The 71,081-nt window shown below is 43.8% G+C and overlaps 4 protein-coding genes across 5 annotated transcripts; 2 read left to right on the top strand and 2 right to left on the bottom strand.

Moving 5' to 3' along the window:
* Positions 1–16,498: 16,498 nt before the first annotated feature.
* On the bottom strand, positions 16,499–26,148 carry clcf1 (cardiotrophin-like cytokine factor 1). The gene is made up of 3 exons (XM_023793204.2): positions 25,695–26,148; positions 20,517–20,677; positions 16,499–20,440 (listed from the first exon to the last, which is right to left on the bottom strand). Exons 1-3 carry the CDS (start codon positions 25,708–25,710, stop codon positions 19,109–19,111), a joined length of 1,509 nt encoding a protein of 502 aa, XP_023648972.1. The 5' UTR covers positions 25,711–26,148; the 3' UTR covers positions 16,499–19,108.
* Positions 26,149–28,532: 2,384 nt separating this feature from the next.
* LOC111834193 (FACT complex subunit SSRP1) lies at positions 28,533–39,188 on the top strand. 2 transcript variants are annotated; one of them, XM_023793226.2, is made up of 19 exons: positions 28,533–28,632; positions 29,806–29,887; positions 29,999–30,184; positions 31,250–31,355; positions 31,735–31,928; positions 32,265–32,365; positions 32,527–32,656; positions 32,771–32,874; positions 32,992–33,120; positions 33,313–33,534; positions 33,854–33,926; positions 34,059–34,064; positions 35,484–35,613; positions 35,730–35,775; positions 36,863–36,992; positions 37,096–37,269; positions 37,611–37,708; positions 38,119–38,323; positions 38,718–39,188. In XM_023793226.2, exons 2-19 carry the CDS (start codon positions 29,834–29,836, stop codon positions 38,790–38,792), a joined length of 2,163 nt encoding a protein of 720 aa, XP_023648994.1. In that variant the 5' UTR covers positions 28,533–28,632; positions 29,806–29,833; the 3' UTR covers positions 38,793–39,188. The 2 variants fall into 2 exon arrangements, with proteins under 2 accessions (XP_023648994.1, XP_023648996.1); XM_023793228.2 differs by lacking the exon at positions 34,059–34,064.
* A 4,746-nt stretch (positions 39,189–43,934) lies between these two features.
* LOC111834179 (P2X purinoceptor 3-like) lies at positions 43,935–55,268 on the top strand. Its single transcript, XM_023793200.2, has 13 exons — positions 43,935–44,210; positions 44,321–44,443; positions 47,653–47,788; positions 48,245–48,316; positions 49,878–49,938; positions 50,377–50,470; positions 50,598–50,675; positions 51,364–51,505; positions 51,591–51,727; positions 53,456–53,549; positions 54,224–54,289; positions 54,411–54,488; positions 54,645–55,268. The coding sequence occupies exons 1-13, from the start codon at positions 44,185–44,187 to the stop codon at positions 54,747–54,749; spliced, it is 1,212 nt and encodes a 403-aa protein (XP_023648968.1). The 5' UTR covers positions 43,935–44,184; the 3' UTR covers positions 54,750–55,268.
* Positions 55,269–60,131: 4,863 nt separating this feature from the next.
* LOC111834194 (C-type lectin lectoxin-Thr1-like) lies at positions 60,132–62,404 on the bottom strand. The gene is made up of 6 exons (XM_023793229.2): positions 62,364–62,404; positions 61,651–61,753; positions 61,419–61,561; positions 61,127–61,267; positions 60,867–60,978; positions 60,132–60,403 (listed from the first exon to the last, which is right to left on the bottom strand). Exons 2-6 carry the CDS (start codon positions 61,724–61,726, stop codon positions 60,309–60,311), a joined length of 567 nt encoding a protein of 188 aa, XP_023648997.2. The 5' UTR covers positions 61,727–61,753; positions 62,364–62,404; the 3' UTR covers positions 60,132–60,308.
* Between the last annotated feature and the right edge of the window lie 8,677 nt (positions 62,405–71,081).

Genomic DNA, 71,081 nt, shown 5'->3' with positions numbered 1-71,081 from the left:
CTCTTGCCCATTTTTCTTGCCTAATATATAACTGCAGATGCTATTTTAATGAGAAAATCAATGCTATTCAATTTACCTGTCAATGGTTTTAATGTTTTGGCTCAGTGTGTCTATGTATATTTTTTACCACTGTATATAATTATAGTTTTACGTAAGTAGTTCACATTAATTACAAAACAGCTATATAATCCAGATCAGTGTTTCCCAAACTGATCCTCGGTGACCCAGAGACAGTCCATGTTTATGTTCCCTCCTAGTTACCTGCAAAACAGTCCTTCATTTTTGCTCCCTCCTAGTTCCCTGGGAGGGAGCAAAAATGTGTACTGTCTGAGGATCCCCAAGGACCGGATTGGGAAACACTTATCTAGATGGTCATTCTATGTAGTATACAAGATTCATGAACAGAAGGAATAGAATTTCTCTCTCGTCCTCCCCAAACCCCCTGTCAGTCGCTGTGTGTTCCTGTTTTTGTGTGGCTGGCCAGTGCGCACTGCTGTGTCTCTGTCCCCTCGCTCAAGGGAAGCTTCAAGTCACCAAGGAATGGAGGAGGTGTGAAGGTACGAAGCAGCAGCCGGGGTGCTGCTGGGGCCAGAAGAACAGGCGAAGGAACAGGGAGGCCCTGTTGGCTGAGGATCCCCAAGGACCGGATTGGGAAACACTTATCTAGATGGTCATTCTATGTAGTATACAAGATTCATGAACAGAAGGAATAGAATTTCTCTCTCGTCCTCCCCAAACCCCCTGTCAGTCGCTGTGTGTTCCTGTTTTTGTGTGGCTGGCCAGTGCGCACTGCTGTGTCTCTGTCCCCTCGCTCAAGGGAAGCTTCAAGTCACCAAGGAATGGAGGAGGTGTGAAGGTACGAAGCAGCAGCCGGGGTGCTGCTGGGGCCAGAAGAACAGGCGAAGGAACAGGGAGGCCCTGTTGGCGCTGGGCCCCGGTGTGACGTGGCTTTCTGGCTGCCTGCTGTGTATCATTGGAACCCAAAGCCCTCAGAGACCGGGATGAAAGCCGGGTGTCACTTCACAATAAGGCTTCCCATATATAGAGTGTATGAATGGTTTATAATCTGGTTATTAATTAGGCTGTAACACTTTGTAAATTATTAATAGACAATTTTAACCAGCTGAGACCCTACGTCCTCATATAAGGACATCATTTTTGTTTAAAACTACTAATTGTTCAAAAAAAAAAAATGTTTGGTTTTTATGATTATGAGGTCCTACTAACCCCAAATAGCTAAAGTAAATAAAACATGCACACCAGACAAAAGCCCGGGACTCAGGAGGTTAAACAAGTCATAACATATTTTCTTTTTATTAATGAGTTACCACCATGTAAAAGTGACAAAAGGGAGCTTTATTGTAAAGTGGAGCCGAAAGCTGCCAACATGCCAGAAAGATAGTTAACAGGAACCCGACCCAGCTGTCCAACAATGAGACTGTACTGAGCCTTCATAAGTCGCCATTGAATTTGCTCACTGCTCATTTTACTTTTACTTCTGGGTGACTATCCTTTTTTGTTTCTTTGATGGATAGTTATTTCTCCCCTTAAAAGTTATGCTGTTGGCCAGGGCCACTAGAGATTCGGGCCCCATGGCAGCATATCATATTGGGCCCCCAACCCAGACCAATCTAACTAGGTTCCAAATTTTTTTTAGGGCCCCTGTCACTCAGGGGCCCTTGGAATCATAATAACCCGTAACCAGGGATTTAGTCGGGTGAAGTTTCCGTTTAATGCCTGTAACGTGGAAAATATTCTCAGAATGCTAGACTACTCTTTTATAATAAAATGAACTGCTTTGTGGTCCTCTGGGAGCTGGGTAATAGAGCAAAGTAGCACTGTAATATATCATAAAGAAAATAAACCATATTACTGTAATCATCATTTTATTTTTGTATAAATTGTGTGAACAAGACACATAATGATGCATAGTGCTATGTATATAGTTTTTAAAGGGATACTTATCATCAAACGATTAAGTTAATAAAATTAATTAGAAAATGTCTAGATACACACTTGAAATATGTCTTCATATTGTATTCTCATTTTCACAGTTGAGGACACACAGTTACTCATTTACAGGAAGTATTTTAAAAGTAATATTTGACTGGATAGAGGATTTGAATAAGTGTTTAAATTAGCCACAGCAAGTCACAACACAGGTTTGTTTTCAAGCGAAAAAAAATCAGTTCATAATGAGACTGCAGATTGCTACCAATTAAAAATGCTGTTTGTATATTCTCAAATAAAGGTTAAAAGATTAAACAACAAACTGAAATTTAATTTGAATGTCTTTTGTACGTTTGTTCCAAGGAGGCAGACACGGTGAACCTGGAAAATACAAACTTAAACCTCACCAAAAGTAGCAGAGGACGAAAAAAATCTTGAGCTGTACAATTGTTGTCACAATTCGAACAATGTATTATATGGTGCACCTGGACACGTCAAAGGGTTTCATCAGGTTCCTGTTGATGCCACACCAGATGGTGACCTCCAAGCGCTTTCACACATGGTTATAGTCCGACTGATGACAGCCTTGTCAACGGTCCTTCAGGCCACCACTGTGGATGAGTGTCCCACATCTTGATCTTGGATATAAATAAATTTACATTTCATCACTGTGGGAAGGAACTGTCACCGGAACATGCCTGTGGTTCAAAATGCAAACGCGGCTACCTTCACTGCATGTGACGTCAACGGCGGTGCAAGAGCGGCTTGGATTATGGCGCCACCTGCTGGACCCTGCCGATACAGCAACCAACTAGAAAGTACAAAAGCGACAATGTGTTTAAATTAAAAAGATATTAGAAGGAAAGTTGGAGGACACTAGTAAATCCATTTATCTTCTATGCACTTATCGTAGTTAAGGGAACGTAAAACAAACGCCGCACATGCATAAAATATTACTAAGTGTAAGTACCGGTATTTTAATGGAGCCGAAAACGTTTTTGGAGGACACATTCTGAAATAAGTGGACCGAAACGATTGCGGCTGGTACGCTGTGAGGTCTCGGGGATCACTGACATTGATCAACAGTGCTATGTTTAAGGTTGAATTTCCTGTAAATTACTATAGAAATGGAATTTTCACAAGTCAATCACCAGTTCCATATCCTGCTGTACACAGTCAGACATCTGAAGCTTGTCATCTTGATAATAATATTAACAGCAAAATCATGAATGTGTCAAAATCATCAACGTCTCATGGGGTTTATCACCAATCAAGGGGAAAAGGCCTGAAAGTCTAAAATCTATTTCTCTTTTTGCAAGTGGCAATATTCTTGCCAGAGCACAGTTGCAGATACATTTAGGCAGGAGAGCAGACAGCAGGAGGGGACAGGTCCCCAGGATGGTAGTCCAGCCCCTTCCCCGCTCAGTGGCCCATTTCTATGCATCTCCTCAAGTTCCGGTACAGTTCCATATCCATCCCTGTCGGGAGGGTTGCCAGTAGCCTAGTAGGGTCACTGGCAGGGGTCAATCCTCAGTACCGTCACGCACTGATGGGAGACGGATTTGGAAGCCAAGAGAGACAGAGACAGACAGTGAGAGAGAGAGAGAGAGAGATTCAAACAACCCTCAACTGACAGAACAGCATACCACCAGCAGAATAAATTAATGGAGTGTAAATGTGAGATTTGGAGCTGTTCACCAAATAGGTGCTGAAACTGTGGACTGGTAGGAAATGATTCAGGCAGGAAAGAGATATGGAACATTAAAAAAACAGTAGAGAAATCAGTGAATAAACATGAAATGTGAAACTGCAAATTACACATAATGAAAATAAATTGACTTTTAGTTAAGAACAATATATGGGAATAATGCGAGGGATTCATTGGAGAATGATGCGTAATTTTTTTAATGCAGCTCATTCATAAAACAGCGTGACAAAGAGCGTTAAAGCGGCTTGAGAAGGGTTAGATAGTAGCAGCGATTGAATAAAAGGCTAAAGAGGGGGCTGCCTTTAGGGGTCAATAAACGGTAATACAACACCATACATTTCCAGCCCTGACATGGAAACTCATTTCAGCAGGCATTTATCAACGTTTGGAGAAGAAGGGAAAAAGTGACAGCTTTGGAAGATTATCTTAGCAGACATACAGAAGCTTCCAGAAGAAAAAAAAGTAAAGGGGAAGAGATCCATTTAAGTCAGAGAGAGCATGAAACGCCAGGCCAGTGAGGAACTGGGCCCGCGAGTGACTGTATAGCTGTTTCTGGGCCTGCTGTTGTACCATTGAGAGGAATATCTGAACTTCATGGCTTTGATTTTTTAAAAAGAGGGCCAGCTGTGTGGGTGAAACTGAAGTCATTTCATATAAAACATCTGCCGATAAGGTGAAGATCATAAATCAAGTCGCTACATAATTGTGAAACATATTTCATCCTGTGGGTTTTTTTGGCAGAGGACGGGGCAGGAGGGTAAACGGCAGATTGACTTGGAGATTTACAGGGGTGAGAATAAATGAGGTCCGATACCAGTCCCCGTCAGCCGCAGGCTCCGGTTCGTGTCCGTGACAGGAGAAAGGCTCCCCGTTTTCCCTCCGTAGGAGAGAGAATCTTAAACGCACAGCTCAAGCTGTCATTTACATCGTCCTCCTTGAGTATGTCTCGTATGCTGGCTTAACGCCGCGACCGCGCATGTCAGAAACGGCCGCCACCCATGTGGTTACATCACCATGGACATCTGGATACGCCGCCGTCAATGTGCAGGCCAGACACAGATTCTTTTGGTGGTAAAAACTTGCTAAGAGCTTATTTTTTTAATTTGTGCTACTTTTTAAAAAGAAAAGAAAAAAAACGTAGCTAACTTTATACTAAGTGTCACAATTAGGCAATTCTATGATTATTAGTATCTTCAAGGGATACAAAGTTGGAAATATGGAGATGAGCTGAAACGAACTGGCATGCGTTACATTACGTTAAGGGCGAGTTTTATGCTACGTAGCGTCACAGAGTGTGTGCTGAGGTAACGGAGATCATCACTGAGACTGAACTGGTGGTTCTCAGCTGGGGTAGCCTCAGAACCCACATTTTTACTTGGTCATTAAGTTACAAGCCAAATTTAAAAAAAGTTTTAAGTTTTTTAAAGTTATGGACTACGAGGGAGGGAGGTGCTGGGAGTAAAATTTGCCACCCGGGGTGGGGGAGTAGGGGTACTAGCAGTACATACTTCACGCCCCACTGGAAACAGTCCCGTGACCCAGTCTTTGGTCGTAACCTGCCAGTTCAGAAACACGCCGATGTGTGTCTGGTGTGAAGCTCTTCTAAGCGGCTTTGCACATGCGGAACACAGACAGATGAAGTGACACGCTCCGTTTTCCTAAAAAGGCCAGCAGATTCCGGGGATTCCTAAGAGTCCTAACCCAGACTTATGTTTCTTCCAGCAATGCTTCTCCTGTTAAAGTATTTACCGTAACGTCCTGAACCGCTGTTGCAAACCTGCCGTAAGATGGCTCCCACACCCCCCCCCCACCACAGCCACCACCCCCGAAAGCAGAGGCACGTCCACTAGGGGGAAAGCGCAGCGGGGCCCCCTCTGTTTTTGATACCATCTAATGGCTTTAAAAACCGTCAGCGAGGGAGCATGCGTGCAGCATAACGTAATGCACTAAAAACCAAACAATCCCCAACCCACTTCCACATGCTGTGAAGGAATCCACTTCATTCCCGGAAAAATGCTGTAGCCATCTAAGGTCATCGGCGGGGTTCTGCCGGCGCTCTTCCACTCCGAACATCACCTCCGAATGTAAACAGCACGGATTGTCACACGTCCTTAAGTGGCATTCGGTTTATCCGCTGAGGCCGTTTTTGTCCTTTTGATTCTGGCCCAGACCATCACAAATACGGGGTTTGGAAAAATGTTAATAGTCCCGCCATCATTCTTTGTTCATATTTCACATATTCTTTCTTCATATTCCACATGGTCTTTGTTCATATTCCACATATTCTTTGTTCATATTCCACATGGTCTTTGTTCATATTTCACATATTCTTTCTTCATATTCCACATGGTCTTTGTTCATATTTCACATATTCTTTCTTCATATTTCACGTATTCTTTCTTCATATTACACATATTCTTTCTTCATATTCCACATGGTCTTTGTTCATATTACACATATTCTTTGTTCATATCCCACATAGTCTTTGTTAAAATCCCACATATTCTTTGTCCATATTCCACATATTCTTTCTTCATATTACACATGGTCTTTGTTCATATCCCACATATTCTTTGTTAAAATCCCACATATTCTTTGTTCATATTCCACATATTCTTTGTTCATATTACACATATTCTTTGTTCATATCCCACATAGTCTTTATTAAAATCCCACATATTCTTTCTTCATATTCCACATGGTCTTTGTTCATATCCCACATATTCTTTGTTCATATCCCACATATTCTTTGTTCATATCCCACATATTCTTTGTTTATATTCCTGTCCCCTCGTCTACTTTTCTGCTCCCCACCTCACCTAGAATAGCTGGGACCCTTAGCGTTTAATCAAAGACCAGCACACCCCCACTCATCAACATATATATCTAGTTAAATACTTTAGGGGAATGGTGTGTGGCTCTGTGTGTTAAGCTGCTGTATCTACTAACAGAAGGTTGTAGGTTCAAATCCCAAAGTTGGTAGAGTGATTTCAACACTGGGCCCTTGAGCAGGGCCCCCCAACTCACCCTTGCATCAGAGACTGTCTGACCCTGTTTTGAATAAAATCATCTGCTGAAGTAAATGTACTTGGGTCTTGTCCTTGATTTCAAGACTGTGAATTCCCTGGATGAGCAATGTGTTTATTTGTTGTATGTATTTTTTATATCCCTTGAGGTTGGAGGTTTGTTCCAAATGCAATCATGAACCAAGCCAAGATGATGCAAACACACCATGCTCTGAGAAAAACCAATACTGGCAATTTATATGACAAGAGAATGATCAGTTAAGCAGGATTATATCAGTACATCAATACAGACAATAATAAGGGAGTTAACATGAGGCTTTTATGGCTAGAGTTCAAGAGAAATGTAGTCCTGCAAGTTCCAGAATCCATTTACTAAAATGACCCTGATTTGTTTCGGAAAAGCCAAGTGAAGGGACTTATTGTCCAAGTATGACTTCAACAGAACCATCAGGAGCTAGAACATTGCAAAATTCAGCAAACTCTAAGACCAAATCATTGTTTTCCTGCAGTCAGAAGGGTTTGCCAATAAACCCACTCAGTCCAATGTTCTCTGGCACCTTTCTACAGCTGAGAGGTCAGAAGACAACATTTGTAGACGGGAAGGATGGTGAGAAAGAAGAATCTGTCAGCAAACTCACACTCGCGTACAAACACACACCATCCCCTGTTTTCCCCACGACGTAAACATGCCCCAGGATCATGTGGTTGTCAAGCCTGTGTCTCGTGCTGTGCTGTTCCTGCAGAGCCTGACGAGAGTAGGCCGATGATGACAAGTCAGCTCAATGTGTACATGCAGGGCACAAGACTCGGCAAACTTTGGGAAAGAGGATAGCGCAATCTGTAAACACAGATGACAGCTCTGCATTGTCCCCCCCGGCCCCTCCAGCCCTGACTCAGATACCATCACCACCCTTCCAACACATTCATTTGCAACATCTGGATTACTTCCATTTGCATAGCTCCCTGAGTCTCGAAAAAAAAAAGACAAATTACCAGTCTGTCAACAGGTGAATCAGCTCCCCCCACAGGTGATTGAGGGAGGTGCAGCAGTGAGCCTGGATTTGGGCCTGGGGAGACATTGGTAGGATGAGCCAGGATCTGCATTAGGAAAACGCTCACATTTTTATTTAGCAAAACATCATGTTACCCGCATTCACACTGAAAATAAGCCAGGGAGACGTGTGTAGGCAAAACCTGTTGATGGCAGAACACAAAATAAACTGATCAAAGGAATGAACTGATACAAGGGATTTGCTCTTTGTCAAAAGTGAAGACAGATCCTGTCGACTATTAGTTCATGTCTGTGACCAGTGGGTTAATATTGTCCAGATTTAGGGAGAAGTTGAACAGGAGTGCACGTTTTCCAATGAGCCTGCCTCTGCGAGGCTAAACTTGGTAATTGTCCTTTTCAAAATCTGTTTCTGATTTATAACATGTGAAAATTAGCCCTTTGTTTTTTGGAAATACAGGCACCCCTGCTTTGATGCGCCCCACCTTCACACCCTTTCTATGTATTTAAAAAATAGAAAAAACTATTTCCATTTAAATGACAAACACTCTCTGTGTAATGTGGAAAAATAGCACAGAAGGCAGGGTAGAGACAGTTAAAACTTCTCAGGCTATTTGTTTACCAAGCCCACTGCAATTTCATTGCACAGTTTAGGCCACCGATATTACAGGAAGAATGCAAACAAAGGTTCTCTATGGCCGTTTTGTATATATAAGAATTTCTGTACTAGGATGCTGTCTGTGTGAGTTTTTGTCAAGCTAGTAAAAAGAGAGAGGGGGGATTTTAAGTGGTACTTAATGAAACAGGTCTGACAGGCCATTTGGCTGCTTTCCAGTGGAATAAGCATAAGTGAAAACAGGAAAGGGAAAGCAGAGAGTTTAGACAATCATAATCCCTTTAAAGGTATATCTGCACTGTCGCAAGACGACTCGAACGAGCGCAGCCTCTGGCTCGCGTTTTCAGGATCCCGTAAACGCCTTTCGCACGTGAGTGAGAGGAAATGCGATAACTAAAACAGATTATGGGGGTTTTCTTGGACGTTTATCAGTCACCGTAATAAAAGCAGCTCAGGGCTCAGCGAATCGCAGGATACCTCGGCGTGATTTTCTTAAATCAGCGATGTCCGAACTAATATGTCCCTGTTATTTTGCGATTGTGAGTCCCAGATGTTAATGTTAACTCCTGTTTTATTAAGTGCTAAACTCCCACTCAAGCTGTGCTTGCTTTCACTGACATTAATGTGGCTGACTTTGTCCAAATACTTTTTTTTTTATTTAGCTGGATGGACACACGCAAATCAAGGCTGTGTGTGTATTTATAACTTAGCATGAAATATTAAATTATAGAACGAACACATTTCTCTGTGATTCCATATTGAATAGCAGTATTTCAATAAACCCTATGAGGAACTAAAGCTGCACCGTGCTCTTCATGAGGGACACGGATACACATGAAGGCTTTAGGGTCAGAGAACAGGATTCACCCCTAGAGCTGCTGGGAATAAGGGCCATGCACAAGAACTTAACAATGATAGAATTACCATCCTGGCCGTGGGATTCAAACCCATGACCTTCTGGACGCAGACACAGATGCCAAACCTGCTGAGATACATACTGTCCCACTGAGGGTTAGATGGGAAATAAAAAGGAACAGTTGTCTCTGAGAAATCCTAAATGCTTCAGAAATCAAACATAAAAATAACCAGATGGTTTTGCATTGAACTGGCAGCCAGCCATCCCATCCAGGGGAGAGCTCTTGAATAACAGGGTAGTGGTTAATAGGGCGGGGGGGGGGGGGGGGGACTTGGGGTTGACTTACTAGCTGAGTCATTGAAAAAAATACCAGTTCCGTTCACAAAAATGCCATCTCATTCTTCTACACACTTCATCGTAAAAATATGCTGCATTGACAGCAACAATGGGGATTCCATATTATTATCAGTATAGACACGTGCTGTAACATGAATTGGTTTCTCCCTCTGCTGGAAAAAGGCAACACTGCACCACCGCAATCTTGTATGTACTCAGTAGGGGGCGCTAGAGTTGCGCAAAAATTAGTTTTTGTTTTTTTTTGCAATGAACTGGATGGCAGTTATGTTACCGATTAATGCAGATTGCACTCTGAACTCTCTGTTAAATACGCACGATATGTTTCATGAACGTTACTCCAATCTCTTTAATGTGAAATCTAGCAGCGTATTTGGTTCCTCAATGTGACCGGTTAGGAGACTTGGTTGAATGTGTTTGAATCGGTCACTCTGATCAGATAAGATTCATATATGTTAAGAAATTCGAATGCATCGCAAACAATGACCTGTAGTTTCCTTTTGGAAACCTTTTGAAAGGGAACCGGTGAAGGTAAGGTGTTCTGAAATATAAAAGTTCATAAGGATGTCCAGTTTGTGCATCAACTGTTATATTTGATTAAAAGACTTACAGTCATTACAAGAACATTACAGTGTATTGCCCCTGAGAATCACAGTTTATATTTCAAGAGATTAATATTAAATTACAACACTTGAGGTGGCACCATGACGTAATATAAGTTTTATTATAATGTAGATTATTAGGCTGAATTGTAAGTCTCACTTAGCGTGATTACATTCAAAATGGGCCAATTCCACCCTTAGGCACAGAACCATAAAGCAATACTGGAAATGTGCAGAGTTATGATCAGCACATAAACTTCATAACAGCTCTGCTGGAAACTCTGCATAAAATAAACGTCCATTATTACTCTGCCCTATTTACCTCAGTTTTTATAGAGGGGAAAAAATCTGTGTAAAAAAAAAAAAATCTGTAAAACGGTAATGTTGGTTGACCGCCACCTCAGAGTTTGTGCCATTTGTTCTCTGCGGAGTATAACAGGCTTTGTAATGGTGGTCATACCTCCCCAGACTCCCGTCCTGAGGGCAAAGGGGGCAAAAAATGTTATTCCCAGTTTCTTGTTACATGTCTCTATTTCCAAAAGGCATGCCTGTTTAAGCAAAACTTCTCCATTTACCTCCTTTAAACATTTTTATTATTCACATATCAAGGAATGCCTTCAGTATACTCTGGAACTTGTATACTCTGGAACTTGTATACTCTGGAACTATAGTAACCTCTTCCTCTCTGGCATGTAGCTCTCTATGATTTTTTAATTACTTTTAAACAATATGCACTATAAAAAGCAGCTATTATTTATTTTTTTCAGTATATATAACTAAATCCTTTATTTAAATATACATAATACTGCTACTTGTAGGATACAAATTTAATTTTAAAATGCAATCATTACACAACTACTGACTTGTTAGTGATGTCCGGTCTGGTTTTATGTATCTTCCAAACTGGAAAAACTAAAAAGTATGAAAAGCGAATTAATGGCAGGCAGGGAAAATGGGAGTGAGGAAGGAAAAAATGATAGAGGGAGCAAGACTGAAAGGTACAATAAATCCTGGATAATTACTCACCATGGGCGACATGGAGTGATTGATGACCACACAAGAAAAGAGAGGTAGTGAAAGAGACAAAAAAAGGATGAAAGGGTTAATTCAGGGCTCAGAAAGAGAAAGAGAGGAAGGCGGCATTATTTTCTCTGCCAAGTGCTCCTCTCTCTTCATTCACTTCTTCTTTGCCTTTATAGGACAACAATGAATTAGTCTGAAGCTGTTAATAAGTGGCTCCAAGTAGGAAAACGTTAAAATCACAACTGCCAACTGGCGGACCTGCTCATCCTGAGACAGAACCGGCTCCCGTTGTCGTTTTCAAGGCGGACAGAGACTTCACTCTGTAGAGAAGTGAGTAGCGCGGAATTTCAGTAGTTCCAAAGAGCCAATAATAATAAAAAAAAATATAGAAATCAACTTTTTTTTTTCATAAATGGAGATGTTCCCTTTTTTCTGAGATTTTTTTTTAACCTTGTGGTATTTACAGGGTAAGGCATGACTACGCCTGAGAAATCCTGAAAGACACTGACTAATGAGATCGTTATATAAAATCAAAACAAACTTTAGAGTACATGTGATAACAAATTACACCTCTCTTCCTTCCCGAAAATCTGCTTAGATCTGTGCTCTTCACAGGTCTGCTTATTTCCTCTATATATAGACGTCTATTTTATGACGTCTTCTAAGTAATTGAGAACACGTAAGGTAGGCATATTGATATAAAACGGAGCACATAAGAACTAGAAAAAACAGCAGGGGAGATCCGATTGTGGTACAATAAACAAAAAACAGTTGAATACGCGGCAGTACAGTAGGCCTAGAGTCTACCATGCTAAGTATCTATACCTAATGGGGCACGAGGACGACAGATCCGTTTAGAAGCTAATTTAAAAAGACACCAACAAGGGAACAGATTCCAAATCTTTCGCATTTAAAACTGACAAAAAATATACATAAACTAGGCTATTTATGGCATCTCATCTATAAACCTATTGTCACGTGAACTCAGTGTGATGCACTAACATGGGACGATGTACACGCACGACACCTACACTGACAAGGCTGCGTGCATCTATGGCACGCGGAGCTGTACGCGCGCGACTAACGTCGGCACCCGAACGTGTTGGAAGTGCAAACTACAAACTTCGCAATGTTTGCTTTAAATTCAAAAACCACACAGGAACTCACGGTGTGGCTTGGACCTCTGGTCAGAGGTGAGTAATCTTCATTTAAATTAAATCTAAGTTATACTAACCTGTCAATCAGTCAGTTCTGATCCTCTTTATCGCCCGAGTTCTTAAGTCGGTCAGCACTAAAATATACGCTGAAACAATTTCTTCCTCGGCCAAACATGTGCGGACAATTTTATTACAATCAAACAGGCGATGGGAAAAGTGGCCCGTTTTTAGATTGATTTCATATGGAATGTTCTAGTACTCTCCATCAGCCAGGACTCCTACCCAGCAGACTCCTTCGGCCTGATTTACATTCTCTGGCACTCAAAGAAGCAGATGACACAACTTCCTAAACAGATATAATTAAAATTATATATTTAAACAAACAAGTAACCTCTCATTTGCTTTCTTTGGTTTTTATTTTATTTGTATTGGTATATAAAGTCTATGGGTCCACAATTTAGTGCAAATGAAGAAAATACGCACACTCTAAAATTCAGGGCCAGGTTGTTCAAAAAGATTAACCTGGATCAGAACGATCCTGGTTTGGAAATCCCATATTTTGCTATCCAGGATCAGGTAATCCCTCTTACTCTTGTGCCGATTTTTCAAAGCAACATTGGACTGGATCACCCTGATTCAGATACAAACTTTTCAAGATTACCAAATCCGGATTACCTAAATTCTTAATGGGACTACAATGTAGGCTACTAGCTATGTAATGAACAACAGGTAGAATTAGCCAGTATGAGGGGTCACTTTAAGTGTTTTTATTTGAAGAAACAGAAAACAGCACAATCAAATAATACAAGCATTCCCTTCTATTTTCAATTTCTTTTAAACAGTCAGACCCCTCATCTAACCCACAACAAACAAAAACAAACAAATATATTGTGAATATTTTGAATATATTTTAAATCATAAAAAGACTAAATGTGCAATAGTTAATAATAATGTATATATGTAATCCTTAGAAACTACTTTTGACTGGTTCATATTTGATATTTGTGTTATTGTAAATAATATACAGTTATGAATCGCATTGAAAATTAAATGTAATATTTTTGTTGGATATTGATGGCTGTTTGGAAAGATTATTTTGTGGCGGCATTTTTTAAGCTTCCTGTACTGAAAGGCTTATTTGGGTTAGCCTCACGTCTACTTCATCAATGTAACGGTTAAACAAATCAAGCACAAAATACAAATAAATGTATATAAACTACATGATACAAATGTTGCATTACGACAAACTTAAAATGTTTACAATAAAATTTAAAAACATTTTGTTACTGAAACCCACCATGAATCCACCCTTCTGCTGGGATCAGGATAAACCAAAACTGGATTACGTGATCGAATGCGATTTCGGAATCCTTTTTAAAAAAATTCTGAACAACCAAGTTTCAAGGTTTTTACCAGTCCGATAGCTAAAACCAATCAGAATAATTCTGATCAACCGGGTCCATCATTCCAAAATCACTCTGCTGTGCAGTGACTCTTCCTGTGCTCATCCGCCGTTCCTTTTTAGTGAAGCTTTAATGTTTGTTTTCTCTATCAACGAGTATTGTTTGTGCAAATGAATGTGGCTCTGGTATGGTAAGGTTGAGGAAAGCAACAAAGTAATGTCTCTAAAGTACTCTAAAATTCAGAATACAGTAAAATACTTTACGATTCGGAAATCAGTCATATAGATTTTGGGGGCAGAGCAGTAAAATCCAGAATAATATTGCAAAGGGGAAACAGTTTAATTTATTGAGTATTTAAGAAACTTACGTGAAACAACAGGGAGATTGCATTTGTGATAGGCCTGTTGAAAACTTCAGAGAAGCGCTCCCGAATGCTGTGAGTGTTAAAACTCCCTGGCATCCACATTGCGCTAACCTATCGCGTTACTAATGTCAGCCGAAAATGTGAAATATTGACATTTATTGTGTCTTGCCCGTGGGTGACACCTCACCTCGCTCAGAGGAAACTAATGACTATATACCTAATTACTAATAGGCCTACTATTTAAGTAAAACAAATGTAAAAGATGTTTCACCAGCCTATGCCTCAGGACAACTGTTATTACTAAAGAAAAACGCGATCCGATCTACTGCAACTCTGTCAGTTCATGTCTTCAATGTGTGGGTCGCGAACAAAACAAACAAAACGAAACGCACGGGAAGCGGAACGGAATGGCGGCATGACGTCATCGCGCTTTTAAAGGGGCCGCCGACCTTATTCTTCACTCTTTCAAGTTTTTCGCGCAGTTCATTTTTACCATTGCTTGATTTCAGTGTCACGTCCAGTCATTATTTCTAAAATATTCCAAATTTATTTTCATTGCTTAACGTAGCTTTTAACTTATGGGTAGCCCCAGGATTTTTAAAAGCTGTTTTCACCCAGTACTGCAATCCTCCTGTGAATTTTATCAGTCTGTCTTTCTGACAGCTTGTGAGCCTGTCTGCCTTCTTCCTCTGGTATTCCTATCAGCCATAACCTGCTCTCCCAATCATCAGTGACTATCCCATGCCTCCTTCTAGACCTCACAACCTGTGTGGTCGCTCGGTGCGTGCGGACGAAAAAAGAACATCAGATGGATGGATATTCCGCAAACTGCTTCCTGATCGTTCCCTTTGTGTCTCAAGGAGACACTAAAAGAGGTGTATTTACTTTTCACGCTTACTAAAGAGGTGGGGGTGTACCGTGAGGTAGAACAATTAGTCAGCGTTTTACAACTGAGTCAACACATTCAAGAGCAACGCAGTCCTTCGTCATGTGCATAGAAAACTCACGGTTGGCGCCCATGCCATATCCGGGATTTAGACCGTCAAGCCAGGAGAAGACAGAAATAAGCAGGCCCCTGAATTTATGATGAAAGGGATTGTTTTGACACATGCATGAAAGGAGTGCAGCATAGTTGGATGAATCCTGTGATGTTCTATTTTTTTGTTTGTTGTTTCAGCTCCTTGCCTGACAACCTGCCAACAGACCAGTCAGGCTGATCTAATTAAATGCCATTGAACATCTCTTCTGTCATCTCCTGCTCTTTCTCTCACACATACACGCACACACCACGAACACACACACGCTCCCCTTTCCCGTAGCATTCCACAGACCATGACACATATCCACATTTTGACACACATAAGCACACACTTGTGCTCTCCCTGTATTGTGCACAAGTACATACGCTACACAAGCACAAACACAGCTTCATAGCCTCGGAACAGACTGATTTATTTTTTTGGGTGATATCAGAACCTAAAAACAAATCTTTATCTCTTCTCAAAATTTGTTAAAAAACACAAGTACATGCCAAAAAACAAGATCTGCTTTTCTATGGAATCCAAGTCAACAGCTTCTGACATGAAAATGCATGGGTGTAGCTTTCTTGTGGTTATATAGAAAGGAACGAATGGATTGATTAGCACATAAATCATATTATCGTACCCAGCACCTCTAGGCCTGTCCCCCTTTCTAACAATTTTTGCAAAGGAGCCCTACCCAGTAGCCTAGAGAAATATCTGGGTAGGTGGGGAACATTTCATGGCCTGGCAGCAGCCTCAAGCGTGAGGGAAGGGTGGGGCAGATTAGGTAGGCTGATTTAACGAGGGGGTGGGGCTACATTAGTCCAAAGGCAGCGTGGGACGTCAGTGTAGCCAGTGCTGGGGAAGGAAAGTCCTTAAAGGGGTAACAATGGAGAAAAAGAAGAAGAAAAGACTCTCCGGAGAAAGAAGGAGGCAAATGGAAATATGCATCTTTTCTTAAACTTACTGCACTGCAAAGGACAGAGTGAGGGAGGCAAGTGGGGAGGAGGAATGCAGTAAATCCCAAGGCAACTCTGCAAGTCTCTGGAGGACGGAATGAGGAATTTTTATGTGCTGCAGGTGAACAGGACAGAGAGATGAAGGCGGAGGGGGGAGAGAGAGTGTAGGGGAAGCAGAGGGGGACATGTATATAGGCCTGAAATAGAATAGGGCAAATTCTTCTCAGGATTTTACAGAAGTAGCTCCGTGAAATCACTGATAGCGATACACACTGTCTTATGCAGGTACAGACAGGTGAATGAATGGAGGAAGAGGATTCAGCTGATCAGGTGGAAAATACACTTTGAAGGGCAAGACGGTGATAAAATCACAAAGAGCGAGAGATAGGAACACAGACAAATAAAGATCAAACTGCACATATAATGAACTGAGAAAAGTGGATACAGTGTAAACGTGGCAAAAGAAAAAGTTTATTGCTGCTAGTTATTGTTTCCAATCAGCCCTATGAGTGACTTACACTAATATTTGACAATAGGTATGTAAGTGCACAACACAGTCCTGCCTTAGACCAGCACTTGTCAGAAGTACCTCATACCCCTTTCATAGGTCAGGAGATTCTTTAGATATTATATTGTGATTTAAATTAAATAATATTTGTAAAAGTGACGTACATGAAGCACATGTTTGGAAGTCGTTATCAGGATGTGAAACATACAGACACCTACGCACGGTGATTCACACGCACACGCACACGCATGTGGGCCAGCGCACTGAATACACGTTGCACGTGCCTGGGCGATAAACCACAAAGCTGCCATTGTGGCTGTGGCTCGCGCTTCGAATAATATGCGTGCGGCTCCTGCATCATGGCCGACTCAGAGGTCAGTGCAAATCTGGCGACCTCGCGGGAAGATCTGGCTGCTCGGAGGTGCCGTGCCCTCCCTTTCCCCGGCGGGGGCATCCCTGCTCCTCCCCGGTCCCGTGACGACGGTGAGTCAGAAGGGCAAGCCCAGCATGTCAGCACCGCTCTGAGTTAACCCTGTAATCTCCTTTCCCCGCGGTGAATCAGTGAGTCAGCATGACTGTGTGTCATCACGCCAGGATGATGCCACAAACACTTCTTTCTCTCCATCCTTTCTCTCACTGTTCCCTCTTGTCTCTTCTTTTGTCATCCTTCGAACTCCGCACAGGACTGACCGGAAGTGGCCAGGAAAAGCGACGCTCTTACAGCCTTCCTCTCATGCTGCCCTTTTGCCTACTGATTTTCTTTTTTTCTCCCGCCCGATGTTGTCAGCTTGGCTGCTGCCGCCGTTAGTCTGGGAGAAGATACTAGAACTGGCACCGTGTGTGAGAGGACGGGGGGGACCAGGGTGTGACAGGAAAAGAGGGAGTGCAGGTGTGTAGCTCGGAGGAAGGGAGAGAGGGATTCTCATTGATCCCTTAATTTCACTGCACCAAACTCAGCCTGAGGGGCACGGAGCGGAGGGAGGGAACCGCTGCAGCTTCGGTGAGTGTTTGCACCGGCGTGCCCGCCTCAGACGTGTCTCTTCAGACGTCTCTCGCCGGGCTCTTTTGCCCCGAAATCCTCTCCTGCAGCTCCCGTGTTCCGTGAGGCGTGAGAGACGTGGGCAAGGCCAGCTTCTGGCGTGTCAGGGGGAAGGAGGAGGTGTGACAGAGTCGAGGGTTAATTAAGGAGGGGGAGGCAAGAAGAAAGGCAGAGGAACAAAAAGAACTTGCTCTCACTTGGTCGTGGCTTTTCTTCTTAGCCCAATTTCATGTGTCCCATCAGCTATATAAACAAATCCACGGTATGGTATCAGCCTCATCCATGAACCACACTGATTTTTACTCGTTGACTCTATCATATCCGGTACTAAGCCTTATTCTGCCATTACTCAGTTATCCAGTACCAAGCAATCACATACTAGTATCTGTTACTCTGGTTACTGTTAATTACATGTTTATACTGCGTCAGTCTTCCATCTCATTGAAGTGTTCATAAAGAAATAATCAAAATGATACAGAGTATCGTACGTCTCTATTAAAATTGCTGTATAATTACCTCTATATATTACCACAGTCTGCTTTCCACATCAGCAAATAAATAGTTGCAATCAATAAATATTACCACAGCGTTCAGAGTCATAGTGATAAATAAACACACAGGTACACATATACCAAAATATACTTTAGGTAAACCATCAAAACTCATACGGGTGCCTCTGTATATTATTCAGTTCATTATATATACCTGTTTTTAACTTAATGTCGAAAGTAAACCATTGGCCAATTACCGGTAATACAACAACAGGGATTAAACATGATGCAGTATTTCTGTAATGTGCGTCCTATGATCTGAGGTGTTACTGGGGAAGTAGTTAACATAACCATGTGTGTATTAACCGCCCCCACCTGTCAGTTGTTCTCTGAACACTTTAACATCATCAGGAGAGCCAGAGGACTCAATCGCTGGAACTGCCAGTACCGTGTCGTGCAAGCGGGCATACGGTTTAAATCCACCGTTTAAAAATAGCTGAGAATAAAAGCATAATAGTTTGTGTCATGAAGGGGGGGGGGCGGTCGAACAAACATGAGGACGCGTTAAGGTCGTCTACAGAGGTGGGGGCCGAACAGAGCGGAAAAGAGGGGGATGGAATGTATGATGGGGGGAAATGTGCTGTGTCAGGGTTTCAATGTACCGGGGTAACCTCTCCCCTACTTTCAAACACCCCCCCCCCCACCCCCCGCTGTCGCTTTCCAATGCTCAGGCGCTGAGTCAGTGTCTGGGTTTTCTATTAGATCACTCTTTTCTTTCAGTCGGTCATGTTCTCCCCCCCCTTTCCCCCTTGGACACAGCATCAGTGATTCCCGACCGTGTTACTTTTGACCCCGTCGCCTTTAGGGCCGCGGTGCCAAAGTGGCCAGTCACTCGGTGAGAGTGTGTCACTTTGCGGTAAAGTATCTTAGTGCACAATTAATACTCTGTACAGCTCAGAGAGTCACTCTGACTGTTGCCACGACTTCCTACTGGCTAGAACATGGGGTCTCTGTGTCCATCTCAGGCCCTCAGCCTCTTCTTTAGATGGTTGAAATCCTTGGCTGATCTCCACAGCCAGCTCTGGAGTTCACGCAGGACCCAGAAGCTCTCCACCTTCCTGGAGAAGTCGTTGAGCATGGGAGCGGCGAGCAGAGGGGGTGCGGAGAGTGACGCCAGGACGGGCAGGGGGCTCCCGTGAGCCAGGTCAGCCAGTAGGGTGTGCCCTTCCTGGGCCCCGAGCTGGTAGAGCAAGGAGAAGGGAGAGAGTGGGGGGTGGAGAGTGGAGGTGTAGAGGGAGGACAGCACGGACCGGGGCGACCGATGGCGGGGAGCTGGAGAGGAGGAGAAGTATTCCGGCCTCCGGCTATCGCCCACTACAGGTTTACTCATGTATTGCAAGGGAAAGTCAATCAGATGGTTGTTACTGTTCTTGCTGAAGCCCTGAGGGACTTCTCTGAGTGCCTGTCCCGCCCTAGCATGCTGGCCATGTGGCACCTCCAGTCTTGGTGACATCACTCGAGTCCTCGTCCTGATTCGCTGGCCAGGCTCCGTGTGAAGGGGGGGCTGGGGGAGATACTCCTGCGGCCATTTGTCTCCTGATGCACTCTTGCCGTGCGCAGACCTTAATCCCTCCAACTCCTCTCCTTCTGGCACACTGAGCAGCCTCCTTCTCCCGCCCCATCCCTCTGCCACCTCCTCCTCCCCCATCAGCTCCTCAGACCTCTCCTCGCTGCCATACGCCTCCCCTTTCGCTCCTGTCATTCTCTCAACCTTGTCTTCCTCTGAATCTTCAGGTCCTCCATCATTGTTTTGGTCACCGTTAAAACTGTCCATTTCCAAGTGAGGTTCTGGGATGAAGTCCCCTGTTTGTCCCTCCCATCCTTCCTGGGTGCTTGTGTCAGTGCCGCCTGAAACCGTCTGTAAGTATCGGGGGCCCGCTGGCAGAGGGTCGGGGATAGAAATGCTCTCAACCTGCGAATTAAAGTAGCCAGGGGTCAAAGGGTCAGGATTTGTGTCACTGGCGCCCCCTGTCTGTGAGCTGTAATAATGCGGTGGCAGCGGGTAGCCCAGTGTAGCCATGAGACCAGAGATAGAGCCCAGCAGGCCATCGAGTCCAACAGAGAAATGTAGCAAGGAGCTCTGGAGATAAGGGCAGAGTGTGGCTCGAGCGAGCTCCTTCACCGCCCCCAGGAGCACGCTGTAGGCCTTGTGGTTCTGGGCCAGGCGGGCCCGGTTCTCCAAGCCCCGCCACAGGTCCAGGCGAGTGGCGGCGCTCGGCAGGGAGAGCGCTGTGGTGTTCGGCCGGGGAGGGGAGAAGTCCGGGTCACTGAAAGGGGGTCCGAGGTAGGACAGCTGCCAGGAAGAGGAGGCGGTTGGTTAGCATCTAGCGCTAGCAGCGCACGCAGTGAGCAGACGAGCGTCCACTTACATAAGTGTCCTTTATTTCCCGTAGCTGGTGCTCCAGGTATTTCGTCAGTTCGTACGTCCTTTCAATGGACGAGCGCTCACTGGCTAAGCTGAGCACAGGGTCGGGTACTTGGACAGAGACCACCACTGCGGCCAGTAAAACAGCCAGCTGGAAATGATGGACTGGAGAGGAAAAAGGATTAGAAGAAAGCCATGAGATTACTGTAGACAGAAAAAGATGATAAACAACAGACATGCAATGGAAATGATTCTTTGTTTTACTTTACTCCTTACTTTTTTTCTGTTCTCCAAAACACATAAGCCTGTATTTCAATTGCCACACAAACCTATGTAGCCGTAGACTGTAGAGTGCTGATTCAAGTTTACTTTGCTAATAAAACCTGGTGAGAATCTAATTAGATCATTTATAGACAGTAGATGTGAAAAGCTGAGATTTGTACTTTTATGTGGGAGTATATTAGTGTGTCGTGCCTTTGCAAATCAGAAACTTCTCAAACATGCTAATAGATTTTGATTTCCTTTTTTTATACCTTAAATAAAATTCTGGAACACTTTGGATAGTCTCTTTAATAATTGTTTAGAGCACTCAGCTGATATGTGTAAATAAGAATCATCCTTATGCTGCATTATAACACACAATAAAAATTCTAGTCATATCTATTTGTATATATTTTAAAAACATTCATGTGTGTATTTTGTCTCTATGGTGATGTACTGATGTGTTTATATTCTGACTAATCTAATGTAACTTAGCACTGCCAATAAAGCATTTTTCATTTCAATTCTAATTATAGAGTCACAGGATATTGGAGTCGCTTTCTGAACTAAAAAAAAAAAGCTTCTTTCTGCGAGTTTAATTCGAGTAGAAATAGAACAGTCAAAATGTATTATAAATTTTATTCCATGATTTTTATGGATTTTCATCCATGACTTGCCTAAATATTCACAAGTTGAATAATAACGATACTCATTATTCTTAGCGGTGTTACGAAAACACAAAAGCTGCGTGATTGAATTTGCTATGAAGAACTAAGGAATGCGTGGTCAGTATTTATTTACATGCAGCGTTTCAGTGTAATTTTCATACCCAACGTGTATCTGAAATGAAGGCTGACATACGAGCATGTGCACGCATGTGCGTGTGCGTGTGGCCTCGGCGACACATGCTAGGAGACATATGTTCCTTTATCAACGGCGCTCAGTCTCCCCCCTCCCTGCTATTCCCCGCCCAAATCACCCTCTCCCTCCGTCCGCATTGTGTGTGTTCCATCACGGATGCTGGGCAGATAATGTCGGGACACGGTAGAGAGCCCCTTTTTTCGCAGGGACCTCGCTGAGAAAATGGCGTCCAAATGATCCCTTCAATGGGAAACAGCCCAACTTTTCTCTACTCGCCGTCCCCGAGAGGGCCACAAAGAACCCTCATCTTCAAATTGTCTAATGCAGAGAGCCAGTGTGCTTAACCCTCTCCCACAAATTCTCCTTTCCCCGTATCTCCCTCAAACTCTTGGGATGCAACATTAATATCCGAAAGCATCTTACAGATCCCAGGATTGTGACGATATCTAAAAGTCAAATCACTATTTGTTAAACTTGTTGTACTATAATTACTTCTAACATATTATTTTTATTTCTCTATTTGTGCACTTTACAAAGATTACGTTATTATGTTAATCTATGCCAGAGTATTTACCAAAGTAAACAGCTACGACTGCCTTCCTAAATTATGCCCACAGCCTTGAACCTTCTGGCCACAAATGCTGTTCTTGTTATAAACAATATTATGAAAATATATCTGTTTTGTAAACCATTTCGTCTTCCATCGCGTCCTCCTTTTGTGATGGAGAGATGTGATTGTGACGGGTAATTACTCGTCTATTGTGAGTCGCAGTGTGTTCTTTCAACACGTGTGAAAAGTGACCTGTGGCCATTCCATTCCGCACACACGTCTCTCTCTATCTTTCTCTCATTCTCCTTCTCTTCCTCCCTTGTCGTGCGTACCTGAATCCCACCCGAATGGCCACTATGGCAGGAAAAGGGCGCGCCGAGTCACAGAGGACACGTTCCAGCATTTGAATTGTCTTTAAAGTCTTGCCGCGTCCTTCCTAAGTCGATCCCTGAGAAACACGCACAGCTCTTCAGCTGATACAATCTTCCATTTAAGTGTTCTGCAGGTTCTTCCTATTTCTTTTTTTTTCCTTTTGAAATGACTTATCGCTTTTATGCCCCAGGCCAAAATAACATCAGCTTATTAACCCTGATTAGCATTTTTCTCTCTCACTCATTCCCTTTGAGAAGAAATATGGAGCCTGTTTAAAGGTCACAAACAACACCAAACAATCTCAAGAGCTGGCCGAGAACACTTTATGTCATCTACATGTGCTGCATGGCCTTCCCGACCCTTCCTGGTGTGTAACAAACAGCCTTCTGTTTTGGATCCTTATACATGGGTGTCATGTATTTAACAAACAAAACGAATGACTGTTTGGATCGCGTTCTACTTTTTCACTAAAGCCTCCCAAACTAGCACATCAAAGCTGCTGAATTTCACTGGCCCTTTTAAAAAAATTAAAATCCATAAGGCACCACTAGCACTCAGTACTTTTTCACTCGATTAAAAGTTTAGGTAGACGTCTAGGTCATTAGACGTTACGCAAAAACAGCCGGCGTCAGCACAGTCACACAAAGAGCACTGATATGCATGGTAACTGTACATTAGGAGGTACAAAACCGCACACTGTGAATATACCCACTAGTAGCTATGTTTCGGAAATTCTGGTTAATACACTGTATTACAAATATGGGCACAATATTGACAGAGCAAAGCATTTCCTATCGTCTCACAGAAAGGATTAGTATGGCACAGACAGCGTATGCAGTTACTGACTGGACACTACAGTGTGTTAACTATGCACTGGGAGAGAGTAGAAGGGGGAGTGGAGGTCGGGGTCGTTGTTGTGTGTCTGTATACAGTTAGAGTAGAGATTTATGTGCAGTCTGTACTCAATCAAATTCGCATTCCTTCACTAACTCAACACACACACACTCACACACATTGACACACAAATTCACGCAGGCATACACCCGCTCACGTACTGGCTTTCACGTACGCGTACACGGACTTACGGGCGTGAGACCGATGGGGTCACATGCACACATGCACACATACACACGGGAGAACAAGCACGTGCGACCGTAACATGTGCGTGAATGTGCTCCGACACGTGAGCACACGTGTGCAAGTGTACATGCACGCACAAAATCACACGTACACACAAAGAAGAACGTGAGGCGTTTAACTTGTTTTGTTTTCTCGAGCAGCTAACCCCAACTTACAGTTCAAATTCAGATTCAAATGGATCGACTTGGCATAATTAGGACAGTGTGTTTACAGAGAACATCAATGGCCAAAAAAAAACACAGAGGCTTAAAAACAACAATAAAACTCATATTTACAACAAAACCTCCCCTCCGAACTGCCCCCCTCCCCCTCACGTCCACTCTTCGGTTTCCTCTATGCCTCTCCATCTTTCCAGCTTGACTCCCTCACTTCCGTTGAACCTCCGCCGTCTTCGCCCGTCTCGTGATCTTCGCTAGAATCGCTATCCGAACCCCCAAAACTCATGTCCTGTTCTCACCGACCCCTTCATCTCTTTCACCTTCATCGCGTGCCTCCCTAAACCTGTTATTCTCCCTTTCTCTCGTTCTCCTGCATTCTCCTTTTCCTCTCTCACTAATTACCTCCTTCTCTCCCTTTTCTTAATCATCTCCCCTTCTCCCGCTCCCTCTCCTCTTCCCGGTCTGGATCTCAGTCTCTCCTTTCTTTGCTGCCAGCTTCAGATCTTTGGTGTCTAATTTACATCACTCAACCCCCCCCCCCAAAAAAAAAGCAAAAATTAAATATGTTTAAAAAAACATACAAGAGCCCAGTTAATTTCGTTCAGTCCGTCCTTCTTTTTGAACATGAAGGAGGGAAGGGGTGGAAAAGAGAAAGGGAGAGACAGTGGAGGGGGGGGGCTGGCAGAGCATGGGGCCATGTTAATTTGGGAAAAATGTAAACAGCATGTGTAACTGCTCAAACCGTGACCAACTCATTTTATATCATTCCCCTAGTCTCTCTCCCTCTGGGTGCTGTGTCCTGTCAATAGGGAATCTGTACTACGTTAACCCTCTCTCTCTCTCTCTCTCTCCATTCTCTCTCTTATGATATAGCCAAAGGAATCTATACAGCAATATTTTATATCTCCCACTTGTGCGCTGTTGATGCACGCTGCTGTAATCTCTGGCCAGTCGTGGTATTTATACAGCGCCCGCTCTCTCCATGCTGTGTTTAAGCCATTGGTATTCCAGCAGTGCTTCTGCATACGTCCCAAATGCCATCACTTAAATGACTGAAACACACTAAACCGACGTAGCCAATGTGAATCGAAGAGCTTTCGGGGAAGCAGGGGAGCTTCTCAGTGGCCCAGCGTGAATCTGACTCTCTAATGCCGCTGGATTCTGAGCCGCTTTGGTAACATTACCTTCCATGTTACTTCTCAACTGTGTTCTGAACCTCTGAGGTCCAAGTTCATGGACCCTGACTAAACAGGATCTTGTATTCTGTGGTGTAAATGTCAGCTAACAAGACAGGGATACAAGGATATATAGGAACATTTTGACCTATCGCCCCCTCAACACACACACACACACACACACACACACAAACCAAACTGGTTTTTAAAGTGTTCTATCATGAATATATTCTATATTTCCATCTACTACTTTAGGAAAAATAACACTAACTAGTATATTAACAAAGAAGTTTATATTGAATCACTGAAAATAAAATCCTGATCACACAATCCTAATTCACAAACTATCAGCATCACTTCTGATAAAAATTAACTATGAATACCACCAACAATATACTCACAATACATAGGCTACTCATGTAAGTTAAAAAAGAGAAATATTTTTGAAAGTAGCAAGAGATAATTTATATAAAATCTATATATAAAATCATTTGATCTCTCTTTCGTTTCTATAATTAAATGTTAAAATGGGTATGTATTTAATTCTGTGAAAGAAAAACGGTAAAAGATTTTCTTCTGATATAAGATATTTAAAGTAAATGCATTATATTTATCTCCCAATGAAATGAATGGTGTAATTATATCTAATTGAACCATCGTCTTACCTTCCCCGTGTCGCATCTCAAGCTTTGATCCGGTATTTCTTCGAAGAACTTAAGATTTTTTCAACTTTAAGATTTTGTTTCTTGACTTCTATATTTTTTAGTATAGATGAAACTGAAACTTATAAAATTCACCCTAATCAGTTCTTACTATTAAGTTTATTCTTAAATTGTTCAGACCCTGATACAGTTTCACGTTTTCTACTTTTCGAAAAAGTTCAATTAAACTTTTTAAGGACGCAGAATTACCCGGCATATGACGTAGACGCAATCAATCATATTTTTGATTGACGGTTTACGATCTGAATATGGCAGGCAAGTAACATCAATAACTAATTAGTATCACCAAGCTGTAGGTATCGGTTTCTGGGCTGGAGGTTGAGCAGCCGAAAGCCGCACTAGGTGCTGTTGACGGGCTGCCGTCTTGACGGGACTGACTGACTGACGGCGGTGCGGTTTATATACGGGGGCAGAAAGAGAGAAAGTGCTGTCCCCCTCTTCCTCCCCATCCACCTCCCTCTCTCCTGTCGGTGATTCAGACAGTTCATTGCCTAAAAAAAGTACAGGACTTGGAGTTGACGAGTTCTGGTATTTCGTTACTCTTTTAATCCCTTTGTACCCACCAGTCTATTTTTCTCTCTATCGAATTACTGTTTTAATTTACCTCGTATAATCACTTACTATTATAAATACTGATATTTTATGTTTCCGCTGTGTGATCCAGATTTCTCACTCTTTGATTATTTCCATAAATGTCCTCGAGTTTCTTTATTTTTGCCGAGCTGTCTTTTACTCTCCCTTTGATTTACACCACCAATGGAAGTTTAAAACGACTTTTCAAAGTTATGTGCGCTGAATAACTTCATGCTGCGGCGATTAATACAACGTGTGAGTGTGTGAGAAGGAGATAGAGAGAGAATGAAAGGATCAGAGATATAGAGAGTGGGGAATTGAAAGAAAGAAAGAAAGAAAGACGCTGGCGATTTTTTTTATCCGTCTGCATTTGTGATCATATGCGTGTGTATTGTGTTTGGGTTGTCCCTGTGTGTGCAATCCCCTGAGTGATTTTTTTTTTGCCTATGTTTTGTATGTGGTACGGTCTGGTTCAACGCCTGTTAAGTATTGTGGTTCAGTGATTTAATTTTTGTGAATTGTAGGTGTGTGATGTTGTGTACATGTATCTATTCCTTTCAGTTTTTCTAGCTCGTTGTATTAGCATTACGCTATATTGACATTGAGCTTAGAGTGATCTCTCTCACCTCAGTCTGTCATTCACCCTTCGCCAATAAAACACAGGTTACATTTCGACTGCTACACTTGCGCGTGACTGCATTTTTGTTGCGCAAACTGGAAATTATATAATTGTAACACGTATGTATATTTTATATTATAATGAATAGTTTTATATTTTGCGTTTTTGTTAGTATGATCATAATTTCATTTCTTAGTACAGAAGTCAGGAAACAATTTCACTTATATAATGTGGGGAATAGCTGTAATAGGCTATTTGAAGTGTTCTTATTTCTTGTTCATTTTAAAGACGAAATAAAAAATACGTTTGAGAGTTTGGCCAGAATTTTGTGTAACTCCTCTACTGAGGCTTTGTCGCCCCCTGCAGCTCACTCTTTTTTTCATTAACGCACATTATTCCACCACTCAAATTCTGCAGTTTTCCTCCTAGAATTACTGCGAAGGTAATCCAAGACAATGAACTACAAGTACAGTCTACTGAGATAATTACAAGATAATCGACCATATTCAGAAACAGCTTATAACATTCAGTTTGGTGAACATAGTCCCAGAACAGCCCCTTCGGACTCGTAAGCAAAGTACTTTAACAACACTGCTTCCAATCACAGACCTGCCATTTATGGTAAAAATCCGACTGACTTTAGTTAACGGTTAGGCCTAAGTACTATTCATTTATATTTAAGATAGAAATACTCTTAAACCATCATTGGGACTAATTGTCGGTGGATCTCATTACAAAGCATACTTCTGATGTTACTCCAGTTTCTTCCAACGGCGAAAAACATGCGGTTTAGGAGAATTTGTATCCTTAAGTTGTCAAATTAATTGTGTGTGCCCTGAAATTGGCAGGAATCCCATTACCCTGTGCTGTCTAAGATGAGCACCAAACCCCCCACCATTTGGCAAACATAAGCAGGTGCATGATGGATGATTGGATGGACGGATATAAACTGTTTTTGGTACTGACAGTCCGTGATATTGATTTCAAAGCATATCACTCTGGGTTACTACCATGCTCCAAAAACATTGCGATTTAGTTGAACTGGTGACTTTACATTTCCCATAGTGTATGACTGAGTGTGCCCTATGGTGGACCGGCATCCCATCCTGGGTTTCCCCTGTCAAGGTTCCAGGCTATAGAAAATTGAGGAGTTTAAATATAATTTAATACCTGTAATGGTGATATAGTAACATGTAAAGCAGTTAACTACTTGGTCGGACATTCATTATTTTATATTGTATGATGGAAAAATATCGGGTTTAACAATCATTAGTTTGCTCAAATAACATATTTTTGTGAAAGCCTTAGGAATAAAAGGTGAATGGATACGGCCTTGTCCTCGTGCTCTTGTTGCAGTATTATTGTAATACTTACTTCAACGTTTCTATACAAAATCAAAACGTAAACAAAAAATAATACCCAGTAGACGGTGATAATCAGAAATACGTCCTATATGACACAACATTTGCAGTTTCACATGGTGGGACTCGAACAGCAAAAGCAACGCACCTGACACAACCTGATCTACTCCATCCCGTTAAGTCCCGTTAAAAAAATAGTTCGCGTGACGTAGGACCGCTGAACGGGAAGTGACGTCGGCGAAAATAATTTGTTCCGGTGTCGTTTCAGAGACGGAGCCGACGGTTCACGCGGGAAATAGTGCTATCTCCTGTACACGAGTGCTGCGAAGTAATTATAGTTTTTCTCTTCATTTTTAGAAAGTCTTGTGACTCAATTGGTTGTTTATTGCGAATTTGCCTTTCCTGTTTTCGAATGATCCCAGGGAGTTAGAATCGTTTGCGAACGCGGCGAGATTTTGGCAGACTTGCAGTGCATTGACAAGTAGCTATGAGCTAGCATCTTAAATGACAATTTTAGTTGTTAATAATCTTTATACGTCTTACTTGGAATTCTGTCGATATTTGTAGTTAAAAATAACGGATAGATTTAAACAGTTGGAAATCTATACGCGTAAATAAGGCACTGATGTGCACTTCAAAGATTGAACAAATCAGGCTGTTATTTGAATGCCAGTTGCATTGTTACGAGCTGATGTAGTTTGGAGTCCGTGAACTCTTTAAGAAGCACGTGACTGTTTTAGCAACAAGCTTTAGAGGGTAAATAACTTGTCGTTTCCGTGTACATCAGCTTGCTGCCCCTTGTCGAAGTTAAATATGACAGGGCCTGATATTGGCTCGAAGGGCAAGTTTAAAGGGATGTGACTGCATAGTTTATCAGTAGTGAAATGGTGAAGGCACGCATAGTGTCGCTTCTAGTAGCAGATGCTGGCTTCCTCGGAAATGTACTGAAATATTATACAGTGATTCAGAACTCGTGAAGATTAACCAAAAGTAGAGCGATAATCACCGGTTCCGGGTATATTCCAAATATTCTCTTAATTGGATGGCTGAATCACCCCCAGGTCTACCAAATATACCTGTGATTTGTTACTAGATCTGCTACAAAATTATAAAACGTGTGTGTGTGTTTAAGCTTTTAAAGACTTTGCATCAGGGTAGTTGTTGTAACAGGTGTGAGTTTTGTCATTAGGACCAAATAAAAGCTCTTAAAAAATCATATCAGAAATGTAACAGCCACAATATTGAGTCAGACATCATCTTTACTTAATAACAGAACTGTATTGAATCTATTTTAAATGTTGTATTGTAATATTTAAATTTGGGGGTCTCAAAATTGCACTTACAGCTGTGTTTCACGTCTCTGTTCCATTATATTGGTTTAAGCTCTAGTAGCTTGTGTCTTTGCAGGCTTGTCTCATTTTGTTAGTCAAGGACAGAGTTAACAAGAGGACACGAACCCATCTGGGTGGTGAATTTCACTCCATTCTCTGTGTGCCCACAGGTGAGTGCTGCGGGACCAGGAGGCAGAGATGGGCGATACTTTGGAGTTTAATGAGATATACCAGGAGGTGAAGGGGTGCTGGGTGAGTACTGATTATTCCACCTGCCCCTTTGCATCGTTTATTTTGAATTTTACCTTGTCGATGTCGTGCCACGCGTGGCTTCCGGCGTGCTGACCATTCGTCCCTCTGCAGAATGACGGCCGCCTCCGTTTCAGCAAGCAGTCGGTGGTGTACAAGAGCAGCAAGACGGGCAAAGTGGACAGCATCTCTGCCCCAGAGCTGAGCCTGGCGCAGTGGCGGCGAGTTTGCCTCGGCCACGGCATCAAGCTGGTGACCAGCACAGGCCACGTGTACAAGTACGACGGCTTCCGAGACTCGGTAAGGGGGAGTGGGGGTGGGGGAAGTTAATGGCGGTTTGGCATTTGACACTATTTCGCAGACGTAATCACAGAATGTTTTAGATGGAAGATGGTATAATTCCAAAGCTAAATGGGCTGTATAAACCAGCTTGCCCGTTTTAGCAGATGTTGAAAACAAAATCATTCTGTTGGGGCGCCTGTAAAACTCCCCGTAACCTGAAACCCAGTAAGCATCCGACTGTCCTTTAATGGCCAGCCCCCAGTACTGCCTCCCCGGGCTTCCGGCCAGGCTCCGCCCCCTCCCCAGGCTTGGTTCCACGTCGCCATGGGGACGGAGGTGGGGAAGCTTGGGGCCCGGCGCGTCGTCAAGAGCGAGGCCTTCACGCAATTGATGATGATTAATGTAGTAGTGTCTCTCTGCTAATGAAGGTCTAGGGACCTTTGGCTCCAGGCGGGAGGTGGATCTGCATGTGGGCATGAGCGCCAAGAGCAGTAATAATCAGATTGTGTTTGGGGTTTAAGTGAACGGCTGCCAGGCAGATGATTGGAGGAGGTGGCCTCCAGGGGGCGACAGAGATCACGCTGGGCAGTGACGCCAGAACGCATGCGTGCACCTGGGGGCTGGAGGTGGTGGGGGGGTTACACATGTGGAAGCCATCGCAGTCCGGTCCCGTGGTAACAAACCTCGGCTGGATAAATAAACGGCTTGATTGTAAGCGGCGGCCTTGGGGGAGCCCATCCATGGATTACGCTCACCCCCATATCCTGAGAACGGGCAGACGGGGCTGCGAGGTCATCGGGCTGCGATTAATCAGCTGTAATGTTACACGTTACTAATGCGATGGTCGCCCTCTGTAACCCCGAGACAGGGACTGGACGGATTGGGTGGTGATTGGTGGTAGTGGGGGTGCCTTTTGTAGGGGGGGGGGTAGTGTAGGGAAATGGTTTGGGGGGTTAAGGGAGAAACGGAGATGAAACTTGAGATTTGGCATTAAGGTAAACAGTTTCTCTCAGCATCTGAAGCCTGAACCCTCCCCTCTTCCATGTCACACTCCTGACTTCTGTCTCTTCCGTTTGCCCTCAGGACTTCGAGAAGATCTCGGAGTACTTCAAGGCCAACTACAAGGTGGAGCTGACGGAGAAGGACATGTGTGTCAAAGGCTGGAACTGGGGCACTGCGAAATTTTCAGGTTACTTGTGGGCTCTTAGCATGTTTTGGTCCTTTCGGGAGTGGGGGGGGGGGGGAGAGACATTCCACGTTTGCTTGCGTGGGACTGATCAGGGAGAAGGCAGAACGGCAAAATTGCTTCCCGACGCACAAAGAACATTGTGTTTTTGTGCGGATGCTGCCTTCCTCTGTGGCGATGACGGTACGACGGGCTTTTAACGCGCATGTTCGGCGGTGATGTTACTGTCTGAATACACCTCCAGGTGCAGAGCGGAGACGGCAGGAAGTACAGCAACTGTTTGTTTTTCCTAATGGCTTAAAAATCTGACTATTGCCATAGGACCCCCCCCCCCCTCCCCGGGAAGGGCGGGTTAAAATTCACCATAATTTCTGATCTTCAGGCCCGCTCCTGTCCTTCGACGTCAACGACAGCCCGGTGTTTGAGATCCCCCTGTCCAGTGTGTCCCAGTGCGCGACAGGAAAGAATGAGGTCACGCTGGAATTCCACCAAAACGACGATGCCGAAGTGTCCCTCATGGAGGTCCGCTTCTACGTCCCTCCCAGTATCGGGGACGAGGGTGTCGAGCCTGTAGAGGTAACTGCGCCTTTCTGTACTGTGACTGTTTGCGATGCCGGACCACTAGGGGGCGTTGTCTGTCTGCTGCTTTTTTATGGCACCTATCCTGTGTATGCAGTTTGGTGAGGTTACTGAAAAAAGAAATAGATTTCATTATATTCATTTTAATTGCAGTTTTGTGTTGATGTATTACCTTGATATTTTTAAATGAAATGCATACCAGTACGGTAATCTGTGCTCTGTGACAGATGATCACTCGATATAATCAAACCTCTCTCACCTTGTTCCATGATGGATTCCTGCCTGACGGTACCCTGTATGTGAAGTGCGTCTAATGTTGTCGTTTTCTTCTAGGCTTTTGCCCAGAACGTGCTTTCGAAGGCGGACGTCATCCAAGCCACCGGCGACGCCATTTGCATCTTCAAAGAACTGCAGTGTCTGACGCCCAGGGGAAGGTGTGGAGCAGCCGTCCCGCTCGCCGGCCAATCGCGCCTGTCATAGCGCCCAGTGCTGCCATCTGTTGGTCTAACGTGACACAGCATCCCATGAAACCTCTCATTCTCGCACTCTGCAAAGAGCAAGCATCTTCTCTAACGGAAGTCTTCCTGCTCTCTAGGTACGACATCCGTATCTATCCCACCTTTCTTCACCTTCACGGTAAGACTTTTGACTACAAAATCCCCTACACCACAGTCCTGCGCCTCTTTCTGCTGCCACACAAGGACCAAAGGCAGATGTTTTTCGTGGTGAGTATGTGATATCGGGTGAAACGTACGCAATCTCTTTCCCTTTGGTGTTTTCGCTTCTGTTTGTCGGTAGCATTGCGCTAGCTGCTTGACGCCTGGTCTTCGCTCTCTCAGATCAGCCTGGACCCCCCAATCAAGCAAGGGCAGACCCGGTACCACTTCCTCATCCTGCTTTTCTCCAAGGAGGATGACATCACCCTCACGCTCAACATGAGCGAGTGAGTCTGAGAGGGAGGGAGGGAGGGGGGGTTCCGAAAGTGGTCCATCGAGCACTTCCTGCCTCTCTTCTCTCACCCTGTACCCCCCCCCCAAACACTTTCTTTGTCACCCTACAGGGATGATGTGGAGAAGCGTTTCGAGGGGAAACTCAGCAAGAACATGTCAGGATCGCTATATGAGATGGTCAGCCGGGTGATGAAGGCCCTGGTGAATAGGAAGATCACTGTTCCGGGCAACTTCCAGGGGTAATGCCATAGGGTGTCTCCTGGGCGATGGTTTCCTTGGCGATCCTCCTCTCTGATGCTTGTACTGATACCATCCGTTGGCCGAATTCCTTTGTTCTTTAGAAGTTTCAGCACTTTGCTGGAGAACAGCTCCCAGAAGCTTGGTGCAGTCTCTGGCGTGTAGCTCTGTCTCTTCTCTGCCTCCCCCCCCAGGCATTCTGGAGCTCAGTGCATCACCTGCTCGTACAAGGCCAGCTCGGGCCTCCTCTACCCCCTGGAGAGAGGCTTCATCTATGTTCACAAGCCGCCCGTGCACCTGCGCTTCGAGGAGATCTCCTGCGTCAACTTCGCCCGAGGCACCACCACCACGCGCTCCTTCGACTTCGAGATCGAGACCAAGCAGGGCTCACAGTACACCTTCAGCAGCATCGAGAGGTCGGCCCGCCCCCATTTGGTGTCTGCCGTCCTCTCCTCCTGTCCCTACTCTTGCAGATTTTTAATCGCAAGACTCAACCTGTTTAGAGATATCCAACTGACCAAAATATGAGGTTCCTTTAGACCAGAAGTTAGCACTCTTACCTTTAGGTCAGCTGTTCAAGCAGTCCTCTAATTAGTAGTTTAATTAGGGATTTGCCCGCATACACGGCGGCCCTTTCTGGATAAGATTACCCACCCATGCTTTAGACGGACACCTTCGTCATGTGTGAGGTGTACGTGTTTAGCTCTTGAACCGATTTCCCTCCTTGTCTTCCAGGGAAGAGTACGGTAAACTCTTTGATTTTGTCAATGCTAAGAAACTCAACATCAAGAACCGCGGATTCAAAGAGGTAATTTTTACTACAAGCTAACAAAATCAATGCGTTTTAGTATCTGTGACTCGGAGGGTTTTTCACTGAATACTGACACTTTTTTTTTTTTTTAAAATGTACCCTCTATTCCCCCTGTTTGTGTTCCTGAAGAAGAAGGTCGGTATTATCTCCGCACTGTGTGTGTTTATTTTGTAATTTTTTTTTTCTTGGGTGTGAAATAACTGCCTGCATGTTGTGTTCTGCCTGCACATTGGAGGAGTGAAAATCATGCTGAGGAGGGTCTGTCCAGCTGGCTTCTAGGGGAATCGTTAGCGGGTGGGGGCTTTAGAGAGCCAGAACAGGAAATGACATCACGCCCCAGTGAGGGCACATAAGCAGCCGCGTTTTGACGTTTTCATGCTTTCCCTGTGCAGCCACAGGTCAGTGGGGAGGCAGGAGGCCGTATCATGGGTGGTGTCCGATTTAGTGGGCAACTTTGTGGCGGTTAGACGATCGAAAATTACCCTCATTTCCATCCCAAGTTCCCCCGGGGGGCTTTTGAAGGTGCTTTCCGTAAATTTGCGACGCTATCTCAGGAAGACGGATCTTTTTCCTCGTGAGTCACCGAGTGGTGCTGAAGGCCCAGGATGTCGTTGTTGTTGCTTTAGTTTAAAGTTTCATCCTGTTTATTTTAAACCAGTAGCAAGATGCTATGTTACAGGATTTCCCCTAAATTCCCTCCAAGCACAAGCCCCGAGTTGTTAAACTGCAAAATGCCACTGAAAAGCAGGTGGGCTTGGGGGCGTGTCCTCGAAGGCAGGGGTGTATTTACCCCGTGTTGTTTTCAGTCCTGCGACCTGCACTACGAAGCGGGGTTACTGGCTTATCGGGGTAACTTGTCGGATTTAAGGTACCACAGTTTAAATGGACTTCATATTCGTTCACTTGCATTTCGCCCAGACTACCTTAAATCCGACAAGCTACCCCGATAAGCCAGTAACCCCGCTTTGTACTGCAGGCCCCCGGTATCCTTAGCTGATAGCCGTAGTGCCGCTTTCTAGGGTCAGAGCAGGCTGTACACATGGCTCTCTAACTCCAGAAGATCTCAGTGCAGGTGTCTGCGTTGCTGATTAACAGCCGAATCATCTGTGGGCGGGCAAGGGACGGGCGGGGCTGTGATTTCTCCTGGGGTCTTTCCGCTTCCTGCTGGGAGTTCTTCGCCTTCAGTGTGTGGTCTGAGCGTGACCAGTGTGAAGCAGAATCCCCCCCCCCCCAATCAATACAGCCATGTGCGTTTCTGGGTCTTCACTAACCAGGGGTGCCAGCGACTGGCATTTTTTTTTGCACGCTCGTGTCAGAGATTAACACGACTGGTGAGCACTTGTCATGCCGATTACACACTGGAGTCTCGAAGCCTGCGAGTGCTCTGCCTCTAAAATCTCACTCCTGTTTGTCTTCAAAGGAACAAATCTCCGTGCTGTTGGCGTCTGCTTGATGAGCTTGTCTTCTCCTTCCCTTGATTCAAAGTTGATTTACCTAACGCCCCCCCCTCCCCCCCCCTCACGTCCTCACTGCTGTCATTCCTCGGTCACTCAGGGCATGAAGGGCAATGAGAACATGTACAGCGACTCGGACGACGACCAGCATGACGCCTACCTGGAGCGCATGAAGGAGGAGGGCAAGATCCGCGAGGAGGCCAACGATAGCGACTCAGAGGGTGGCAGCGGTGAGCCGGGCTGTGTGGGCAGATCCTTGACCAGGACGGGTCTTGGCACCATCGGACTGTGGGGTGTGGTCTCACCAGTGGAGTTTTCAACTTAATTTTTTTATGTCTCCCCCCAGATGAGTCTTTCAACCCTGGCGAGGAGGATGATGACATCGCTGAGGAGTAAGTCCTACTTCCTTTCATATTGACCTTTGACCTCTGATGTCATTTCCATCCAACAGCAGAAATCTCCTGGCACCTAAACTCTCCCAGTTCTGCCCTTTCAACATTAGGCGTGTTTACCGCTCCCTCTCAAACTGATAAATGTCGTCGCTGTCTGATGAAAAACATGTATATCTCCAAAAATCCATTATTCCAGGACTGTGGAGAAAAATGCTTTTTCTCCTAAACTACTTTACAAAATAAACCTAAAATAACATAGTGAGGTACCTTAGCACCACATATACAAACCTGCCTTTACACAGCCGTCAGTGGACGCTTTGTTTTAACTTATGTGGATCATTTTCGCCAAAGCAGGACGTGTCACTGTCAAGATACAAACTAATCTTATAATATATTCATTATTATCAGCAATATTGGTTACCTGGCTCTGTAGCAATCAACATTAAGTTGTTACCAGTATGAGGTGATCCATGCAAGCAAAAATTAATATAAGTTTTAACTACTACAAACACTAGTTTAAATAGGTAATTTTATAAAACATCTTTTCATTGAGTCATCATTAGATGTCAACCACTATCAGCGAGGAAAATGGGCATATTCTATCTGTAGTGTAAAGTCACAATCATCAAAATGTGGACATGCATGGTTTTCACCAGACAACGACGATATCTAGATACAAGGTGCTTGATATACCAAAAATACAATTAAACACAATGATTTAATAAGCTTATATTCAGAAGTAATTTTTGTATGATTGAATTCTAACACTTCATTTGCTTTGGCACTGATTGAGTACGGTTTTGGATACATTTAGCATGCCTGTTAAAATCATAATTCAAAAAAGTGTTTTGCACTTTGAAAATCATCTGAGACTTCAGGTAACTGAATTTCATTATATGATCTCAACGTGAACATTGAACAATGTAATGTTTGTTTACATTACAGTTGTTATGCAGCGTGTACCGATTTATGACGTCTGTTGGTCTTTAACCGATTTTAATTCCAAGTTTGAGCTTGATTCTTAAAAACTTGGGCTGAATCTCTAATTTGAAATGCTGCTTCATTACGGCCCTTTTCACCGTCTCAGGTACGACAGCAATGCATCGGCCAGCGACAGCAGCGCGGAGGGTGGAGACGACAGCGAAGACGACAACAGGAAGAAGAAGCCAGTTAAAAAGCCCAAAGTGACCAAGGAGAAGAAACCGCGGAAGGCTGGGGTGCGAGCGAGAGCCGCCTGGGATACGGTGCCAGCAGGTCTCAGCGAACGAGGCCAGATTTCAAAAACGGTCTTCCCTGTCTCTCCCGCTCTCCTTTCCCAAGACCAAAGCTAAGGAGAAGGACGCCGGCGCCCCCAAGAGGCCGATGAGTGCCTACATGCTGTGGCTCAACTCCAGCCGTGAGCGCATCAAGTCGGAGAACCCAGGCATCTCTGTCACGGAGATCTCCAAGAAGGCCGGCGAGATGTGGAAGCAGCTCAGTAAGGACAGGAAAGAGGTGAGTGGCTGCAGAGTGTATTTCATTATAACTTCTCTGCTCTTAAGTGAATGAATATCAGGTCGAAGGTCAGTTTCTTGTATGCTGTTTGGTTCCACTCTGTCTTAAACTGCTAGGAGCCTGTGGTAACCTCTCTCTCTCTCTCTCTCTCTCTTCCTGTCTCTCTCTCTCTCTCTCTCTGTCTCTCTCGCTCTCTCTCTTCCTGTTTCTCTCTCTCTTCGTCTTTCACTTTCTTTTGCTTTCTGTCTCTCTCCCTCCCTCAAACCTCTCCCTCACTTGCTCTTTTTCGTTCTCTCTCTCTCTCTCTCTCTCTCTCTCTCGTTGGTGTTTCTGTGCCCCAGGAATGGGAGCAGAAAGCTGAGGAGGCGAAAAAGCATTACGAGAGAGCCATGAAGGAGTACAGGGAGAGCGGCGGGGCCTCTTCGGGCCCCTCCAAAAAGTACGGGCCCTCGCAGCACTCCCGTTTGTGTTTATCCCGATGACGCATGTAGTCTCATTGCAGTGTTGTTTCTGTGTAATGCTTATTAGTCGTTTTCCTTTGATCAGTTATTTGTATTTACAGTTTACACTCACATTGCACTATGATTATAAACCCTTGTGTTCAGGTTCCCCTGCTTCACACTGTCCTGTGTTTTGTACTTTATTGTGAAAACCCTCCCTGTGTCCCTTGCTGCTTGGGGCTGCTGTTGTGTGTTGCACCAGGGTAGTAGTGCTTTGGCGGGAGAGGCGGCTCGTACGCCTGGGAATCGAGGATCCCAGCGGCCTCTGTTCAGTTCCAAGTAAGACCATTTGGCGTTCGGCCGTCTCGGGTTTCGCCCCTCACGTCTCGCTCTCGTCTCGGCGTCCCAGGGAAGCTAAGAAGAAAGGTGGGAAGAGTGACGACCGGAAGAAGAAAGCGCCGGCCAGCAGCCGCGGGGGCGAGCGGGAGAGGGAGAGGGAGAAGGAGAGGGAGAGGGAACGGGCCGGTGGCAACGACAGCTTCAAGAGCCGGGAGTTCATCTCCAGCGAGGAGAGCTCGTCCGACTCGGAACGTGGCAAGGGCACCAAGCGCAAGGTATGGGTGGTTCCGGTTGACGCTGTTACCTAAAACATCATCCAGAGCTTACGGTCGCTTGCTTTATCCAACTTAGGAGATTTTTCCTGAATCATTTTTAGTCTGTTCAATATGTGGGCCTCTTCCAGCATCCATCTTATTGGCAACCCACATGGTTCCTGGTGGTTAGCTGATGTAATTCATGATATAAATGCAAAGTCGAAGGTGCAGAAGGTGACAGAGAGGCCCGAAGCCTTCACTGAATTATGTATGTTTTTTCCCCAAGATGTGTAGACTTTTTCCAGTAGAGGTTACCTGAAGTTCACAGTTGAGCAGTTGACCATTGCACAAGAATGATGGTCTATTGCCTTAAGACAGGAAGTGCCCTTGATTTTGCTCTTCCTCTCTCTTCCAGGGCTCAGATGATGATGAGGAGGAGGAGGAGGTGGTCAGCACACCTCCCAGCTCAGAGGAGTCTGGGTCTGATTAAGAAGATGGGATATCTTTGCCATGACTGACTTCTTTACCCCCATGGGTAGTGGGGTAGGAGGGCCATATAGACAGATTAAAATGTGTAAATACCGCTTTCTGTTACACAAAACGTCCAAGGGTTATTTCATTGCATTTTCTTTCCCTTTTTTCCCTTTATTCCAACTTTTTGTGCTTTTGGGTACCGCCATATGTACTGAGCATGTACATTTATGCTCAAAATGGTCTGGGTTTTAAGAAGATGTAGCGATGGGAAATAAATCTACACTTTCCTAGAAGCCCTGCACACTTCCATTATTTGAAATAAAAACTGAAAACTTGTTAGTGATGTATTGTGGTTTTTTGCTTAAAATAAAATCGTTTTGTTAAAAAATAAAAATAAAGACTCAGTCACTTTCTTTGTGTTCCTGGTGAGTCTTCCTGTTTCTGGCATTGACGTTGTCTGACTTGTGTGAATTATAATGTACATTTACTATGGTGCCTCTGGAGAGTCTTCAATGTCCATCCGACATCGCAGAATTCGCCAAATCGAATTATCAAATATTTATTTAAGCAAGTTTAACTTTAAGTTCCATAGTTGATGTACACGCTGAAAGTCTGACCACTCAGACCTATGAACACTCAGAACTCCTCTTTATGAATGTTTTCACTCTCCGCTGTCATCTTTTTTTGCTGTCTGAACTGCTGTTCATCATTTTATGTGCCTGTTGGGGCTCGTCAGCCCTCACGCTGATACGCGCTCATAACTTCCCCGGCCTTGAGTTAACCCACCTTCGTCCATATCCGTCTCATAAAAACACCCCCTGCTCCAGTGAACTGACATCCATTATTGGTAGTTGTGGTTTCTTATTGGGGGGGGGGGGGCTATGATTTACAGTGTGGTTTTCAAGCATGGGAGGGGGCAGGGAAAGGCTCATTAGATGAAGAAACATGAAAGTGAGGACAGGAAGCCGGCCTGGACTTCTAACTCATTGCTAATGTATGTTATTTTTGTCCAACACGTCATTCAGTCAGCTTGAGAGAAACAGATGTTTCAAACTGTTGATTCCAGTAATACTGCCACAAAAAATGGCATTGACATGGGCAGTAATGGGAGTGTTTGCCTCCCTTTCCCCCGGGGCATCATGGAGTAACTTTGAGATGGCTAACTGTCTCTACCCATTGGTCCTGTTGAGCAGGGCTTAGTCGGGGAAACTTTTCTTAACCAGGTGAAATATATTTGCAGTGCGATGTTTCCCATTTCAGGAACAGCAGATGACTGGGTTCCTCTATTCTTCTGGGGAGGACATGAAGATATAAGTAGTACTGGATCAAGACCCAGTTCTGTCTTGAGGGAGTATGAAGGTATAGCTTTTGGGAAATCCAGTCAAATAACTATGTTAAAATGAATGATAAACAGCAATTAATACAATAAAACATCCCCTGCAAAGTGGGCTTGGTTCCTGTCTGATGACTTTTTGTGGCCAAGGAATGGGGCCATATTGTTAATAATAATGAGAAAATGATGGATGTAAGATTCTGGTCCAGACTCGGTGACCTGTGTCTGCACTAATGGCTTCCCATACCTCCCTTTGCAGAGTGGTTTACTCAGTCCGGCTCCTGATGGAATTACGTGGTGAGAACCACTCTTTGTGACTTTAATGCAAGGTGGATGTTACTATATTTTGTATTTTTCTATCTTTGGGAAAAATTATCATTATACACCATCAACCTGTACTGCAGAAACAGTATGGAGATTATTATTATTATTTATTATTATTACTTCCAATCAAAACACTATGCCAATTTATACAAATTGAAGTTGAATGAAGCATCTTGAACGACAACAGTTCAATTATGCACAGCCTGCTACCAGGCGTCTTTGATTCTGTTCGGCTACATTTGTAGTTATGTCCCTATCAGGATTCAAGGTAAAACATGGGTTCATATCCGGCTTGCTCACTGCTGTACCTGGATTGGGATTTCTCAAGGTGACCTTTAGGAAAATGTCTGGACGGCTTCCATTCTGGGAAAAAATATGACAATACATAACTGGACCTCCACTGGCTCTTCCAGCAAAGCCGCTTTGGTAAGATTCTTTCCTGCACCTGTGTGCAAAGCTGTGTGATAACAGAAAGTATACAGAAGTCAGCGTGGATGTCGAGCAGACGTGGGCCAGCCTCATTTGGTCAGAAGGGCTGCTTCCTGTTTGCAGCCTTTGTGCTGGATGTGATTGAAGCTCCATTGAAACTCGTCTTTTTGTGGGCCTAGCAAGTTGACCTGCTCGAATCTGGTATTGCCGTAATGAGTTGATTTTTCACAACGTTCCACTGGCCCTAGACCACTTCCGTCCATTTTATTCTTTTTTTTCCTTCTCTCCAACTCCCTTGCAGAAGATTAACGTCTAGATTTAATGGATTTCTAATGGTCTTTTAGTGAGTAAAATCATCCACTTCCCCCACATTCTCCGCCTTTGAGTTCCTTATTTATGGGAATTCTATTAGAGAGGCTGTTCATCGCATGTCTTAGTTGACCGGTGAGCAATTCTGTGATTTTCTGTTGTGTAGACAGCACATTAGTGTCAGACTACTGAGAATTCAGTGTCTATCCCGGTATTCTTGTGGGCTTGTTGATCTTAAGTATAGTACGTACTACTGCATAATGTTAGATTACCAGCACTGTCACTGTGAACTGGGCTGCATTTGCATGTGAAATTTGCCTTGATATGAACTTTAGTGTTAGATATCCAAAGTGGCAAGGTTATTACCATCATCATCATGACCTTCACTCATCACAATAATAATCATAATAATCATAAGTGCATGTTTGTTTTATAAAAACATAAGAAATTTACAAACGAGAGGAGGCCATTCGGCCCATCAAGCTTGTTTGGGGAGAACTCAACTAACAGCTCAGAGTTGTTAAAGTCTTATCTAGCTCTGATTTAAAGGAGCCCAAGGTTTTCACTTCCGCTACACACAGGAAGATTATTCCATTTGGCTGAACAGCATCCAGACCTGTTAGAATCTTATATACTGACGGGTGGTATGCATGCTTTCTCTATTATGGACATACCTCTTCTTTCCTCTCTAAATTCACTGCTAAATTGCTCCCTACATCTAATTAGTCAGAGGTGAAAGAGCACGGAGTTCAGATTGCATGAAATGTAGCTGAGTACTTTTATTGCCTCATTAGACACTTTTAGTAGTTGGGGCAGATAACAGTGTACAGTAGATGCTCTGCACACGACTGCAACTGCCTCGAGTCACTAATGAGTATGTTCTTCAGATCTGTGGGATCCAGCAAGCGAAATGTTTTGGTTAGTCGGATGAAGGTACGAAGAAGCGACAGAGATGGAAGAGTGTGATGTGAGGAGAACTGGGGAGGCAGAAGATTCTTCATTCATACATTTTACATAACCTCTAGAGCTATGCAGGGTCGTGGGGGTACGGAGCCTGTCCCAGAAACCATGAGCACAAGACAGGGAATAATTCAGGATGAGCCACCAACCCATCACAGGGCACACTCACACACCACTCACTCACACATCACTCACTCACACACCATTCACTCACACACCACTCACTCACACACCATTCACTCACACACCATTCACTCACACACCACTCACTCACACACCAGTCACTTACACACCGGTCACTCACACACCGGTCACTCACACACCATTCACTCACACACATTCACTCACACACCATTCACTCACACACCATTCACTGACACACCACTCACTCACACACCATTCACTCACACACCATTCACTCACACACCACTCACTCACACACCAGTCACTTACACACCGGTCACTCACACACCGGTCACTCACACACCATTCACTCACACACATTCACTCACACACCATTCACTCACACACCACTCACTCACACACCATTCACTCACACACCACTCACTCACACACCACTCACTCACACACCATTCACTCACACACCACTCACTCACACATCAGTCACTCACACACATTCACTGACACACATTCACTGACACACCATTCACTCACACACATTCACTCACACACCAGTCACTCAAACATCAGTCACTCACACACCGATCACTCACACACCATTCTCACTCACACACCGGTCACTCACTCATGCACACCTGTGGACAATTTTGTAACTCCAATTAACCTCAGCATATTTTTGAGCGGTGGGGGAGAAATCGGAGGAGACCCCACAGCGACACGGGGAGAACATGCAAACTCCACACACGTAGAGCCAGAGCGGCGAAAGGAATGCCGGCCTCCTGCAGCCTGAGGCGACTTCGCTAAGGACAGCGTGCTCTGAGTGTGAGGCGTTTCTCTGCCTGACCTCCGTGTGAATGCTCTGGTTTCCTCCCAAAGTCCGGAAAGAATCAGTACTGGAAAAGTGCTGTAGAAGTTGGCTTTTTATGCAGATGTAATATACCACCAGAATTGTTGTGATTCTTAGATAGATAGATAGATAGACAGATAGATAGATAGATAGATAGATAGATAGATAGATAGATAGATTGATTGATTGATTGGTTGATTGGTTGATTGATTGATTGGTTAAGGCCCTAAGCATAGTATTGCATAGAAGACAGTCATTCATAGGAAACTATGACTTAATATGACAAGAGAATGGCTTAACATCACATAATCATGACATACTTTCTTGAAATGAAGACTTCTTAATTTCATGAAACCATGGCTTACAGCTCATCTATGGATGTTGCTCAGTGTTTTTCAGTTTATGGAATGACAATGCTCCTTAATAAAAGCACTATACAGATTAGATTAGATTAGATTACGTTAGATTTGATTTGATTTGATTTGATTTGATTTGATTTGATTTCATTTGATTTGATAGAATAGAATAGAATAGAATAGAATAGAATAGAATACTTCTAGGTACAGCTCTAAAGTGTCTTCAGATGTTTAGACGTGGTATGAAGGTTACCTGTTGGGTGTCTAATTGGTGCCCTAAGACCACTAAGAAAGCTCTTTAAGCTTGGCATCTGTGTTCCCTGTCCACGTCCATCTCACTCCAGGACAAGGCTGTGCGTGACATGAAAAGGAAGCCAGATGAGACAGATGGAGATCGAAAGCTCCAGGGAAGCAGGGGAAGATGACAGAGACAGTCAGAGGGCGGGCATGGGCGGAGGATAGAGTCTGGAGAGCTGTGGTTAGACAAGAGAGATAAAGCAGAGGTGGAGCGGAGAAGAGAAGCGAGAGCTTTGTTTTCTTTTGGCAATTAAAAGACGGGAGACCAAGGCAGCACTTATTATTCTCTCTAAGCAAAAGAGAACTGGGTGATTACAAAGTGATTGTATGGAACCCTTTTATTTTTACCTTTTGTAGCGTGCAGAATATTGACAATAAGGAGAAAGAGGCATTGACAGAAGACAAGGGATTTATGACGTCCAGTATACACAGGTGCAGGTGAGCAAAGCAGCTGAACCTTTTGCAGTTTCAACCCTCATAAACGATGAGAGACTCAAGGCTGCAAAGCTGTCAGATTTTTCATCATCGTTTCCCCTCTCTGGCTCCAGGATGCTTGGCTGCGCCTCGAAGTTCTTCACGTATGAGACGACAAAATCTGTTGTGGTCAAGAGCTGGACCCTGGGCATCATCAATCGCACCGTTCAGCTTCTTATCATCGTCTACTTTGTTGGGTCAGTACCTCAATGGAGTGTGTGTGAGTGCATCTAAGGAATTTTGCCTTGTTTTTCGTACAAAATCCTAAATGAAAAGTAAAACGCCTAATAAAGTGGGTAAAACGCCTAATAAATTGCATAACTGAACATTACCTTCTGATTGCTTACACAGCTTCTTTATTGCAAATTATCAGAAGGGTTATTATTATTTTTTTAAATCTCTTTATTGGGTTTTTGCAGTGGTATATTTATAGAGTAGAACATGAAGCACAATATAATCGCATTAGTCCTAGTCATTAATCATTGATCATGCCCAAATCTATTAAATGCTACAAATCCTTAACTCCGTCCTTCCTCCACTAATACTAACCCCCACCCTTATCACACCCTGAAATATTAAATGGGATGGTGAGTGTGCAAGAACCTAGAAAAGAAAATGAAATAAAATCATAACAAATAAATCAACTAAAAACAAGTTGAAAAAGAAATGAATGAATGAATACAGTTGGATTAAAGTACATATATAACAGGGCATAGATGTGGGTTTTGACTACTGTGGCTTTGATTGCATGACTAGTCCAATTTAATTTTGCTAGTCAGAATACCAATATGTTCTGAGAAGTGGTTCCAAGCTTTATAGAAGGGTTTAAGGGAGCCTTTCAGTGAGAATCTTAATTTTTTCGGTTTGACACAATGCCATAATTCTTGGAGCCATCGCTTGTGGGCGGGAGGGGAAGTTTGCTTCCATTAGAGAAGGTTAAGTCGCCTGGCCGGTAAAGTAGCAATACCCATAATGTGCCCTGTGGCTGTAGGTGTGTTGGGCTCAGGAGGGATCCCAAATCAGGCAGGCAGGGGGCTGTAGGTCATAACCTCATTTACGAGTGTCGAATATCTCACACCAAAATACAGATGGTCTCGGGCAAGACCGGCTTAACTGTTCCAGCAGGTGATTGCTTAACCTCTCACAGGTATCATTTCTCCTTGGGTGAATCCTTGCCTTTACATAGTAAAAGGGCATGCCTAGCCTGTATGGAAGAAGAGTGATTCAGCTTAAGACCGTGGTCAGCGATATCACATGCTAGGTCTCATCAGCGATATCTCATCCTAGGTCTCATCAGCGATATCTCATCCTAGGTCTCATCAGCGATATCACATGCTAGGTCTCATCAGCGATATCACATGCTAGGTCTCATCAGCGATATCTCATCCTAGGTCTCATCAGCGATATCTCATCCTAGGTCTCATCAGCGATATCACATGCTAGGTCTCATCAGCGATATCACATGCTAGGTCTCATCAGCGATATCACATGCTAGGTCTCATCAGCGATATCACATGCTAGGTCTCATCAGCGATATCACATGCTAGGTCTCATCAGCGATATCACATCCTAGGTCTCATCAGCGATATCACATGCTAGGTCTCATCAGCGATATCACATGCTAGGTCTCATCAGCGTTATCACATCCTAGGTCTCATCAACGATATCACTTGCTAGGTCTCATCAGCGATATCACATGCTAGGTCTCATCAGCGATATCACATGCTAGGTCTCATCAGCGATATCACATCCTAGGTCTCATCAGCGATGTCACATCCTAGGTCTCATCAGCGATATCACATCCTAGGTCTCATCAGCGATATCACATCCTAGGTCTCATCAGCGATATCACATCCTAGGTCTCATCAGCGATATCACATCCTAGGTCTCATCAGCGATATCACATGCTGGGTCTCATCAGCAATATCACACCTTAGTTCTTTTTGCCATGAACTTTTTAGACCAGCAGTGGGCCTAAGGTTAATCGAGAGAGAATGGATTCATATATAAGTTGAAAGAAGTTGCTTTTCTGTGGTGATCCAAGGATAAGAGAGTTGTGGAACCTGGTCAGGGACTGTGAAAGGGGGGATATAGTTTTTGTATAAAATGCCTCATTTGAAAAATGCGGAAGAGGTGTATTTTAGGAAGAATGAATTTATCTGCCAAGTTAGCAAAGGAAGGGAAAACATATTTGTTGCAGAGTCTCTGATAATAGTCAGGCCATTTTTGGTCCATAACTGGAAGGCTGAATCAGAAGAAAAAACTTAAAAAAAAACTCTGTGATTATTTATGATAGGGGGCTAAGATTGAGGACCTATGCAGGCTGGAATGGGCCCTAAACTGGGTACAAATTTTGATGGTGTTCCTTAACAATGGGGTTGTCTGTAATGGTCTTGATTGTTAAGAATAACTGGGAGCCAATGGCTGAATGGAGTGACAGCCGTGAGGAACCTAGAGGGGGGGTTCAGAGTCTGGGTTAATAATCCATAAGAGTAGCTGGCTGATGTTACTGGCCCAGTATAGTAGTGATGGAAGTTATGCAGTGCAAAGCCTCCCATTCCCTTGGGGAGTTGGAGAGCTGCACCCCCCCCAATATGTGCAGGCTTATCGGCCCATAAGAATGGATTTACAGGCTGGTTCAAGTTAAAGAAGAAGGATTTATTAATAAGAACTGGAATATGTTGAAGAATGTATAAAATTTTTGGTATGACATTAACTCGACCCACCAATGGAAGAGGAAGGGAGGCCTGACTGACTGAGGATAACTTCAGCTCATCTAAGAGGAAGTTCTTAGCAAACATGACTTGGTTATGAAGACCCCCAGGTATCTGAGACCTTCTATAACCTTTTTAAAAGGAAAGAGAGACTGGAGGAGTTCTTCAGCTAAGTGATTAATGGGAGAAAGGTCACTGTTACGAAAGTTTAATTTATATCTTGTGAAATATCCAAGCTGATTCAGGACATTAAGAACTGCAGAAGAGAGGACGTGGTTTTGGATATGTACAGGAGGAGGTCATCTGCATGAAGTGAGCGTTTATGACTGACACCAAACCAGGTGATGGCTTTGAAACTTTCCCCATCGCGATGACAGACAGCCAGGGGCTCAACGGGAAGGGCAAATAAAAGAGGAGAAAGAGGGCAGCCTTGGCTGGAAAGGGGCGCAATGAATGCTACTGGTATGAACCCATGCTACTGGGGAGGTGTAAAGTAAATGAATACATTCAATCAATTTGGAGTTGAAGCCAAATTAAACAATTTCTGCTGTCCCTTTAAGGAGAAGTATGGATGAATCCTGCTCACTGGTTATTATGCCTGATTGAATCAAATGCCCTTGGTCCCTCTGCTCACTCATTCTTCCGGGTTTCCTTCTCCCCATGTGGCGTCCTACACCAAACTACTGTTCTAGCTGGGTATTCCTGCATGAAAAAGCCTACCAGCTACAGGACACAGCCATCGAGTCCTCAGTCACGACGAAGGTGAAAGGCGGTGGCATCTATGACGACAAAGTCATGGACATAACGGATTTAATGTCACCCCCAGAGGTCAGTGGCATCGGTGTAAATTCTGTATTACAATCTACTACGACGACATTTTACATGTCTTTATGACAGGGAATGTGTAATTCCCAGTGGGGGTGTTTACCACCACTCAAGCCACACATTTCATGTGGGGCCCCTGAGCTTTGGGGGCCCCGAGGTTTGGGGCCCCCTGTAGGCCACAAAATCACTAACATGGTTAGTACATTAAATATTAAATAAGCACATTTTTCATTTAGGATATGCCAAAGAAGTGTGTTCCGCTAACCAGCTAACTAACTGTGGTCTTATGACTCTACTCACTAGCTATTTATTTAGTCTATGAAACATGGCAGGGGGGGGGGGGGGGATGTGATTTTTTTTGAGTGGGGCCCCCGAAACAACAAGGCCCTCTCTGGTAGTAGCTCTGCTTTAGTGTGTCATGTGCTGGAATGAACCCTTTCTTCTCTGTCTGTTTGACAGGGCACCTCTGTGTTCTGCATCACCACAAGACTCATCACCACAAAACGCCAGTTCCGAGGTTCCTGTCCATATGTATGTTTACCTTAATCTTACTGCCCCTGAGCCATACTGAGCACAAGCTGAACTTCAGCTTTGATTGACATTCCACACGGGCTCTTCTTCATGCAGAGCCCATGGACGTACACGTCAGTTGGTCATGCGTGGCCAGCCTATCAAAACAGTTTAATTTATATCATCAAACTGTCATGTGAAAACATATCATTAGCTGCTTAGCTGTGTTAAATTGGTCAGCCAGCTCACCAAGTATAAACCACAGTGGCCACATTATGAGGGACATCTACAAGTGTCAGTTAGGACCCACTTTTACATCCTTTATCATTTCAGGGTTGGGGAGACATGCATGCAGGGAACCGTTTCTGCACACTTCTGCTACAATGAGCTGCACTTCAGGCCTTCCTCTTAACTTTAACCAGTCTGATAATTCTTCTCATTATCAGGGTGTTTTCAGCTCCAGAAGTCCAATTCACTGGGTGTTTTTAGCTCCAGAAGTCCAATTCACTGGGTGTTTTTAGCTCCAGAAGTCCAATTCACTGGGTGTTTTTTTGTATATTACACCATTCTCTGTAAACTCTACACCAGTGGCAGCTGGTGAAAAAAAATCTTGGTGGGGCTACCGATAGATTTCCTTTCCTAGTCCAGTAAAAGCATTGAAATGAACAGTCAGAAAATGACAACAATTTCACAATCATAATTTAATTTCCTTAGTTGGCTGGGTGATATTTATTTCCGCTTGTCGGGTCCCAGCTCCGTGGATTTTTTCCACCATTGTCCTTCTCGCAAAAGGGTAATTCAATAACGATCTCACCGAATTTGGTGGAAGCTGCCCCTCAACTGTCGTCATCGCCATCATCTCTCTCTGACTGACTGACCTGAGATCAATCCAAAGCTTTCCTGCATTTTCTGTAGCAGGGGCGAAATTTCCAGCGCCCCAAAACCATTTAATTTGATTAGCTGATTTGATTGACGATGCTGATAGGACAAATCCTTATTATTTTTGGCTAGCAACCATACACGATTGGCTATTTCGCTGCGCTTCTGGGGCGCTTTAATGAGCGCCCAAGAAGAGAAATGATTGGTGGAAATCTGTCGGTGGAAATTCACTGTTAAATGAGTCCGTTGGTGGAAATGTTGTTTAAATAATTCAGATTGCATGTAGGCACACAATATTAAGTAAAACTGACATTGATCAAATTTTATACATTTTATATTTCCCCCCACATCTGGGAGGGCAGCGCCTGAGCGCCCCCTATGGGCCAGCCGACACTGCTCTACACATTGTGGTTTATCTGAAACCACTTTAGCTGACACCAATGATCACACCTTGTTTAAAATCACTGAGATCTCACACTTCATTATTTCTAATGCTTATCTGCACAGTATGGATTAGGCTGTTCAGGTTAACAAGGAGGTGTACCTAATATACTGGCCTTTGACCGTATGTAAACACGTCTGCTGAATCCTGGTTTAGGGTTCTTCCATTGTTGTGCCCTTATATTTTATCAGTGCGTTGTGTTTTTTCATAGATGTTAGTTATGTTGTTCCAAGGTTAACCCCAATGTTTGTATATGTTCAGACAAAGTATAGCTGCAACAAGACTGAAGACTGCATGAAATACATGAGTCGATCAGATAATGGTAAGTGAAATCTCTCACAGAATTTAGCTTTTGTTATTTATTCACAGAGTTGGGTAATTCAGGTCTAGAGAGTAAAAGTCTAGACCGGGATTTTATTTCAACCAACCAGTTGAGTACTCTGTGACTAACTCTTTATGCTCAACTGTTTGGTTGAAACAAAATCCCGGTCTGGACTTTCACTGAATTACACTATCTGACCCTGCATTCTCAAAATGTTGCTTTGAATAAAAACATTTACTAAATAAATAAAATGTAAATTCCGATGAATCTAGTACATGTTAGCAGTTTTGTTTCATTGTGTCGTCGGTGGGTTCAAACACAGTACTAGGTCCGTAGTCCCCTCATTGCACAGTCATTTCTCGTCCTTTCTTTCTATCGCGCTGATCCCACCCCCCTCGCTCTTATTCTCTCACTGGTTTGTGACCCCCCCTCGCTCAGGCATAATAACTGGCAGGTGTGTGGAATGTAACTCCTCCAGTCTTTGCTGCGAGGTGAGGGGCTGGTGTCCCACCGAAGTTTCCGCCACAGACACGTAAGTTTGGTGCAGCCCTCAGTGACAACCCCCCCAAAGGTAGTTTAATCGTAACATTTTCAAAATTCCATGCCAAGGTGTCTCTGGACCCACCACGTTCCTTTCTGATTGACTCTCTCTGTCGCAGGCGTCCCATAATGGAAGTGGAGAACTTCACCATCTTCATCAAAAATAGCATCCGCTTTCCCACCTTCGACTTCAGCAAGTCAGTCCACCATTGTGACTTACCCTCACTGGGTGTGGTTAGCTTTCAGCTAACATGAGCTTCTTTCCCTTGCTAACCTCAGCCTCTACAAACCTGGTGTTTGCTGTCTTTCTATGACGCAGTAATTCCACTTGTAGCAATGTGAAATTGTCAGTTATTATACTATAACAATAACAGTAAACCTTGCAGATTACTTTCATTGGTTTAAACCCTTTTCACAAGCATCATTTATAGCTTAACTCTTATGCACTCCTACAATAATTACGTTACTCTGAGAAGTCACTTGACGTGTGCCTTTGCGGTCACTTTGACCCCTGGGTAGGTGTGATAGTGGTAGCTTAATGGTTAGGGAAGTGCACTTGTAATTGAAAGGTTGCAGGTTCGAATCCCTGACCAAGGTGCCATGCACTGTTCCCTGGGTTCTGATTTAGCTGCCCCCTGCTGTGTCACAATGTCACATATGGGTTAAATGCAGAGGACACGTTTCGTTGTTGTGTGCTGTGGTGTGTCAACAATGACCACTGATCATTAAATTCTAATTCTAGAGTTAAATGCACCTTAGTGACCCAGTGCCAATGGTGCTTAGCTTGTGTCTGCAGCACGATCACAGTAATGTGGACACTGCGCATGAATCCTTTGACATGTTGAGAAGTGTTTTTGACCCCCCAGTGTCCTCCTCCACTCTCAGGGGTAATTTTTTGACAAACATCACTGAAAAATACATACAGAAGTGTAACTTTGACATGCAAGACAACATCTACTGCCCAATTTTTAAGGTGAGGGATGTGCTCCACTATGCCAATCAGAACTTCTCGGCGATCGCCCAAGAGGTGAGCAACGCTGCCTATTATGCACATTTCATCCTTTCGTCTCTATAGCTATGGACTCAGCCTGTGTGTACACTTTTGCCCACAGGGTGGCGTGATTGGGATAAAGATTGGCTGGCTGTGTGACTTGGATTGGTCAGAGGAGCACTGTAACCCCACCTACACCTTCAATCGCCTTGATGCGCTGTCACAACGAAACAATGTCTCCAAGGGCTACAACTTTAGGTAGCATTCTGCCTGACCTCTGAGTCATGCGTCATCCTCATCTTAGACAACTCTGCACTTCCTCTGCTGCCCCCTGGAGGACGGGCTCCCCCTTTGGGTCTGGTTAGGGTTAGGGCTTCCTCTGCTGCCCCCTGGAGGACGGGCTCCCCCTTTGGGTCTGGTTAGGGTTAGGGCTTCCTCTGCTGCCCCCTGGAGGATGGGCTCCCCCTTTGGGTCTGGTTAGGGTTAGGGCTTCCTCTGCTGCCCCCTGGAGGACGGGCTCCCCCTTTGGGTCTGGTTAGGGTTAGGGCTTCCTCTGCTGCCCCCTGGAGGATGGGCTCCCCCTTTGGGTCTGGTTAGGGTTAGGGCTTCCTCTGCTGCCCCCTGGAGGACGGGCTCCCCCTTTGGGTCTGGTTAGGGTTAGGGCTTCCTCTGCTGCCCCCTGGAGGACGGGCTCCCCCTTTGGGTCTGGTTAGGGTTAGGGCTTCCTCTGCTGCCCCCTGGAGGATGGGCTCCCCCTTTGGGTCTGGTTAGGGTTAGGGCTTCCTCTGCTGCCCCCTGGAGGACGGGCTCCCCCTTTGGGTCTGGTTAGGGTTAGGGCTTCCTCTGCTGCCCCCTGGAGGACGGGCTCCCCCTTTGGGTCTGGTTAGGGTTAGGGCTTCCTCTGCTGCCCCCTGGAGGACGGGCTCCCCCTTTGGGTCTGGTTAGGGTTAGGGCTTCCTCTGCTGCCCCCTGGAGGACGGGCTCCCCCTTTGGGTCTGGTTAGGGTTAGGGCTTCCTCTGCTGCCCCCTGGAGGATGGGCTCCCCCTTTGGGTCTGGTTAGGGTTAGGGCTTCCTCTGCTGCCCCCTGGAGGACGGGCTCCCCCTTTGGGTCTGGTTAGGGTTAGGGCTTCCTCTGCTGCCCCCTGGAGGATGGGCTCCCCCTTTGGGTCTGGTTAGGGTTAGGGCTTCCTCTGCCGCCCCCTGGAGGACGGGCTCCCCCTTTGGGTCTGGTTAGGGTTAGGGCTTCCTCTGCTGCCCCCTGGAGGATGGGCTCCCCCTTTGGGTCTGGTTAGGGTTAGGGCTTCCTCTGCTGCCCCCTGGAGGACGGGCTCCCCCTTTGGGTCTGGTTAGGGTTAGGGCTTCCTCTGCTGCCCCCTGGAGGACGGGCTCCCCCTTTGGGTCTGGTTAGGGTTAGGGCTTCCTCTGCTGCCCCCTGGAGGACGGGCTCCCCCTTTGGGTCTGGTTAGGGTTAGGGCTTCCTCTGCTGCCCCCTGGAGGACGGGCTCCCCCTTTGGGTCTGGTTAGGGTTAGGGCTTCCTCTGCTGCCCCCTGGAGGACGGGCTCCCCCTTTGGGTCTGGTTAGGGTTAGGGCTTCCTCTGCTGCCCCCTGGAAGATAGGCTGCCCCCTTTGATTCTGGTCCCTCCCAAGGTTTCTTCCTTCTTGGGAGTTATCCCTGCCACTGTTGCCTCTGGCTGCTCACTGGGGGCTTTTTGGGCAGGAAATATGTAAAGTGCTTTGAGACAATGTAACATTGTGAGAATGCCCTATACAAAAAAAAAACTGAATTGAATTGCACTTCATTTTTAACTACAGTGAATATGGCTATTGACTAATACGTAGTGTAAATGTGAACATCTTGCAAACACTTTCAATTGTCAAATGAATTGACTGTGTTAAAAGTTTTTTAAAAAAAAGTGTTTTAAATTTGACATTAGCCTTCTTCACGGATGCCACGCTATCAGACTTATCTCTTGTGACCTCACAGGTATGCCAAGTACTACACAAATGAGAATGGAACGGAATATCGCTCACTATTCAAAGTCTATGCCATTAGATTTGATGTGCTGGTCCATGGTCAGGTAAATAAATCATGTTATCTAACTTTTTCTGCTCACCCTGTTGATACATGTGAAGTATTATATGAAGAAAACTAGTTATACAGTAAAAGCTCATGTATCTGGCATTCAAGTAACTGGCATGTTTATGTAACCGGCACAATTATACCATCAATATAAAAAATTAAAATTCGTAATAATAAGTAACAAGGCAATTATATTACAATTCACACTGAACAAACAGAAAATAACAAAAAATATTAAAACAAAGAAAAGCATTGAGCAATGCATATGTCAGTTCCTGCACATGCGTATAGTGGCACACGCAAACGAAACATTTCGCACCAAAAATAATGCCAAACCTCTTGAATTTTGTTTGATTACTTATGGTTAACATCAGGGCAGTGCTGGGGTTGTTTGTCGATCCCCACAAAGATTAATACAAAGGTGTGTGTGTGTGTGTGTGTGTGTGCGTGTGTGTGTGAAAAAGGATTAAAGTAAATATAAGAAATTTGTTACAATGCAGGGTTTTTCAAGAGTAATATTCAACTCTCCAGAAAACTGAACTAGCTGACAATACCTTGGTCCCAACATTGCCGGATACAAGAGATTTCACTGTATTTGAGTGCATGGAGTATGAGTGAGTACTTTTATTGTACTATGATTATGTTTTGTCTGTTTCTTGGTTTGCTGGCCAGGCTGGGAAGTTTAATTTGATTCCAGCAATCATCAATTTTGTGGCAGCCTTTACCTCAGTAGGACTGGTATGAATTTTGGTTTTACCAACTTTATAGGCAAACATATCGTGCACAAACACATTCCTACTGTTCTTTTTATTTATTTTATCCATTAAGCCTGATAACCTGCTCTTCTGATTGTCTCTAGGGCACAGTTCTTTGTGATATAATTTTGCTGCACTTTCTGAAGGGGTCAGATCAGTACAAGGCCAAGAAATTTGAACAGGTAGCTGAATAGTTCACTTGCTCTGTCTGTATTAGAGGTGATTTCACTGTTTCCCTGATTTACTTTCCAGCTGAATCAACAATCTTTTTTCCCGTTCACTCCTCACTGCCCCCCTGCCCACCCCCTCCACAACCATTTCACCGTCTGTGTGTCCAGGTGACAGCGATTACGAACACGTCATGCATCTCCAAGACCAATGATGGGTATCAAGGCAGCTGCCAATTGCTTTCAGTTAAACAGAAAAAACAGGAGATTCATTGAATTTCACAGTGAGCAAAGCAGTCAATTAACAAAGACTCTCAAGAAATAAGAGATGATTTCAGGTCATGATTTTGTAGCACTATATCTTACAAATAAGTCAACTGTCCATAAATATTTTGATCATTTTGGAAAGTTAAAGTATCACTGTAACTATGCATGGCGGGACTAGTACCCACAACTGGTACTTTAAGGTAAATTCAGTACTGAAGGGTCTCTAAAATAGACATAGTGTCTCTATTAAACTACTAAATTCAGACCCATAATGATACTGTTTCATACTGCAGTGGTGAGAAATCTGTTATTTTTTTTTTCTTTCTATGATTTAATTTCAAATTTTTAGTTTTTATTAAAATGTAATTGTTGAGTATGACTCTCATGACTGTAACCAGGATAAGTGGCTAGAAAATGGGTGGATGGATGGATGGATATTGGGTACGGTGAAACTTCGTCTTATTATGAAGTATACTGAGAAAAAATTTAATAAACTGTTTTCTTCTGTACTGATGTTTTATTGCACCAACTAGAGTTGTACAGTTTAAGTGAAATAGTCAAAAACTGGGCTGAAAATGAAGGAATGAACTGGGACATTAGAATGTGTGTATTCCTTAATCCAAATTGCCGTTTACATCTCGCAGCAGGAATAAATCCTGGGTGAGCCCCGCAAATGGAACATCGTTCTGTTGTGCAGTGTATAATGCAGTGACAGAAAGTTTAATCACACCCAAGGTGACAGTTTTTTTTCACTATAGTATGGTGCTACCAGTTTCTGGGAAATGTGATTAAAGATACAAAAATATGATGACATAAAGTAACGCTGCAGTGAAGACTGTACAAGATAAGTGAAGGCGTCGGTGTGTTTGTAAACGCACCTCATAAAAACGCACCTAGGCTATTTCATGATTTTTTATGGATTCGGCAAAAGCACAACTACTAACCTCAAAGAACTGGCCGATCTCACATAAAGGGATATTTTATTCTTCAGATGTACAATCTCTTTGGGATGTTTGTTGTGATATCGTCATACATGTGACTCCTTTTCAAGCACGTACAGATTTGGAACACCTGCCACAATTCATCCCTACTGGGGTCCAGAATGTTATTCTAAGATCTGAAGACCTCTCAGAATAAAGTAAAAGGACCATATTTTAATTCAAATCTGGAGAGCTTCTTCGGTTGATTATCGACACCTACTGGTCACTGAAGGAAATATATTACTAAAGTAATTTTTCTACACAATCCCCTCCTTTCAGGGGCTCATAAGTAACTGGACAAATTAATATAACTGCAAATAAAATGTTCAGTTCTAATACCCCTTTGCTGGCAATGACTGCCTGAAGTCTTGAACTCATGGAAATGACCAGACGCTGGGTTACCTCCTTTTTAATGCTCTGCCAGGTCTTTACTGCAGCAGCTTTCAGTTGCTGTTTGAGGGTCTTTCTGTCTGTAGTTTAGTCTTCAGCAAGTGAAATGCATGTTCAGTGGGGTTGGCATCAGGTGACTGACTTGGCCAATCGAGAATATTCCTCTTCTTTGCTTTAATAAAGTCCTGGGTTGTTTTTGCTGTGTGTTTATGGTCATTGTCCATCTGTATTATGAAACACGACCTAATCAGTTTGGCTGGATTTGGCTGGATTTGAGCAGACATGATGTCTCTGAACACCTCAGCATTCATTCGGCTGCTTCCATCCTGCGTCACATCATCAAGAAACACTAAAGACCCAGTGCCACTGGCAGCCACTGGCAGCCACTGGCAGCCACTGGCAGCCACTGGCAGCCACTGGCAGCCACTGGCAGCCACTGGCAGCCACTGGCAGCCACTGGCAGCCACTGGCAGCCATGCACGCCCAAGCCATCACACTGCCTCCACCATGTTTTACAGATGATGCGGTGTTCTTTGGATCATAAGCTGTTCCAGCCCTTCTCCATACTTTTTTCTTTCCATCATTCTGATACAGGTTGATCTTGGTTTCATCTGTCCAAAGAATGCTGTTCCAGAACTGTGCTGGCTTTTTTAGATGATTTTTTGCAAAGTACAATCTAGCCTTTCTATTCTTAATGCTTATGAGTAGCTTGCATCTTGCAGTGAACCCTCTGTATTTGCTTTCATGCAGTCTTCACTTTATGGTAGACTTGGATATCGATACGCCTACCTCCTGGAGAGTGTTGTTCACTTGGTTGGCTGTTACGAAGGGGTTTCTCTTCACCATGGAAATGATTCTGCGATCATCCACCACCGTTGTCGTCCGTGGACGTCCAGGCCTTTTTGTGTTGCTGAGTTCACCAATGCTTTCTTTCTTTCTTTCTCAGGATGTACCAAACTGTGGACTTTGCCACTCCTAATGTTGTGGCAATTTCTCGAATTGTTATTTTCTGTTTTCGCAGCCTAAGGATGGCCTGTTTCACCTGCATGCTGAGTTCCTTTGACCGCATGTTGTATGTTCACACATCAATCTTCCAACGTGACGTACAGCAATCACCTCCAGATTCAAGGGCTGGGCTAATTGCTCCCAGAACCAATCACATCACGGTGATAAACTCTGTCTATTACACATAGTCTGTCAAATAGATCCCCAGCAAGCTTGGAGTCCTCATGTCTCGGTTCTTCAGTCCCACAACACCGCTCTGCAGACAGAAAACTGGTGGTTACAGTTACGTTAAATAATGATCCCTAATTTCGCGTTTCCCCACATTACTCGTTCTCAAACTTTCACACCGCGTATCACCTCAGAAAATATTAGCCTGTATCATAAAGGAAGATACCTCCACGCACCACTAGAGGGAGCTCCCATTCCACCTGCGGTACCATATTTTGAGAACCACTGATGTACGGGATCGCCGGGATTCATGATTATGTAGGACGTTGTCAATAGTTTCCTTCACTTGTTGCTGTAGTGTTTTACAGCCTGCTGAATCTTTTTGCAATGGGTGTGAAAAATGTGTAATACTAATAAAATGTATTCTTCTTCTACTTATCATTATTATTATTATTATTATTATTATAATAATATGAGAACCTAATAATATTAAACCACTTTTGGTAATTACCAATAAGAACACACATGTATATACAGGAAACATATAAAGTTGTCATGGAGTACAAATTTCCTTACAGTGAATTGAAAAGACAATAGGTAGAAGGAGTAAAGACATATTGCACGGTTCTAACGTCTCTTTATTCCGCTTTAGTCAGGCCCGTTGTCAGGATTTTAAAATCCCTACTCAAAAGTGCTATAGCCCTTCCTAAGTGTGCCCTGTAATGGATCATGGTTAATGGAGCTGCAGGGTAAGTACTGAGGACTTGACCTCGGCATCTGCAGCGGTTGTACGGGGAGGTCGTCAGCGTTAAATCATGAGCACCATATTAGGGGATCATATTTCCTCACTGTCTCGCTAAGTGTAAAGAAAAAACAATCCAACATTCAAGATGCAGTGACATTCAAGTTCATGGCTGCAAGACCAATTCCTACACTCTGGGGGAGGGACGCCATCCGTGAGATTGGGGTACAATCTGGGGGAGGGACGCCATCCGTGAGATTGGGGTACACTCTGGGGGAGGGACGCCATCCGTGAGATTGGGGTACAATCTGGGGGAGGGACGCCATCCGTGAGATTGGGGTACAATCTGGGGGTGGGACGCCATCCGTGAGATTGGGGTACAATCTGGGGGAGGGACGCCATCCGTGAGATTGGGGTACAATCTGGGGGAGGGACGCCATCCGTGAGATTGGGGTACACTCTGGGGGAGGGACGCCATCCGTGAGATTGGGGTACAATCTGGGGGAGGGACGCCATCCGTGAGATTGGGGTACAATCTGGGGGAGGGACGCCATCCGTGAGATTGGGGTACAATCTGGGGGAGGGACGCCATCCGTGAGATTGGGGTACAATCTGGGGGAGGGACGCCATCCAGACTCACACACTACGGCCAACTTTGCAAACCCAGTTAATTTTCCTATATGTCTTTGATGGAGAAAACCCACGTTACACCAGGAAAACATTGACATTGTTTAGCAGCCGCTTTTATCCAACGCAACATACCTATATTTTTTTATTTTAATTTTTTTTTGAGACAGCAAGGTCAGAGGTTAGGGGTTAGGGGTTATGGGCCTGACTCAGATTCAAACCGATAACCTAAAATACAAGTTCCTCACACACACAGATCAGAGGCAGGATAAAAAAAACTTCTGAGAAGAGGAGAACCTTTACACATAAGTATGAGAATGTTATTAACAGATGATTAACAGATGACCAGGCAGACTTGTGTCATGTAACAAACAGAACTTCTTTATGGAGGAAGTGTTCCTGTCCTCCTCAGGATGACAGTTCAGATAACTCCCTTATCTGTCACACGTCGGACCTTCTCTCCACCTTATATGTGCAGCTTCTTCTCCTTTTGATACCCCATCTTGTACCACAGGGTACCACCTTTGAGCAAACAGAGGACTGTGGCCATTTCTCCAGGCTGGAACTTACCGAACTTTCCTTCTCTAGCAGATTATCATCACGGCTCAGCAGACTTTTTTAGACACATTCAGGTTTTATGAGAGTGACTTAGTGTTATGGGTATGAACAATAATTTCTTTTATTGAAGACTGGAAGTGAAACATTGCCTATGTAATGGAGAGATTTGCTTCTCAAAAGATTTTTGGAAATAAATAACTAAAAATATGTACACCCTGTTAGTTATACGTAATTGGTAGCATGGGATGGTGAATTCAGTGGACTTAAGCCCTGAGTATAAGTGATTATAAACATTATTTAGGTGAAATTAAGCCACTCATTTTTGTCTCATAGAAAGTTATGTTTTGAAATCCATTTAGCAAGTTTTTTAGCAATGTGTAGTACTTTACACATTTACAGCCCCCAGATGCTATTACTTCGATCTAGTTGGAAAAACATTTAAGAACTGCAGCTTTTTGACCCTTAAAAATTGTAATGCAGTATATTTCAAATTAATATCTCCATTTTCTACGTTTATTCTATTCTAGAATTAGAGGGGTTACTGCACAGATGACTGGGGAGCACAGGACAAGCAGACACTAATACAGGGACTAGCAGAGTCAGAGAGGAGGCAGGTATGATTAAATGAGCGGGAGGACAGGGGACGGCCAAGGGGCCAAAACGGACCACAGGCAGACCCTGACACTAACGTAATAATTTTTCCATTCTTATTGCAATAAAAGTTGATAATATATTAACTTACCAATAATGTAATACAATCTCTGAATCAAATGATTCTGCATAATGTATCAGCCCATAATTGCCATTAATGTGTTAAAAATGATGACGATATTGGCAGTTATATTATTGACTGCTACACCTGACGCATTTTAGCATTTAAACCAAATAATTAATATATAAGAATGCAGAAGAGTCATATGGTTGATATTCATTCATTTATTTTGTTTTTTTATTATTTTGCATGAGTTCAGCGAAGCATTTAAAACATTTGTGATTCTTTGCTCATCTTGCACTTTGCATGAATCTTCCCCCTTCGTTCATCTTTTCATGTGTTGCGTGATTTTTATAAGCCATGCCGTATCGTGCTTCCAGCATTTTTCAGTCTTCCGGCTCCTGCTGCCGCTTGTGCCATTTGAAGGCGCAAATGAAAGGTCTCAGGGCTTCACACGGAATATCATTCCAGTTGCCCATGTCTGAAAGAAAGGTTTTACATCCTCAAGCATATAACTAATATAAACTCATGCCTTATGCTAATTTAAACACAGCTTGTTTGTGTCAAAGCACAACTGAAGTTCCACTGGAAACGTTCAGGATTATGTTCTGGGGAGGAGATGCCTTTTCCGTCACTGATTATGCTCTTTAGTTAATATTTTTGCTGAAAAAATACACTTTGGACAAAATAGTTTATCAAGTAAATTTGGTCAATACATTATACTCCAATAGGTGTTCTGTGAATAACCATTTTCCATGTTCCCCATGGCTATCTGTCACACCAGCTCTCTCCCTTACATTTTAGGACATAAGTTGGGTTTCAACACTGAATGAGACCAAGTCACCCCCGAACCTTCACTCCCCTAAACACAAAGTACCCCCACCATATTGGTAGGAACATTCCCCCACCATCCATACCCAAATGTATAATATACCCTTCCTTACATTGTATGTATGACTCCACACAGTTCTCATTGTTCCAAAGATTGTTCGGTTCCCCTGGAGCCCATTTCTGGAAATTCCAGCGAGAACCATCGGTCCAAATGAATCTATTTGACTGTGACAGGAGGGGCGAGAAAAACAGCGACATCACCATTATGTGGACATGCTGGTCACCAGCCTGATATTAACATTCCGGTACACAGCAACATTAAACGCCACACAGAAGGCCCCTCCCTTTCCCACGGCTCCCGGCGCTCCGTCACCTTGTACAGCCGCATTGCACCCAACCAGACAGACCATTGACGGAAGTTGCATTTCTTCACAATGCTGACGAGATCAGTGTTTGCACGGAGATTGTGCACTGAGGCCAGGCGACCACCTGGTACTTTTTGCCTGCAAGCAATCTGGGGCACAGAGGAATGATTAAGCTGAATACAGTATAGCAGTAATAAATATTTTAGCTCTGATTGTGATACATTTAGAATAATGGAATTCTTAGGTTCACTTACGGAACCACAACAGAACGTGGCACCTTAATGACAGTTTGGGCTTTACCTCGGCATTCGAGAAGCTGAGTGGTGTGTTGAAATACTTCATACAGTAGGAGCCCACTCTGTACCAGTCCCTGTGGTGCCTTCCAAGACAGCGCCGTAGTAAGAAACTGGTTTGGTTTTGCTCTTCTTCCACCGAGACAGTGTCTGGTAGAGCACAGAAAACAACAACAGACATAATCCCAATGGCCTGTTTAAATGACCGTTAGAATGACTTTATCGGAAAACTGACTGACCATTATCCATTCCAGCTGCCATGACACTGGCAGACAGGCAGAGGAGTGCAATCCCCAGCAAGCTTGGAGTCCTCATGTCTCAGTTCAGTCCCACAACACCTTCCTGCAGAGCAAACCAGAGGTTACAGTTCCTTCATATGATGATCCCTGATGCCATGTTGATTAAACACCACTCGGTTTTTCCCCTCACATCATGCAATTACTGATGATATTTAGTTATAAAATTGTTATTCAACATCATTCAAAATGACACTTGTTAAAGCGATTGTCAATGCTGTGAATTATGGCCCTACTGCCACTGGAAAGATGACAACCCTGAAAGGAGGGAGGAAATTCCAGAGAAATGTTTTGTATCTCAGTGGTTCTGAAATTGTGCTCACCACCTCAGAATATATTTTGGCTCACAGTATAAATGGAGAAAACTCCATATACCACTAGAGGGAGGAACCTCACATACTATTGTTTGAGAACAGGGTCATATGATCAGCACAAGTCAACACTGAATAGACAGCATCTAATGATATTAAGCTACTCTGGCAACTACCAATAAGGACAGAAATGACATGTGTATCACTGAATGGAGGCAAATATATACAAATATCTAAATTATATATTAAATGTTCATATTTGTTCTATATATACATACATACAAACATCATACAAAAATCATATGTGTGATATAAGCGGGATTTAGAATAATATCAAAGACTGACCTTTGAAGATCTGTGACTTTCCCTTTCCCTCTGGTTCATTCTGGACCATTTTATATACTTTAATCCGGAACTACAGTAGAAATATATTACTCAACCAACCCACTGAATCACCGCCCCCCCACCCCCACCTCATATCCCTCAAGCCGCAGGTGAACCACAAACTCTGATAACGTTCATGGAGAAGATAAGACGTCAACTCTTAAATTCTCTTAGTTTCTCTTGAAATGTATGAAAACAATTCAATGAATTGTTTCCATTTCATTTTTGGCTTTCATACTGTAAAGCAAAGGTAGTCAATCATTTCCCTCCAAAATCCAAACTCACATCAGTGACACACATCCTGTTTCAGGCTGGATGCCTTCGCCAGTTCAGAAGCCCTGTAGTCGAGGCTTGCTGAACCCAAACATGCTGTCTATGATGACTGCGATCCAAAGCTATTCATCATAATATCACAATCATCATAATAAATATGACACAATAAACCCAACAAACATTATTCAAAATATTTTTAATATTAATAGAGGGTTGTATCCTAATTGTGTGCTGTATCTGGGGTTTTCTGTGAACTTGTGATACACAACGACGAACCAAAACATTATGACCACCCCCACATGACGTGTATAACGTTGATTATCTTGTAAAAACAGCACATGTCAAGGTCTAGGATATATTGCATAGTAAGCCAACATTCGGTATTCATAGTCTACATGTTGAATGCAGAAGAAATGGTCGGGGCTAAAGACATTAGTGACTTTGATGAGGGATAAATCGTTATGGCCAAATGACAGCGCTGGTGGAGTACTCTTGGTGTTTATTACTCCCTGAGAGTGTTGTGCTCGTGGTGTTTATTACTCCCTGAGAGTGTTGTGAGGAGGAAAATACCACATTCCACTGACATTGTTGGGTGTCCATGCAAAACGCATAAGCATTTGTGCACCAGGCCCCATATGGCTACCATGAAATCTCGTTTGTTCAGGGCCACGGCGCAGTTTGTGAGGAGGCAAAGTTTCAAATAAATTTAAATTACAAAAATATGATTCAAAAAAGCATTTGCTCAACATTCAAACAATTAGCGGCAAAGGGCCTGACTCAAGGGTCCAACCTGACTACTTTCGGATCACCATCACGGCATCCCAATAAAAATTCCTTGCACACATAGATCAGAGGTAGGATAAAGAACTTCTGAGAAGAGGAGAACCTTTACACATAAGTATGAGAATGTCATAAACAAAAGGGGCCATGTTTGACTTCTGAGTGTGTGGAGCTTTCAAAGTTAAACTACTTATCTGGGCATGTAATAAACAGAACTTCTTTTTGGAGGAAGTGCTCCTGTCCTCCTCAGGATGACAGTTCAGATAACTCCTTTATCTGTCACACGTCTGACCTTCTCTCCCTCTTATATGTGCTGTTTTTTCTCCACTTCTTACCCCACCTCGTCTGCCTGAACCACAGGGTACCACCTTTGAGCAAACAGAGGACTGTGGCAATTTCTTCAGCCTGGTACTTACCGAACTTCCCTTCTTTAGCAGATTATCATCACAGAGGAAGTTGACTGCAGACATCCGTCAAGAGCTTACCTAAGGATGGCCGATTAAAATAAAGCCACGGCTGACCCTGCTTCCTGGAAACTGGCACAAGATTGAGTTACGACAGGCCAAGGCGACCCTGATCCACTTTGACATATGTGGTGGTTTAGAGCAGTTCCATAATTAACCTTAAGGTCATCACACTCTCTTAAGAAAGCCCACCTGTTCAAATCTTTTTCACATTTTCCTGATAGTTTCCTTAATATTAATTTCCTGCCATCCATGGTTCCTTGTGTGACAAACAGAATTATTGAACTGCATTGGCCTGTGTGCACTATTCAGTACTGCTAACTACTGCATTGGCCTGTGTGCACTATTCAGTACTGCTTAGCACTATTCAGTACTGCTAACTACTGCATTGGCCTGTGAGCACTATTCAGTACTGCTAACTACTGCATTGGCCTGTGTGCACTATTCAGTTCTGCTAACTACTGCATTGGCCTGTGTGCACTATTTAGTACTGCTGAGCACTATTCAGTACTGCTAACTACTGCATTGGCCTGTGAGCACTATTCAGTACTGCTAACTACTGCATTGGCCTGTGAGCACTATTCAGTACTGCTAACTACTGCATTGGCCTGTGAGCACTATTCAGTACTGCTAACTACTGCATTGGCCTGTGAGCACTATTCAGTTCTGCTAACTACTGCATTGGCCTGTAAGCACTATTCAGTTCTGCTAACTACTGCATTGGCCTGTGAGCAATATTCAGTTCTGCTAACTACTGCATTGGCCTGTGAGCAATATTCAGTTCTGCTAACTACTGCATTGACCTGTGTGCACTATTCAGTACTGCTGAGCACTATTCAGTACTGCTAACTACTGCATTGGCCTGTGAGCACTATTCAGTTCTGCTAACTACTGCATTGGCCTGTGTGCACTATTCAGTACTGCTAACTACTGCATTGGCCTGTGAGCACTATTCAGTACTGCTAACTACTGCATTGGCCTGTGAGCACTATTCAGTACTGCTAACTACTGCATTGGCCTATGAGCACTATTCAGTACTGCTAACTACTGCATTGGCCTGTGAGCACTATTCAGTACTGCTAACTACTGCATTGAATAAGTAAAGTTAATAAGAAGACCATTCCCCTGGCTGTGATTCCTGTGCTTTGACAGGTACCCCTCTATGAACAGTAAAAGGCCCGTGAAGCATGACATTGTCTTAATACCTCCTATGGCAGGTATAGTTGTCGTCATGATAGTTATCCCATGTTAGTTATTGTAGTTTTCCTGTGCTCCTCCCTGTCTTTAGTATCGTTGTTCCTGATGTTGCTCCTGGTGTTTCTGTTGTAAGTTTTCTTTTGACCCCTCATGGTCCCTTTGTTTTCTGATTCTCCCTTTGTGTCCATTTCGTCAATAAAATGCTGTTTTGTTGGAGCTGCTACATGGATCGTCTTTCCCTCGCTATGCCGCACCGTGACAGCCGGCGGTCCACCAGGTGCTGGCACGCAGGAGAAGGGGCTCCACGTCCTCCCCCAATCTCATCTTGGGCAAGCAGTGGGATTATGCTGCTCTGGGCGTGGTGCTGGAATAGCTTTCCCACCAGCAGTTGTCGGAGGAGTTCGTGAAGTAGAAGCTGGTGAGCTGGAGAGAACGAGCCTGGGACCAGGATTAATCATGTTTCCCCTCATACTGTGCAAGACGAGGTAGCCCTCCATGCCTTTGTCAAGTCATTAACACTGGACCTTGGTTAAAGTACTTCTCATGTTGGCTGTAGTCAGACAGATCACCTAGTCAGTGGTGGGAGGGGTGGCTTTCCTCACAAGCTATTTGTTCAGTGCATCAACCATGCGTAGAACCCATTCAGCTGTTCAGAGAGTGTGGCGTCCCTGTCAGTGCTGTTTAGGGCAGGTTTGTATTGAGCGACAGCCTGGATGCCCTTCAGTAAGCTGCATGTATCTTTGGTGTTGTGGAAGTGGTTCTGGAGCTTGTGTACAAAGTTGCAATTTGCTTTTGTGATGGCGCGAGAGAGGGTGGCTCTGGCTGTACTGAGAGCAGGGGTCTCATTTATAACCCTTGTGTGTGCACAAAACGGGACCTAAAAGATGCGTACTCCTCTTTCTACGCAAACATTGCGATCTATAGAAACAAACTTGACGGCAGAATGTACGTATATGTACGCCAACTCTGACCCATGTGTGCGAACATTTTGGAGAAAATATATGACTGCGGGTGAAGAGGGTGAGCAAAAAGGTGAGTGGCATTAGTACATAAATAATAATTCCTTGTGCTGGTGAGTCATACACCGTACATTTAATTTCACTTATTCAGTCACAAATTTATAATAGTGAATAAATATATAAGTAAATATAAATAAATACATTTTCATTACCTTTCAGTGTTTTGTAATGTTTCTATGAATTAGTTAAAACCCAGGACAGAATTTGGGCAAAGTTTATAATTAAAGAAATATTGCAGTGCGGAGGTACCAGCGGGCGGCATGTTGGGCTGATTGGGACACCTTCGGTTCACTTAAGTTTGTCGTGGCCACGAGATATAAACTCGTGGGAACGTCATGTTATGTCGTGGCCACGAGATCATTTTGTCGAGGGAACGGCATCCATTTCTCGTGGCCACGAGTTTTATGTTGAAGGAACAACTTTTTTTAATGAACACACTAACTGTGACCATACGTACGGTAACAACAGCGGTCGAGATGAGATGTAAATATGGAGATGATTGATGAAATAACGTTTTACTTTAAATGAGGAATGTCATATAAAGACATAGTGTCTCTTGCATCGAACCACGGGTACGTTATTAGTCAAAGGCACCTTAAGCGCATTCTTAAGTTTAACGGGCTTTGCCGTCGGAAATTTGCTGGCTTGAATGAAGTACTGGAATTCATCATTGACCAGTTGAACGGTCCCGGACGCCTCCACGGATACCGCTGGATGCATCAAAAATGCCTGGAAAATGGTGTAAGTGTACGAAAATTCAATTCAATTCAATTTTATTTATATAGCGGATTATCACAACATTACATTGTCTCAATGCGCTTTACATTTCTGCCTCGTAAGGACCCCCCAGTGAGTAAGCCAAAGGCAACGGTGGCAAGGAAAAACTCCCTAAGAGGAAGAAACCTTGGGAGGAACCAGACCCAAAGGGGGAGCCCATCCTCCAGGGGCCGGCAGATGAGTCAAACAAACAAGATGATATGACTAAGCTAATACAGGGGTTGAAATATCAGTCTCAATGCAGCAGCCGACCGGTGCAGGCACGTGGTGCTTGATGCACGATGGCAGGATTAATAGAGGCACAGCCACAGGGAAGGATGGCGAGGCATCGCGTGAGCCAAGGGCAGGCAGGTTGGAGGGTAGTTGTCGGAGGTGGAGGTAGTAGTCTTGCAGGCAGCAGAGGGAAGTAAGAAAATAGTGTATTAGCCAGAGTTGAGGAAACCAGAGGCAGTGCAAGCAAAATGATCGAGTGCAATATTCGTCTAGGCTCCGGCAGATCTGGGTATAGCAGCATGAGAAAGAGGGAGAGACAGGCGGGAACACAGGCATGGGGACTCCCTGAACATCAGCACTCTAGTGTAGAGCTAGAGTGACAGCACTGACGCCTCAGTTTATCCAAAGCCAATGACACCGATCCCCACCCAGCTCTTCACCTCATACTGTTAGTCTGACTGGGAGTGAGGGACTAGCTGGAACCAGAACTAGGTTTCCTATACGCTAAGCTATACAAGTGCATATTTAATCTAGACTTAGAGGATGTTCAAATCATTCTGAAAGAGCTGGATCCAGAAAGTGTATCACTTCGTCGTAAACGCCGACTTCATCGTCGGCTATATTTTTCTCAAGGTCCCGATTATATTTGGCACGTAGATTCGTATGATAAACTGACACCATATGGAATCTGTATCAACGGGTGCATAGATGGATTTTCTCGATGAATTATCTGGCTCAAGGCAGCACATACAAACAACAACCCTGAAGTCATTGCTGGTTACTTCGTGGAGAGTGTTCTGCAAACTGGGGGATGTCCACGAATTGTGAGATGCGACCTGGGAACAGAGAATGTGATAATGCGTGACATCCAGGTGTTCTTCAGATGAAACGATGGTGATGAGCGGGCAGGGCCCCGCAGCTGCATCACTGGTCTCAGTTCAGCAAACCAAAGAATCGAAAGTTGGTGGGGACAGATGCGCAAAGAAGGGATTGAATTCTGGATACAGTTTTTTGGAGAGCTGAAAGACGAGGGACTGTTTTCTGGGGATTTTCTGGATAAAGCTTTGATTCAGCTGTGCTTTCGAAATATTATTCAGGTAAGCCAAATGGTATTGGTATATAATGCATTAACTCGCATATTTACATTCGTCAGTCCCCATGATTTATTTGTTGATTTATTAATTAAACATATATTTAAAGTGTGTGTTTTTACTAGTAAAATTTTAATTATAGAGCTCTGTAATTGCATTTTTACTAGTAATAATTAAATTAGAGAGCTGTACTCGGAATTGTTACAAGTAAAACTGAATTAGAGAGCTCTCTAATTGGAATTATTACTAGTAAATATTGATTTAGAGAGCTCCGCCAAGCCCGGCTCTTCATGATTCCCCTACCTGAGTGTGTGTGTGTCCTGTCACGCCTCGTCGGACTGACCACCCCGGAAACGACCTCTTCGCCTGGCTTTGGACCACGAGTATTGGGCGCCCCTTGTCGATCTCTCCGACTCCGATCCCCGTTCCGGGGCTTTGCCCCTGATTCCGCACCCGGTCCGATTCCCCGGACTCGGAACCGAGCGGACTGTCTCATCGCGGTCGCCAGACAGGGTGTTACCTCCCTTGCTCGCTGCGTAATAAACTTCTATTCCCCTGCATCCCTGGATCCGGGTCTTTGCTCTCTCTCTCTCTCCGCGACAATAGTAACCTGTTCCAACAATGGAAACAACTATCCATTTTCAGTCCAAATTACACCATGGTTTGTGAACATCCATCGGTTGAGTCACTATAGATGAAAGTGGTGTCTGAAAGGCCGAATCCTATTCCAGCTACTGCATGACAACCTGAAAAAGCAATAAACAAGACAACTATAAAAACATTATATACAATTTACAAAGAAACATGAATTTACATATATACACTGCCCTCCAAAAGTTTGGAAACACCCCTGGCAAAGTGTGGTTTGTGAATCATCTTTGGCCAATCCTTCAGGATGCTTGGAGTTATATATCAAGTCAATGTTTGAATAAACTGACAGCTTGGATGCCTAGATTATTCAGAGCTGTAATAGATATTTTGATGAATCAAAAATGTAAGTATTTTCTATGTATAAACTGTTTATGTAATAAAATATGTTTTCAATGTTTGTGTTGTCCCTTATCAGTGCAAGATTATCACAATTTAAAAAGGATTCATGCCAATATTGTTCAAAACTTTTCTAGGGCGTTTCAGAACTTTTGGAGGGCAGTGTAAACAATAAATTATTTGCATATATAAATATACAAATTAATATGTATTTTTTTATTAATATTAGTTGATACTGAACAAATAGAAGCAATGCTTCATGAAAATCATGATGTAACTCATCAACTTTGTATAACAGGGTGGAAAACTGATAAATTATACTAGCAATATCCTTAAGAACAGGTCTCCAGGATTCGATCACAAACATAGGGGTTTGAATGAGAACTTTGTGACCTAACTGTTCCAACAGTTGAGGTAGATTTTCTTCAGTAGGCCGCTGGTGACAATCATTGGAATCAAGAACATCAAGAAGTGACTCATGATCAGCTGAGTTGAAGTTTGCCATTGCTTCTTCAATGACATCTCGCTCATGTTTTGCTATGTAGTGTTTAAATGAACCTAGGACACTGCTATATGTGGTACCATATAAAGCTTCTTCAAGAAATGGCTGGGAAAGACGAACAGGAAAGTACTTGACTGCTTCCCATCCTTTGACCAATACTCTTGCCATTCATTACTCTGAAATTCATGTCTGAGGAATGGGACTTTGACATCTGCACCCAAAGCACATCTGGAATAGAATTCATTCCAGAATTCTGTCAAGGAGTCACGAAAAACACCTGATCCAATGCCTTGTTCAATCTGCCCATTAGGTAGTTTCATTCAAATACTGATCTCTTTGTCCATTATTGCTGGGTCATTGAAAGCTTGCATCAGATCACACAGAACTTGTCCTCTTCGCACCAAAATAATAGACTTTGGAACATCCTCAATTGGAACTGTATCATCCAAGTTTCCAAACTCACGTGAACCCCCTCCAATTGTGACCTCATTATCAAACGATTCCTCAAATGGTGTCTCTTCCACATCAGGTGAGATCAGTTGTTCTTCTACATCTTGTGAAGTCGAATTGGTGTTGAATGGCTCTGGTCTCCATACTTGCAATGTGTTCACATTTTCTGCAGTTAAATCACTTTCCTGACTCAGTGCTATCATTTGTTCTTGGAAACGGTTCTCTCTGTTTTCTACTTCCATTTGATTATCAGTCTGTATGACTGATGTTTCCTGGGCAATAATATTAAGTGGATCATGTAACATGAAACTGGTCTCTTCAGAGTCTTCTGAAAATGTGAGGTCAATTGTTTGAGATTTGTTGATGCTAGTGCTGCTAGATGCCTCCAACGGTACATTCTGATTCAATTATTCTGTGGGCGAAATCTCGAATCTCACAGTCCAAACTTTTCAGATCTAGATGTTTGGATTTACCACTGGGAAAAAAGAGACCCTCTGCTATTTGCTGCACATCCTTCATGTTTGAATTCACATCTATGGAGACATGTCTGGTTCCACCACCTTTTGCAGACCGAACTTGTTTGAAGTCATTGTCTCTTGCATTGAAGTTCATCCATCCCACTTCCACACGCTTAGATGTCTTCTTGGCATTTGTGTTTCCAGCATATTTTTTGGAAATCTTTTGTCGATGTTCTTCTTTTCCATTTGGGGTACATACTCGTTTCCTTAATCTCTCAAACAAGTTACTTTTCCTGCTTGTATTTTCGATGGAACTCTGATTTCTTCAACAAAAGGCCACAGTTGCCACTCTGTCTCCATAACAAGGAATATACTTGGCTAGCTCTGTCTCTGGCATCAAGGGTATTACAGAAGCATCAATCTGTTGAAAGAAATAATACAAGTTTATTTCTGCATTAAACGTTGGGA

The sequence above is a fragment of the Paramormyrops kingsleyae genome, chromosome 12 (assembly GCF_048594095.1).
Source record: "Paramormyrops kingsleyae isolate MSU_618 chromosome 12, PKINGS_0.4, whole genome shotgun sequence".
Classification (NCBI taxonomy): domain Eukaryota; kingdom Metazoa; phylum Chordata; class Actinopteri; order Osteoglossiformes; family Mormyridae; genus Paramormyrops; species Paramormyrops kingsleyae.
Note: the sequence above shows the minus strand (reverse complement) of the source record. Positions and strands in the feature narration are given on the sequence as shown.

Bases quoted from the DNA above. Each gene is read 5' to 3' on its own strand.
- clcf1 (XM_023793204.2), bottom strand. The intron at 20,441-20,516 runs GTAAGTGGACGC...TCTTCCTGGCAG, and splicing joins GGGAAATAAAGGACACTTAT to CTGTCCTACCTCGGACCCCC.
- LOC111834193 (XM_023793226.2), top strand. From the start codon at position 29,834: ATGGGCGATACTTTGGAGTTTAATGAGATATACCAGGAGGTGAAGGGG. The intron at 31,929-32,264 runs GTAACTGCGCCT...GTTTTCTTCTAG, and splicing joins AGGGTGTCGAGCCTGTAGAG to GCTTTTGCCCAGAACGTGCT. The intron at 37,709-38,118 runs GTACGGGCCCTC...TCGGCGTCCCAG, and splicing joins TCTTCGGGCCCCTCCAAAAA to GGAAGCTAAGAAGAAAGGTG.
- LOC111834179 (XM_023793200.2), top strand. From the start codon at position 44,185: ATGACGTCCAGTATACACAGGTGCAG. The intron at 44,211-44,320 runs GTGAGCAAAGCA...CTCTGGCTCCAG, and splicing joins TCCAGTATACACAGGTGCAG to GATGCTTGGCTGCGCCTCGA. The intron at 51,728-53,455 runs GTAGCATTCTGC...GTGACCTCACAG, and splicing joins TCCAAGGGCTACAACTTTAG to GTATGCCAAGTACTACACAA.
- LOC111834194 (XM_023793229.2), bottom strand. From the start codon at position 61,726: ATGAGGACTCCAAGCTTGCTGGGGATTGCACTCCTCTGCCTGTCTGCC. The intron at 60,979-61,126 runs GTGACGGAGCGC...CTCCTGTCACAG, and splicing joins GTGCAATGCGGCTGTACAAG to TCAAATAGATTCATTTGGAC. The intron at 60,404-60,866 runs GTAAGGAAGGGT...CCTTTCTTTCAG, and splicing joins TGTGGAGTCATACATACAAT to ACATGGGCAACTGGAATGAT.